The 72089-nt window shown below is 35.0% G+C and overlaps 3 protein-coding genes and 1 pseudogene across 3 annotated transcripts; all 4 read right to left on the minus strand.

Annotated features, from left to right (window-relative positions):
* Positions 1 to 7101: 7101 nt before the first annotated feature.
* On the minus strand, positions 7102 to 10246 carry LOC114281271 (plant UBX domain-containing protein 4-like; annotated as a pseudogene).
* A 23121-nt stretch (positions 10247 to 33367) lies between these two features.
* On the minus strand, positions 33368 to 33787 carry LOC145799536 (uncharacterized). The gene has a single exon (XM_082889127.1). It carries the CDS (start codon positions 33785 to 33787, stop codon positions 33368 to 33370), a length of 420 nt encoding a protein of 139 aa, XP_082745253.1.
* Positions 33788 to 36976: 3189 nt separating this feature from the next.
* On the minus strand, positions 36977 to 38209 carry LOC145799537 (uncharacterized). Its single transcript, XM_082889128.1, has 2 exons — positions 38017 to 38209; positions 36977 to 37779 (listed from the first exon to the last, which is right to left on the minus strand). The coding sequence occupies exons 1-2, from the start codon at positions 38207 to 38209 to the stop codon at positions 36977 to 36979; spliced, it is 996 nt and encodes a 331-aa protein (XP_082745254.1).
* Positions 38210 to 62630: 24421 nt separating this feature from the next.
* Positions 62631 to 63947, minus strand: LOC114281267 (uncharacterized). The gene has a single exon (XM_028223713.2). The coding sequence runs from the start codon at positions 63803 to 63805 to the stop codon at positions 62816 to 62818; it is 990 nt and encodes a 329-aa protein (XP_028079514.2). The 5' UTR covers positions 63806 to 63947; the 3' UTR covers positions 62631 to 62815.
* Between the last annotated feature and the right edge of the window lie 8142 nt (positions 63948 to 72089).

Consider the following 72089-nt stretch of genomic DNA (forward strand, 5'->3'; position numbering starts at 1 on the left):
ATGATAAATCAAGAATTGGTGCTTCATCAGACTCAACAAACTAATTCTATGGCTAAATATTATTTATATTTGCTGCAGTAACTCAAAAAACTTTATTGAGCCATTGTTCATTGGCTATTCTATTTTTTATTATATTTTTAAGAGCAAAATTGGGCCAAAATCTTTAAACTAGTCATCCACCCAGATGTCCTCCTAGATATTCTACCGGATGTCCCGTGAATGCCTGTAGTAGAAGAAGAAAAATGCTCAAAATTAGCCTAACCGGTCAACGGCAATTTTTTATTTTTTTTTTACCAATTTAATAAAAAAAGAAAGAATAACAAATACAATAACAAAATAATATTTTAATAGAATTGAGTTAGAATAGAGAGTTTGATGCAGTGAGTACTAAAAAGGTAACTAGCTAAAATAGCAAAAGTGAATTTTGGATTATAATTTTACTTAAAATTTGTTGAGACTAATGCGAATGCTCTTAATAGTGAAAAAATTAATAATTTATAAAAAGGGAAAGTTTCTCTTTAGTATTGTTTGCTCATACTGAGTCTTGCTCTGGGTCCATCTCATTGATCCAAACCATTTAATGTGTAGATCTGATAGATTATATCATTCCTACAAATAATCAAAATAATCAAATATCGATAATTAATTGATCAAATTACATTTAATTTAACAATTTATTTTTAAAATTACACTTATCATTAAGTAGCAAAAATTGTAACTAAACAATAAAATAGGAGTACCAATTATTAATAATCTCAATCCTATGGTATAATCTAACCAATCAAACAGATCGTGAGAGTGCTCTGTGGGAAAAGTTTAAAGGCTTTTCTTCCTTGAAGAATTTGTCTAGGAGTTCAGAGTTTTAATGAGCATGTGGCATTCTCCAATTTTCCAATAAAGCCATGCAACCGAGTTCCCCTCCTACTCCCCAAAAAACCCTCCATATCCAACTGAACCCAGATTGCTTTTAGAACTTCCATTAGCCCCGTTTGTTTTGGGGTTAAATAGATGGGAGGGGATTAAGATGGAGGTGGAGTTATTTAGTATTGTGTTTATCGGTAGAGTTGGGGAGGGGATTAAGATGGTGGAGGTGATACAGATGGAGGTTGGAAGGGGAATTGAGATGGAGGAAGTGGAGATCGTATTAGAAAAATAGTAAAGAGATTAGAAATTTTTTTTATTTTTTATATATTGGGAATTTTTTTTAAATATTAATGTTTAATTTTTTATATTTTATTATTTGTTTTATTATTTTATATAAAAATAATTTAACAATTCCTACACTAACAACAATCATCAAAACAACATAATTTTATTTAATCCCCTCACTATCAATCTCCTTACTAACAATCCCCTCACTATTAATCCCCTCACTATGAATCCTCTCCATTCTATCTCGGAAAACAAACGGGGCCTTAGTGTTGAGTTTAATTTTTACATGCAAAAAAAAAAAAAAAAAGAAGTTAACTTCTTTCAAGTTGTCATCTTAATTTGATAGAGTGTTTGGCCTTGATATGTCCATTTTGAGACCAATTTCAATGATCTGATCAGTTTATTTTTTAAAACTCATTGAGTAGAATATTCATGTAAAATAAAGATAATTGGACATCAATAACTATATGTTTAAATCATATTTATTTAAAAATGGATAACAAATATAATTTCAAAATAACCATTCATTTTTTGTAATACAAATTTAATTCAAATATTTAACAATCAATACCCGATCATATTGATTTTTTTCATGAATATTCTACTGAACGAGTCCTAAAGATTCAACAGTTTGGATCACTGTAATCTATCCCAAAATAAGCTTACCAAGTCCAAACGCTCTTCCAAGTTGAGATGCTCTACTTGAGAGAAGCCAAACTCGGAAGAAAACACGATTTTGTTGTTTTAACTTGTTTAGTAGCATGGGCCATACAATCCAAGTTTTGAGTAATTTTATTGTTTCTATCCTTCCTAATTCTACACAAGGTAACAATGAAAATGGTATTCCAAGAAAGGTTATTGTTGTGATTGTGTTATCTGTCATATTTGACAAAAACCACTCATCCAGAGGCAGGGATGACAATTTGCCCCACCGCACCTCGGTTTGTGCTGGTATCCCCTTCCTTGATAAGAAAACATAGAGGGGACTGTATTTGTTGTTTCTCTCATTCCGTGTTCTGGTCCTCACTTCGATTGTATTAAATAAATAACTTTTATATATATATGCTTTAATTTGTTAAATATTGTAATTGTAAAATATCAAAACACACCACCAAAGGGCCATTCTAGTTGGTAAGGAAGTATGCTCCTCTCCTTATTGACCAGGATTCGAATCTCCTACTACTCAAGTGGAAGTCCGACTGTTTAAGTGGATCGACTAGCTTCCCCCAATAAGTGGATCGACTAACTTTTGTCTTGGGAGTGTTCTGAGTATAAAAAAAAAATGAAAATAAATAAAAATATCAAACACATTCATATGTATATATATATATTATGTTTATCTCAGTATCTCTCATTTTTAATCTTATTATTTATCAATATTTGTTCTCTCATATGGTGTATCATTTTTTTCTCATTAGTACCATTTCCCCTTCAAAGTAACAAACTACCCAAAACATTTACATTCTTACCCTTGTCACCTCTGAGATTTTTCCCACTCCGATAAAAGTAGAAGACGAGGGAGAAGACGGGAGGCTACGAACCGGGCCATTAGTACCCTGCCCTATATTCCTATCAAGAGGCTTATCCAACTTCCAACCCAGCCATTAGTCATCTCTAATGAGTTTCTAAACAAACTTCCCTCACTTTTTGACAGTTCTAAAAAGATGATTGTGGTCCTCTTTCCGTTACTATTTATATCTAGGGCACATGTCGATACTGGTTATGCCCCTTATACATCTCTAATGATTGGTGAGAATCCTATCATGTTTAGTTAGCCAAAATGTAACCCTTTAAATTCTGAGGGATTTTGAGTTTCCAGATAAGTAAATCATAAGCAGAAGCAATAGAAAACACAATTTGAGAAATATGAATTTAAAGGATCTTATGTACGTCAGGCAAGGTAGTGCAGTTAGAAGTTGATTATGGCACGCCGCGTTATACCATAAATAAACAGATCAAATTAGTATTGACACTAAATAAAAAAAAAAAAAAAAATTTAAAAACCAAAATTTAGGAAAAAAATTATTTTTTAGAACCAAATATTTTAATTGCGAAAAGTGACGTCATTAGATTTTAGCAATGGAAATTGGGCATTAGTGATGAATTATTATCTTTTTGGGATCAAATTTTTTGTATCAAAAAATAAACCATTTTGAGACCAAATTATTTTGTCCCTAAAAATCTATTTATTAGTGACATTTTCAAAATTTTGTTGTTAAAACCCTTATTTTTTGCTTTTCGGGACGATCTTTTAGCGATTATCCTTATGGCGATAGAAATTGGTCCTTAAATGTCATTTGTAACAAAATTTTCACTTTTATGCTGTGTTTGGTTGGGAGATTTGAGGAGGGATTTGGAAAGGGAAATGGAAAAAGTAGGTGAAATGTGAATAAATCATGCCTATATTTCACATAGTTTCACACACATTTTCCCTTTCCTTTTCCAAATCCCTCCCCAAATCCCCCAACCAAACACAACATTAGAGACCAAATATATTGTAGTACAAATTTACATAAACGAATAACTTGTTTAATAGATAATTAGTTACAGGTTTTTATGTGATTTTCACTCAAAGTTCATCTAATTAAATGGAAAATGATAAATTACACTAACCTTCCTAGGTTTGTAAGAAAACACTGAACACCACTAATTTGGCATAGTATTGTGTTCTCTGAAAGTGTTAATTCACATAATGCAACTCTTTTTTTTATATAAGTTATTCATTAGTTAATCGGATGGAAACAAAAATATTATTACTTTTACCCTAAAATATATATAACTTTGATTATTCATATGTTTATACTTCACCTGAATTAGTTTGGTTTGTTTCAGTCTTACTTGAAAAGGATGTTGCTATAATCTTTGGTGGTGTTTGATAAAACTAAAAATTAAGTATTAAAAAATGTATACTGAATTTTTTAATTTGAAAAACTATTTGATAAAAATTTAAATGTTAAACTAAAAAATAATTTGTTTGATATGTATATAATCAAATTTAAAATATATTATTTTTAAATTGTATATTTCAATTTGTATATTGTGTTGGTGGCGGTGGCATGTGTGGTGGTTGTGGTGGTGGTAGCGGTAATATTGATGGTGGCGGCAGCATGATGGCGGCGGCGGCGGCGGCAGGGGCAGCGGCAGCGGCAACGGTAGTGTTGATGTTGGTGGTGGTAGTGGTGGTGATGAGTTTATAATAGTGTATATCGATATTTATATTTAGCATTTATAAATTCAGTCAGAATTAAGTAAATTTTATATGATTTAAAATTTACATAAGTTTTAATTTACATTTTAAGAGCTTAAATTTTTAAGTGGTTTCAAATATGATTATCAAACGGGTTCAATTAATTATCATTTAATACATTCAGTTTTAAGTGATGAATCATATTATCAAATACCCCCTCAATGTATTTGTTTAAAATTCAAGGGTAGTTAGTGTAATTTATCAATGAAAAATAAGGAAATTCTCTTTCCACACATCAATTCCACGCGTTCATACAATTAATGAAAATTTTCCTTAATACAATTTTATCCTAGAATAAATATATCTTAACATCCTTATTTTCTTTCACCCAAAGCCTAATTCTAAAACACCATAATCATCCTCCGCCATCCCTTCTTGTCACCTTTTCCCCCCTTGGCCTACGATCACCTTCCACTATGAACCATACATTCCCACAAGTCTCCTATTGCGAACCATCCACTTTTGAGGTTGACTGTGGATGTCTAGGATGGAAGGTGATGAGCTGAAAGAGGTGGTAATGGCGATGGAGGGTTGAGAGTGGTGGCAATGGCGGCGAAAGAGGGGTGGGTAAATGAAATAAAAATTAGAATTTTAAAATTAAAGATGGTGATGTTATTGGAATAAAGATATGCATACTTGATTTTTTATTTTTTGATGTGTGTACTGAGAAAAATTGATATGTAGAAATAGAATTATCCTGAAAAATATGTAAAATAAAATTTGAAATTTAGATAGTATTTTTATTTTTCTATTTGAGATAATATGATATTTTCACTGATTATTTCAAAGTTAATCTAGTAAACAAAAAATAAATAAATAACAAAGTCTAGTTTTATGAAATTTAACAGGAATTTTTTTTTATTATAAATTTTTCATACACTTTTATAGTGCATTATCGAACCAAGTTCAAATCATAATAAATAAATAAATAACAAGTTTTAAAAATAAATCAAATTTAATTTGTTTATATAGTGAAGTAATCTCAAACAAATTTTAAACAATCTAAACATAAATCAAACTCAAGAACGACACTAGAATGATCTTGTTCTAATCACTAGGGATGGCCATTTTAATTCGATTCGTGGGACCCGCCCGTACCTCTGCCCGAATGGGACAGATTTTACCCGCTCGACACTTGATGAGTCATCACTTAGTCAAGTTGCTGACCATAACCCTACAAGAAAAAGGTAAAAAAAATTTGTGGAAAAAATTTAATTTATCAAAAGGTCATACTCCACTCCAACTTTCAATGATAAATTCACTGTAAAAGTATATTTTTAACTACTTAAAACATTTTCAATGGTAAATATTATAATAGCATCGTCATTGCCAAACTATGGCAATGAATAGTAGAAAATGGATGGTGCTCTAATGGTTCAGTTGCCATTTTTGCTATTTTTGCACAAAAATTGGTGTGTTCAGACAACTGGCCAGTCATCTAAACAAACCAATTTCTATGTTTCTTCTGCAAAAATGGCAAGCGGGCAGGAGGGAAGGAATGAGGGAGGAAGGAATGTTTTGCTAGGAGGAGGGAGGGAGGATCGAGGGAAGAAGGGAGGTGTTTCTTGATGATTTGGCACAAATAACAACCGCCACAAGTTTTGACATTTCTCAAATTTAGTAGTTGCTATGGCAAGCCATTGGAGCACACTGCTCTGTTGCAGCTGCCAAGTTATGGCAATAGCAACTCCAATAGCTTGTACACTTCTTACATCACATTTCAACTTACGAATAAAGGTCAAAATGTCCCAATCATTTAACACTTCAATATATTTTTCATTATCATCACCAGTACTAAATGATTATTCCAAAAACATAACCATCTAAAAAGTTTCTAAATTTTTTCGTTATCCAAAAAATAAAATAAAACTCAAGATTTATAAATAAATAAATCAATTCAATAAAAAAAATAAAAAAATAGTCCGGCAGACTATTTTTCTAATACCACATCCACCTCCATCTCTTTCATCCCAATCCCCCTTCCAAGGTGCAACCTAATCCTGACATCCATTTCAATCCCTTCTCTATGTCCGAAAACAAACACAATATTAATAGGTCCCACTTCCATCTCAAACCCAATCTCTCCTCCATCTCTCGAAGCAAACGGGCCCAAAAGTAAAGGAATTGGCATAGATGGTGCCAGCTCTCAACAATTTTGTCAATCTGCCAACAGAATAAAGTTCACTGAGAAATGGAAGAGCATAAAATAAATAGGGAGATGAGAAAATTGTTCCACCTAACTGAAAGGGAACAAATACATCAAACAAAATGACATTTCATCATTTTCATGTGAATATAATAATAACCACCAAATCCAAAAGCCCATGTGATGTGCCAAATCTGGCCCTCTGGCATCTCTCTCTGTCCCCCATTTTGGCAGTCCAAAGATGGCATCCCTGGGGGGGGGGGGGGGGGGGGGGAATAAGGCACACAATGGGTAAATTAGCAACACAATGAAAAACAAAATCAAATCATTTGACAAATAAATATGGCAGCACCGCACATCCATGCTGTTTCTTATACGCAATTTTGGCATTTGGGTGTCAATAAAACACAGCATATTCAAGTGTATCACATCAAATTTGACCTGCAAGCTCTCAAAAGTGTTGATGTGGTGCTTCTAATAAACCCATATTAGGGAGTCTTAGAAGGGATAGAAGAGGTTTAACCCAGGAAAAAAAAAAGAAAAAAAACAGAGTTGACTATTTGTGCAGTGGAGATTTTTGGATAACTGCGGAATTGGCAAGCCCAGCCTGCTCTATCGTCTGGGTTGGATCGGTGAGTGGCTTGGGAGGAAATCCGACTGCCTGCAGCTGATAGGCCCTGTTGTCACCAGGCCTAGATGCATCAATGAAAGCACGGATATGGCCTGTTGTATGGTGGTCGTTGAAGTGTGTAATCATGCGGGTCCCAGGGCCGGCACTGAGGCAAGGCAGGCAAGGCTGTCGCCTCGCACCAAGGATCCTCTAGAGTGAAATTTCCCTAAAGTTTCCTAGAGTGCTACATTGTGTGGTTGAGATTTATTGGCAAGTCACATCAGAAAAATTGATGTAACTTGCCAGTAAATCTCAACCACACAATGTAACACTCTAGGAAACTTTAGGAAAAAATCACTCTAGAGGATCCTTGCTCGTCGCCTCGCGCTCCAAAATTCTGTCCAAAAAATAGGACTCTAAAATAAATTTGATGTTAAATTATGTTTAGTTAATTATTTCGGTTTTAAGTTATGTTTCCTCCCTAATCAGCAATTGTCTAAGTGAGGTTTTCTTGTAGGTCCCACCTTATTTCCTCATGTGCCCAAAAAAAAAAAAACACAGTTATGTTTGATTTATTAAAATAAAGTAGAATAAAATAATCATTTCATTATAATATCTATTTTCGCGTTTGACATACTAAAAACAATTACAAACAAAATCATCATGCACCATTGTGAGAGAATAGTAATTTTATAAGAGACTAAGGTGTTGTTTGGCAAGTTGGTTTGTGGCTAAAATAGTCACAAAAGACAAAATAGGCTATTTTAGCTACAACAAACAAAACATCACATCTAATCCATAATCATTACATTCTTCTCTCACAAAAAAGTCAAAAAAGCCAAAAAGTCCTTCCCAAACCAAGCTTTTTAGCTCAGGTTAAAATAGCCAAAAAAATCAAAAAGCTAAAAAACCAACCCACTTCCCAAACGGAGGCTAAGAGATGACCATTCCATTCAATTCAATTTTATTTTAGTAAACGAGACACTACATTATAGTATTATTAGTTTAAAAATAAAAGTTTAAACAAACAATTGAATTGGTGAATTATTTAAAAATAATGAATAATTACTTGCCAAACATATGAATTATTTATAGAATATTGTTTGATTATAAGAGTTATAATTGCTTTTGGTGAAATAATTTTTTTTTAAGTTGAAGTTAATCAAATTTTACAATTTAATTTATTATGTCAAGAAAAGTGAGAATAAATTAATAGTATTAACAATAAAAAATTTAAAATTTATCTCAATAATTATGATTTATGTCAATAATGATGTGTACCATATGCAACAAATTTATAGAAAGTACAAATAAAAAATAAAAATAAATTGAAAATTATTACTATTTTACCAATATATATATTTTAAAATTTGTACGAGAATCGGCCATCTTCTGAGTTCGCCTTAAGCCCGGGTCCCATCAGCCAACCTGAGTTGAATTGGGGTTGAGGGCAAACTTTTTCATCCACAACTAGGCCCATGGACGCGGCTGGAGCAGCACTGAGAGGAGTGTCAACAGTTGGCTCGGGAGCTTCTGGAGTTGTGAGCATGTTATTGATTTGGTAGAGGTCATAACCTCAAGATGGTCAAAGGAAAAGGCCAATGCAAGAACCTCTAACCAACAAACAACTATTAACAAGAAAACCCATACGGAAGTAGCTTCTTGGCATCCATTGGTTAGTTTGCAAACAAATTGGAAAGCATATTATGGGACATCAGCACCATATGATCTTTCGGATATAAGCAATAGAACAAATTTGAAACTTATAATTAAACAGTTAGGATTCAAAATAAGAACACACCGGACAGTTCTCATCTCTCCTTGTAAGATTAACATGAACTGAGGGCCTCCAATCTGCAGGCTTGAGCTCTTTTGGACACTCCAACTTTCTAATGCTCTGCATTGACAAAAAAAAAAAAAAAAAAAAAATCAATAAGTAAAAAACATGGAAAATAATACCACCACAATAGGTTAACCAAGCATTGAGGAAATTAAGGGCCAGTTTGGCAATAGGCTAACTTAGCTGAAAAGTTACTACAAAAAAGTCAACTATTTTCTCTACTTTTCTACTCGTTTTTTCATAAAAAACTAAAAAGCCAATTAAAATAGCTACCTAAAACAACCTCAAAGCACAAAATGATGGACAAACAATCCATCCACAAGTAAATTGGATTCAAAACAAAGTCACAACCAATGGATTAGGTAAATTCACAAGTTTAAAATAATTCTAATGATAGTGCTAAATACAAATATATAAGAAGTGTTTGATCAAAAGTATTGGACACATATCCAAACACTTATCCTAGTGACACAGATATTTGATTTACTTTGAAAAGTCCATATAACATAAGTTGTGATGAGGTTGCTTAAATAGTTTGGTTGCTCATCTTCTCATTTGCTCTTACCTCTAGGAAAGGTGCATTTTCAGGATCATCCAGCCTCCTCAAAGGGTCATTATTTATGGTAAAACCATTTCTCCAAAACACGATGTTGTGAACAATAGCATCAGGCTGCTGAGGAGCAGATGGTACCGTTCCCCCTATGAGTAATCTAGCAGTTCCAACAAAGCTTCTTGAGCTTGAACATGGACGAAGCCTCTCAAGGGGCCCTTCTACAGCACCCAACCGCCTAGCTTGATTGAAAATTGCATCCACGTCATTATCATTCGGGGGATCTTGGACAAGCATACCACTGCAAATATTATGGCCAGGGGTGGAGCTATGCTTTGAACAGTGGTGTCAATTGACACCACTGAACTTCAATTTTTTTGATAGAGTATATGTAAAAAATTATGAATATTTACAAATTAAACCTAGTGGGCCTAAATAAAATAAATTAATTTTTAAACTTTTACAAATTGCCCTCAGTAGGTAAAAACAAAATCAAACTTTATTTAGAAATTTAGGCTTCTAGAAACAAATTCCTCTTGGAGACTGGACATCGACTTTTGGTTCTCTCAATCGACTATTGCTTTGGTTGTCTCTTACTCTCACGTTGCTTCTTCCTTTATTCTCTTCTCTTTAATGTTCCATTCCAGTTGTAGAAACTTATTAATTCGTTCGGGTCTTCGTTCGTTCGGGCCTTCGTTCATCCGTTGCGGTAGTTGTGATTGCCGAGACTTTTGATCTAGTTTAGGCCCTTTGGTTTTTGATTGTGGCACCAAGGTTAGCTTTCTTTTACTCTAGAACCTTCTTTCTCTGTCTCTGTCTCTATCTCTCTCTTCTTTTTTTTTTTTTTTGGTGTGATTCAATTGTGTTGATGGGTTTGTCAATATTTGGGATTATACAGCAACTATGCCTAGGGTTTTTTTGGGGCTTATTGAGTTTTGAGATTTTGGAGCTTATTGATGATTTTGAACAAGCATTCTGTTAACCTCTCTTGCATCCAATTCTAATTTTACTAGTTAACTATATTGATGATTTTGAATTCCATCTACTTTTGTCAATGTGATTTGGGAATATATGAAATTTATAGAGTATTATGTAAATGTTAATGTTGATAGATTGTGTAGAACTAAAAATATGATATATGACATTGATGATACTTTGTTAAATGACCCCGCTAAAGGAAATTCTTGACTACGCCACGGATTATGGAAAACTTTATCAGCCAACCGTAATTAGGGGTGCAACTTGGGCGGGATCAACCCGAGCAACCAGAACCCAGTTTGAATTTTTTTAGTACTTGGACAAGATATTTTCAAATTGGCAAAAATTTAGAAGCTCGAATTAAATTTGGGCGAATTTGGGCAAAGACATCAAACAACCTGAGCAACTCGAAACCCGAATTATACATATATAGATATATAAAAATATTAAATATACATATAAGTTATTAGTCATTACATGATATTAAAGTAATTTAAATTATTAAATCATATAGTGTGGAAAATATCACTTTCTCATTTCTTGAAAATATCAGTGATGCTTGATCACTTATTTGTACAACCTCTCATATACAACAGATATGTATCTAATAACCTAACTAACTAATCTAACTGTTTTATACGTGTGTTAACAGCTTAACAACTAGTAACAGATCTTTTAATAGATTCTCTAACCACCATAGGTGTAGGTAGTAAAGCAGTTGAACAGGGTAAACTTGAACTGATAGAACTCTTCTTCTTGAACTGATTGAGCTGAGGACTAAACTGATGATTGAGCTAAGGATTGAATTGAGTAGGTGCAGGTGCAGGTTCTGAGCTGGAGCTGAGCTGAGTAGGTAATGCTGCAGAGTTAGTATCCTCAACATCCCCTTGCAAACGAATGGGGGAAGAAGGACACAGCATGAGCTTGGCTTTAAGATACAAAAATCGAGAAATAGATAGAGGCTTAGTGAAGATGTCAGCCAGCTGATCAATGGTAGGAATGTACTGAAGAATCAGCTTCTTAGCCAGAAGTTGATCACGCACAAAATGACAATCGACCTCAATGTGTTTAGAGCGTGAATGAAAAACAGGGTTAGAGGCTAAAACAATCGCAGAAACATTATCACACCAAAGTGTTGGAAGCACATGAGAGACAACAGATAAATCTTGAAGAAGCATACCAATCCAAGCTAATTCAGTTGCAGTATGAGCAAGAGACCTGTACTCTGCCTCAGTAGAGGATCTAGAAACGGTTGGTTGCTTTTTAGCTAACCAAGAGACAAGATTACTACCCATAAAAATGCAGTAGCCTGAAGTAGATTTACGATCAATGATATCTCTAGCCCAGTTTGAATCAGAGAATGCATGAACATCAAAGGAACTAGGGGAATAAGATAGACCATGAGTAAGAGTTCCTCTGACAAAACGAAGCAACCTCTTTAAAACAACAAAATGACCAACTGTGGGTGAATGCATATGTTGGCAAGATTGATTTACTGCAAAGGAAATATCAGGTCTAGTAATAGTAAGGTATTGAAGAGCCCTAACTAGACTACGATAAAGAGCAGGATCAGAAAATGAATGATCAGCATTTGGAGGAAGAGTTGGCTTGACAGAGATGGGAGAGGAGCAAGGCTTGCAGTAAGCTAGACCTGATTTCTTGAGAATGTCTTGAGCATATTTGGTTTGAGATAAAACATAGCTTGAAGCAGTGATGGTGATAGAAATACCAAAGAAGTAGGATAGGTCCCCCAGTTTTTTCATGGAAAAAGCTGTGTGCATATGAGAAATAAGGGGCTGAATATGAGAAGAATTATTGCCTGTAAGCAATATATCATCAACATAGACTAAAAGAATAGTAATATTTGTGCCTAATTTCTGAATAAACAAGGAAGAGTCACACTTGCTATTGTAAAATCCTTGAGAGAGCAGATAGGTGGAAAATGTTGAGTACCAGGCTCTGGGGGCCTATTTTAGACCATATAAAGCTTTTTTTAGATGATAGACATAGTGAGGATAAGCTGAATTAACAAACCCAGGTGCTTGGAGCATAAACACCTCTTCTTCTAGTATACCATGCAAGAAAGCATTAGATATATCTAATTGTTTCAAGGGCCAGCCATGATAAAGAGCCAAGCAAATCAAAATTTTGATAGTGAGAAGTTTTTCCACTGGGCTGAAAGTTTCTTGAAAATCAACCCTTTCTTGTTGAAGATAACCCTTGGCAACAAGTCAAGCCTTATGCCTAGCAATAGTACAATATGAATTTCTTTTAACTCGAAATACCCACTTGCAACCAATAGCATTTTTAGCTGGAGGCAAAGAAACCAAAGACCAAGTCTTTTGCTTATGTAAGGCATCAATTTCATTTGTCATTGCTTTATGCCAAATGGAAGAATGAAGAGCCTCTTTATATGAAGGAGGTTCAATATCAGAATAGAGAGGAGCAGAGGTAACAGAAGGCTGTTGAGACTTAGTATGAATCAAACAATGTGAAGAAGACTTGGATCGAGTAACCATGGGATGTACATTAAAGGAAGAAGGAAGATGAGGCAAATTAATGGAAATAGAGAAAATGGGAATGGATACAGGTGCAAGGGAAGAATTGGAAGGTGTAATAGGTGGAGAAGAAATAGGAGAATGAGAATGAGAAAAAATAGCAGTAGCCTGATTGGAAGTAGGACTGCTAGGATTAGGAGCATCAGTAGAAATAGGAGCAGCAGCAGAAATAGAGGGAGAAACAGATGGAGACATGTTAGAAAAATAAGAATGAGATGTAGGAAGATTAAATGAAGACACAGCAGACCAAAAGAAAGACTGAAGCTGAGGTAAAGAAAGAACATAATCAGAGGAAGAAGATGCAGCAAAAGGAAAAACAAATTCATTAAAAATGACATGTCTTGAAAAATACAATTTTCCAGCAGCAATGTCAAAACATCTGTAACCTTTAGCAAAAGGATGATAACCAAGAAATATACAAGGAAGAGATTTAAGATGTAGCTTATGAGAGGAGTATTATGGAAGCCAAGGATAACAAAGACAATCAAACACCTTAAGAAATGAGTAATCAGGAACTTGGTGAAACAAGATCTCAAATGGAGTCTTATGATTTAACTGAGTGGAAGGAAGTCTGTTAATCAAGCGAGTGGCTGTAGCTATGGCCACAAACCAAAATCTGAGAGGCATAGAAGAGTGATGAAGTAAAGAGACAGCAGTCTCTGTGATATGTCTATGCTTTCTCTCAGCTGTGCCATTTTGTGGAGGAGTGTAAGGACAAGAATGTTGATGGACAATACCATGAGTTGAAATAAAATTTTTCATTTTAGTATTACAATACTCAGTACCACCATTAGTTTGAAAATTTTTCAAAACAGTCTCAAATTGTTTCTCAGCATAGGCTTTAAACTCTAAGAATTTATCATACACTTCATTTTTGTAAGTCAATGGATATCACCAAGTGAACTTACTGAATTCATCAACAAAAAGAACATAATACTTGAAAGTAGAGGAAGAATGAAAAGGGCCCCACACATCACTATGAATGAGTGAAAGGGGCTTATTTACAGTGCTATTTGACAAATGAAAAGGAAGCCTATGGCTTTTAGCAACACAACAATCTACACAATCTAGACTATCATATTGAAGAGATTTTAGCTTCAAATGTGGCTTGAGATGATGAGACTTTAAGGATGAAAGATGGCCCAATGATTATGCCACAAAGTAGCAGATTCAGGATTAGCCTTAGTTAGGTAAGCATGAGACTCAAATGAAAATGAAGTAGATGGATGAAATTGGTAAAGACCATAAATGTTAGTTCTCTTGTGAAGAACCTTCTTGGTAACTTTGTCCTGAACCACAAAGTTAGAATCATAAAAAATGATAACACAATGATTATCCTGAGCTAGTTTTTGGACTGAAACCAAATTGGAGGAAATTGAAGGTGAATGTAGAATATTGTTGAGGTAGAAAGAATAGTGAGGAGTAGGTAAAATTCCATTACCAGTATGAGTAATAGGCACTGGACTTCCATCTCCAATAGTAACCTGATTTGGTCCTTGATATGGTTGATAGCATGTGAGATTAGACAAGTCATTAGTGATATGGTCAGTGGCAGCAGAGTCCAAATACCATGGACCTGGAAAAGCAGATGAAGATGTATCATTAGATGAGGCAACAAAAGCTCTAGATGTGAAATTATGTGAATCCTAATTCTAAGGAAAAGACTGGGACTGATAGTAAGAATCCATTCTATGCCAACAATCAAGAGCCAAGTGACCAAAACGTCCACAAATCAGACAAATCAGATTAGACTGAGAATGAGAAGAAAATCTTCCTCTGTCTCTAGGAGAAGTGATGGATCTGCCAGTACCAGTATTATTGCTAGATCTGCCATTGCCTTTATAAAATCTGCTTTCTCTATTATTTCGAAAAGAATTGCGACCTCTAGAATAGCCAAAATTATGGCCTCTGGTTTGAAATAGAGTAGAAGATTGTGTTGAAAAATTTTGCTTGACTGAGGAAAAAGTAACTGTTGGCTTTGACAGCTTCCTAGTCTTTGCATCCATATGAATTGCTTCAGAACACAAGAGAGAAGACAATTCCTCCATAGAAATAGTACCAGATCTAGCTCTAATTGTGGTTTTAAATGCATCAAACTCATCTGGCAGACCATTCAAAGTTAGCAAAACAAGATCCTCATCATCAATAACAACTGATGCAAGAGCCAATTGATTAACAATCTCTTGAATCTTTGAGAGATAAGCCTCCATGGAGTCAGATTTCTTAACAACATAGTTCAATTTATTCTTGAGTTGATGTACATGAGATCGGGAAAGTGAAGTGAACTTCTTATTAAGTGCAGACCATACATCAGCACAGTGATGAAACTGAAGAACAGTCGAATAAATGGAGGAGATAACGTTGCAGTGAGACAACTTAAGAGATGTGCATCGATTAAACTCCATTGAAGAAACTCTGGATTTGCAGATTCAACACCAGAGTTATTATCAACTTTAGATGAAGGACAAGGGATTGTACCATCAACATATCCCAAAAGATTGGTAGCACGAAGCATGTTGGAGATTTGACTCTTCCAAATGATGAAGTTTGTTGAATCTAACTTTACAGTAACAAAAGAAGAAATATTCGAAATGAGAAGAGTTAAATTTGATGGAATGGAAGATGAAAGAGATGAAGGAGTAGCCATTGTTATCTTGCTCATTAGAGCTTAGTAAGCTCTGATACCATGTGGAAAATATCACTTTCTCATTTCTTGAAAATATCAGTGATGCTTGATCACTTATTTATACAACCTCTCATATACAACATATATGTATCTAATAACCTAACTAACTAATCTAACTGTTTTACATGTGTGTTAACAACTAGTAACAGATCTTCTAACAGATTCTCTAACCACCATAGGTGTAGGTAGTAAAGCAGTTGAACAGGGTAAACTTGAATTGATAGAACTCTTCTTGTTGAACTGATTGAGCTGAGGACTAAACTGATGATTGAGTTGAGGACTGAACTGAGTAGGTGCAGGTGCAGGTTCTGAGCTGGAGCTGAGCTGAGTAGGTAATGCTGCAGAGTTAGTATCCTCAACAAAATATATATTATATATACAAATAACATAAAATCTTACTTTTTTCATTTTCACTCATAAATTGTAAAAACTACTATAGCGGCATATCTCTTGCATTATATAAATTATTTTTTTTGATAGTATTAATGATTTTCTATAATAAAAAAAATATAAATAGAATCAAATTTTAATAATGAAAAAAAAAACTGAAATTTATTTACAGTTCGGACAATTCGAGTAATTTGGGCAATTCAAGTTTAACTCGGGTCGGGCTTGGGCAGGCAACCTCAGATTACAATTGGGCTTAGACGGGCCTGGGCAGGTCTCAGCATAACTTGGGTTGGGCTAGGACAACCTCTCAACCCGATCGAACCTGCCCAAGTTGCACTCCTAACCGTAATGCTATAAACCCTGTTTGGTATAGTTTCTTACAAGTTAAAAACTAATAATTAGAAAGCAGAAGTTAAAAGCACCATTTCCACCACTTCCCAATAATTAGTTTTTTTCAATTTCTTTAAGCTATTTTTGTCCTATAAATTGTAAGTAGAAATTACACCAAGTAAAAGTTGCACTAAACACTCAACATAAATTTCCAAAAAAAATTTAAAATTTATAATATAAGCAGCCCTATAAGCTACACCAAATAGGACAGAGTAAATAACATAAATTTTCAGATTGGTATCTTATTTAGAGATCTTATTATGCTATCAAAAGATATTGTGAAAAGAAAAATGATGTACAAGTCGAAAACCAATCCGAAGCCCACATATGTTTCCATATGATTAGCCCAAGAAACTTGTCCTCACATGAAGAAGTAACAATCATAGCCGACTGTGTATGTCGGTGTCAGTCAGTGAGTCAGGGTGAGAAGCAGCACTCCTGTGAAAATGACTAAGGATGAATTAAAAAAATGAATAAAATTATGAATACATAAAAATAATTTCATAAGCCTGGTGTATAATCATTCATTTTACACTTTGTGAAAATAAGCAAACAAATGGGTCAATAAATACTACAATGCCATCCGCAAAAGAATGACTAAAAATGATATTACAGTAAGCTTACAACATTCCTCTAAATCAGTTATTCAAATTTCTAAAGTTGTAAACAAGCAGGTGGTACACAAAGAACAAAATATCAGGACAAACTACATGACAGCCAAGGGCAACCTTGACATGACCAACTGAACCAATATGAGAAAAATAAACAACAGTAAGGTGCTATTCTTGTCACCCTAAAATTTTGGAAGACATCTTTGAGAAAAAATAAAATAAAAAATCCTGTATGTGTGGCTTGTCTTAATACCATTCTCAATGTCTTAATTCACAGGTTTTAAAAATCCTTCAAACTCTCCTACCAAAGAATTTATTGCCTCCAATTATTTTGGTGAATAAAGAAATAAGCAACATCAAATTCATGTGCACATAATACATATAGGAATGTAAGTATTACTGTATATTCTAATCTTATATGAAAAAAGAAGAAATTGTTGAATAGGATATTCAACAATTTTTGGTTTTCATAAAGTCTTTTGACACTTGTAGAGGCATACAAAGATCTTTTGTTTTCTTGGTCTTATTTGTTCTTGGGTAGTTTTCCCTTACTCCTGTATAAATAATTTTTTCTTACTACTTACAGAACCAGGGAGGATATTCTCAAAATAAACAAAATTTAAAAAAAAAAAAAGCTTTAAAAGACTAGGGAACAATTCATGCTACTGCAGTGTCAGTTGCCTTACATCTTAGTCGCATCATATTTATAAACTTGAGTACCATTTTATGCAATTGTTAATTTATTATTTTGAATTCAAATTTTAAAATTTTCTAATGTTTTGTTCATGGAACAAATACTTCTATAATCTTTTGAGCCAAATTTTCCCTTACTACATTTGGGCTATGTTTAAAAAGGGCAACCCAACATACGAGGTCAGGGCCAGCTCTAACTTTTTGCGGGCCTAAGGCGAACTCAGAAGATGGAGTTCCGGTTCTCATACATATTTTAAAATATATATATTGGTAAAATAGTAACAATCTTCAATTTAATTTTATTTTTTGCTTGTACCTTCTATAAATTTGTTGCATATGGTACACATAATTATTGACATAAATCATAATTATTGGGATAAATTTTGAATTTTTTTTATTGTTAACACTATTAGTTTATTCACACTTTTCTTGACATAATAAATTAAATTGTAAAATTTGATTAACTTCAACTTAATTTTTTTTTTATTTCTCCAGAAGCAATTGTAACTCGTATAGTCAAACAATATTCTATAAATAATTCATTTAGTTGGCAAGTAACTATCCATTATTTTTAAATAATTCACCAATTCAATTGTTTGTTTAAACTTTCATTTTTAAACTAATAATACTATAATGTAGTGTTTGGTTCACTGAAATAAAATTGAATTGAATAGAATGGTCACCTCTTAGTCTCTTTATAAAATTACTATTCTCTCACAATGGTGCATGATGATTTTGTTTGTAATCTTTTTTAGTAAATCAAACGTGAAAATAAACATTATGATGTAATAATTATTTTATTCTACTTTTTTTTAATAAATCAAACATAACTTAAGACCGAAATAATTAACCAAATATAACTTAACATCAAAATTATTTCGAGGTCCTATTTTTTAAATAGAATTTTAGGGCCCAAGGTCTTGGGAAGGAGAAATTGATAGGGTTCGTCATATTTGTTATGATTTGTTGCAAGAATATTAGAACCGAATCGGTATGGAGATCAATGTTGTGGTGAATCTTCTATCCATCCAGAAATTGTTACAAAGACCTTTTCAGAGTATGATTTGTTTATTAATAGAAAGAGAAGTAAAAAAATGAACAATGTAAGATCAGAGTTTGACCATTATCTAAAAGATGATGTTTTGCCAAGAACTTTAGGTTTTGATGTTTTGAATTGGTAGAAAGCCAATGAACCAAAGTATCTGACCTTGCAGGCAATAGCTAGGGATATTTTAGCTATTCATGTATCCATCGTTGCTTCAAAGTTAGCATTTAGCACTAGTCAAAAGGTTGGTGAGTCCACATCATAGTCGACTTTATCCAAACAAATTAGAAGCATTAATGTGTGCACAAAGAGTATAGAAGATTCCATCTTAGGCATAAGCGGCACATAGAGTGTAGAAGATTCCATCTTGCCATTGAATCGAGTCGTTGATGCAGTCCCACCAGTTCGAAGACAGACCTCTAAAATCTATCAACGACAACTTCAATGACATTCTCGACTTCATATGATGATGATAATGAGGGAAAGAAACCAGTGGCCTCACCACTCTTTGTGAAGGAAGAGGAGTGGTAGAAGAGAGCTGTTTCGTGGCTGGTGGAGCGGCAGTGAGAGAGGAGAGGAGAGGAGCAACGGAGAGGGAGAGGGACGGTGAAGAGAGATAGAGGCACTGGTTTGTTTAGGGTTTGGTTTGGAAACAATATATATATATGGTCATTTTATACAATTCGCAACTAAATATTTTGGTTGCCAATTAATTTTATAAATTCCTCCAAAATTTGAAATGTCTCCCTCCAAATGTTTTAGTTCTTTGGCGACTAAAATATTTTTTAGTCGCTGAAAATAAATTTTTGGCAACCAAGCTTTTGGTCGCCAAAGATAAAAAGTAAATTTTTGTTCTTCATTCGGCGACTAAATAATTTTAATAGCCAAAACTAACTATACAACGACTAAAGTCGATGAAAATAAATTTTTGGCAACCAAGCTTTTGGTTGCAAAAGATAAAAAGTAAATTTTTGTTCTTCATTCGGTGACTAAATAATTCTAGTAGCCAAAACTAACTATACAACGACTAAAAATTTATTCAGTCGCCAATTGTGTCATTTTTAGTGACGAAATTTTTTTTAGTCGCCAATAATCGATATACCCCGACTAAAAAAATTAGTGCCTAAATATTGTACTTTTGCTGACTAATATAATTTTTGGTCACCAATTCCATAACTTTTGGCGACTAAATTTTTTTTAGTCGCTAAATTTAATCGCTAAAAGTGTAATTTGTTGTAGTGGAAGCACGACTCATTTCTTTTATGGGCCCACCTTCCATTACTAAGGGAAGAATGTAATTGATAGGGATTGAGAGACCCTGGTAAAGTTGGGCTCAAGAAGCCCTACAGCTAGGCTACTGTACCAAATTGCTTTTTTGAGTTTAGTATTTTTATAGGAGTACTTATGGGGTGGTCCTATTGATTATACTTATTTATCTATAAGTTTTGTTTCTTTTTTTTTTTTGATTTACACACTACAATCTCTCTTAATACACACCATCACTTTATTTATTTATTTATCAAATTTGTGTCTCTTAATCAAATTACCATTTTAGACATCCTTCTAAACCTTATTTTCTCAATATAATCTCCTAGCACACCACCCATTTTCACCATCGCGAACATCCCTACCCCTCACCTCAACCATTTACTTTCCTCCACTTCACACACACACACACAAAGAGAGAGAGGAAGAAAACCCTAAGGGTTTTTAGAACTGGGCAAAGAAGAAAAGAAAGGATGATGGGTCGTGGGGTCAGGAGGGGCAGTAGAGGAACGATGTGGCTGGGAGAGGGGCTGGCAAGTGTTGGTTGCGGCGGAAGAGGAATGGATGTTGTGGTGGAGGCAGCAATCGGAAGAGAGGGAATGACGACTGGTAGTCGGCGATGTAATGGCTATGGTTAGGTTTGTTGGAGAAGAGGGAGGCGACATGGAGTAAGAGGCTGGAGGTGGCAGCCAGGGGTGATGGTTTGGGTTAGGATATTGAATGAGAGTTGAGGAGTTGAAGAAGAAAAGGGTAATTTAGGATTTTTTTGAAAATTGATGGTGTGACTGAGAAGAAATCAAAGAATTAAAAATGTGTGTGGTGTGTATTGAGAAAATGGTGTGCACTGAGAGGTTTGGTGGTGTGTAAATAGTATCACCCTTTTTTGTTTCATTACTTCTATATTCCCAAAATGTCCTTCCACCATCTTATTTATCCTTATTTTTAGCAATGTTCCTCCACTAACGATACTCTCTTTAACATTCGGTGACCACCTCCAACCGTCATCACCAATCACAGGAGATCACCTCTGACGATAATTTTCTGGCAATTCTCTGGCCATTTTTATCTAGCAAAACATAATTCCATCTTTGTAATAATTAATTTCTTTTATAACAGTACTACATTCATACAATTTTTCTCTCCCACAATCCTCTAAATGAAGTGGCAAGATAGAATGCATATAAAGAGAGTTTTGAGAGAACATTGGAGTGTGAGTCAACTTTTCAAAATTTTATTTATCACATCATTTGGGGGGGATTTGGAGGAGAGAAACTATGTGGATGAATAATTTTTTTTTAATAGTCCAACAATACAACAAGCCCAACAACCACAACTGGAATTAGTTTAGTGTTCTTTTTTTATTTTATGTTTTTTTTTTCACTCATATCAGTGGATTGCTTATTTTTACTTTAGTTTTTGCAATCAATAGGCATGAACTGACTATTTTTCTTTATTCATTTTGTATGTGATATGCCATCCCATTGTTTGATAAAATATCCAATTCAAATATAAAACTCATTTGACTAAATAAGACTTCATTGGATTTATGATTTGTATTGATAAATTGCAGATGCAAATTGGACCACCTATAGTCTAAAAATATGAGAAATTAAATGAAATTGGAAATACTTGCAAAAGAGTAATTAAAATATTTTAAATTTAGATATAGGGAAAATTATAATTTTCACTTAATACACAAAAACAAACCTACATACTTACACACAAGATAAGTGATAAATGGAGAAGGGGGTACTGATGTACAACAGTTATTGTTGTGCCCCTTGTAGGAGATTGTCCCTAGTGTTTTTCGATGATCTAAACCATTCATATTGTAGGATTCGTCGAGTAGATCATTCATGCAAAATATCAAGTTGATTGGATATTTGTAGCCCTATAATCAAAGCACATTTGTTTGTATAAAAATTAATGGTTAACATAACTTTCATGAATTTTTAAAATCAATTAGGACCTAATCATGAGGTTATGAATATTAGATTAATTTGATTTTTTACTTGAATAATATCCTTGACGAATTCTACAATATAAACGGCTCAGGTCACCAAGAAAACACTTAGAAAGACCTCCCACAAGGGGCAGCGGTAACTGTTGACTGCTGTGCCTTAAGGCACAACAGTACCTCCTTCCCCGTGATAAATTTATCATTCATAAATTTGTTCATTTTTTATGTGTTGTGCCTTCCCATTATTTGATAAAATACTCACACTTACACTTACAAACCCATATTCTAATAAATCTATCATTCATAAATTATTGAGTGATAAATTTATTATTGAATTAAGTGATAAATTTATTAGAACAATTCCACAAGTTTTACAAATGCAGGTCTTCACCAACACACTATGTAGAGAGAGTCTTGATCTCACTGGAGACCATGCATAATAGCAGATCCGAAGATAGTAGATTGGCATTGCAAATACCTAGATCAAAAGCCATTGGTGAAGTTTAACATTGAAAACAATAGATCGGTGATATAGGAAGATAGTAGCAGCGGTGATATCGAAGATGGTAGATTGGTGAATAATTGTGGCAGCGATGGTGATATTAAAGATGGTAGATTCGATAATAGTGACATGGTGATAAAAATGGTGTGAGCAGAGCGACGATGACGGCAACAACAATGGCAAAGGAGAAGGATGATTGTGGTGTGAGCTGAATGGCGCTAACAACATTGGAAGGGGACAATGGTGTGTTGTCAAGAGAAATAGTGGAAAGAAAGAAAGACGAGATAGACAGAGAGCATAAAACGTTATTTTTAGGGCAACACAAACATAGGCAAAAACTAGATAAAAAAATACAAGAAGCAAGGGTTAAAAAAAAAGGAAATACAACATATGGGATAAGGTTGATTGGTACTTTCAAATATGAGAAGGCCTTATCCGTAGTTAAGTCTAACAAATGGGACCGGTTGATAACTAACCCTTTTTATTAAGGGTATGAGAAAACCGATGGAACCAAATTAACCGTTCCAGATACAATTTGAACTAACCAGAATATTATATCTGAATACATTTATATTTTAATTTTCTTTAGCATTAGAAGAGAGTAACTAATAATAAATGTTTTGGTTATCATTTTTCTTTATTTATTTTCATGTGAGATTCTACAAGTTTTTGTAGAACTCTTTAAAACTTTATACGAATCCCTTATCTCTACTGAACCGACAATCTATTTTGGTTTTTTAACTAAAAAAATCGAATATTCAATTTGATACTAAATATTCCTTCAACTCTAACTGAACAAAACCTTAGAGCATTTCCAATATTTCACTAAATTCTTCAACAAATTTAAATTTGATAAAAATTATGGTAAAAATGAGGTCCAATCTTTTCATCACACTTGTATCAAATCAAAGAAGAAGCAAAATTTTCATCAAATCTATACGATGAGGAAATATCCGTCGCTCTCCGTACTCCTTGTGTCCAAGCTCTGCGTAACGTCGCTTAACCTGCAAATAGAAAGACGGTGAGCTACCCGGCAGTGTGCTGCTGGAAAAACCCTTCGACGATCAAGTTAGCACACACACAGAGAGGGAGACAAAGGGGTAGGTAGCTCAAAAAATTAGATGTTCCAGACCTGTGCAAGGATATGCAGCACCGTTTATATAGTTTCTGCGCACTCCTTTTTGCCTGTTCTCTTTCTGACACGTAGATATGTCCCCTAATAAGGTTTCTCCACATGTAGGCGCACATACCGCCAAACACCAAATGACCAAACCACCAAACGGTGTTGACGCATACAGACAGCAGAATATTCTTCTCGCTCTCCCATCGCACCGCATAGCATTGGCCGTCGAACTGTGTTCAGCGCGGCGCCACATCTTCACTGTAATACCGCACTACCAGTCTGGCCTCCTCGGTCAATCCTGGAAGTGGGCTTAGCCGAGCTACCCAATCTCGACCGAGCTTTTGCTCAGTAGACCTGACATGAGGATAAAGTCCATCCGACTCAGTGGAGTGCATATCGTCACCCGGATAGTAGCTTGAAGTTGTCTTAACCTGACCAGACTAGTCCCTCGGTCTATTGCATAACCAACGTTCAACCGAGCAAAGACCAAGATTCTGGCAAAGACTAGCTCGGCTTGTTATTAGGCCATTAATTTCCCTCCCAATTACCCTTTAATTCCGTCCGTGCTAGTGTGACCGGGATTACCTTCTTTGGCTGAGCTCATCCATCTGCTCGGTCATCCACCTCAAATCAGTTCACTATCTTCGACCATGCTAACTTTCATACTCAGTCTTATGACCTGCTCAGTCAATGCTTCAACTTTTCAGCCTGTCTTTTCAAGATTGACACCGGTCTCATCGCAGAAACGTGTCCTTTGTCCATTGGCCTCGTACAACCAACCTAGCTTTCCCATGCCGTCTCCTTGGATTCAAATTTTTGGCGCCTCTTCTCATTCCATATACATCGTTCTCATACCAACTGTTCATTTCGATTGTTCACCATATTTTCCATAGACGATCCAGAGTGAAAACACACCCAAGCCTTGCCCCTTGCATTTTTTACCCATTCTCGAGCATTTTCCTGATAAAGTTGGTCTTGCTGTTGCCACAGTGAAACGTTTCACCGATCGAAGCTTCGATTCGCGCATCAACCCGTAAGTTTTCTCCTTCATTTCTGTGGACACGCCCGAACGCCCCGGGAGAATCCTGTTTCATTCATTTGGGCTTACCACAGTTCGGACTCAAATGTCACGGTTCTGAATCTAATCTCACAATGTGCAATGTGAGACCGATAAATCACCAAAGAGTCTAAATCTGGCAAATCGTTTTGGAAAACTGATTTTTAATAAAGAAGTGCCAAACATGGACTGCTTTGCCAGATACAGAGTCGCCACCTAAATATTTTATTTTAGGAGAATTTAGGAAACCCTGACTTGTGCCTAAGGTCACGTGTCCGTCATCACTAAAGCTGCCTCGGCTTGGGAACTTGGGTATGATTGGGGAAGGTCATTTAATGAGCACCCCCGCTCGCCCAATCAAAGATCGGCCTGTACTAAGCATGATATCTTGTTTTTGAAAACACATGTGCTTTTATTCTGATTAATTAGCTAGTCTTACTGTGTGATGCGCACAGCAAACAAGTATAGACTAGATTGCCTAATTTGGAACAAAGCATCGCACATCCGTTTGTTTGGAAAATGGTTTGAAGTTTGCTACTCGCAAGTAGGCTAAAATACGAATTTCAATGAATTGTTCCAATTCAAGTAATCCAACCTTCACCCACAAGCATTCAGGCAGTTAATCAACTAAGTAGTTAGCCTCATGGCAAGCATGCTAACATGGCAACATTAACACACATGTAGTATTCTAAAGTGTAAACACTCACAGTGTACTCTGAGCCAAAACAAAGAACTAGTTAGAAATCATGCATGATCCTAGTTCATGTTAAGATGGCTAATGCAACACATGCGAGAATGCAACTAAAATAGGCTCGGCTATTCTAGTCATGTCATGTGAAATGCGACTTGATATATGTATTCAAATAGGAATTGAAATACAATGCAGTTAGTATGTTGCATCGAGCCCGGTGCATGCAATACAGATGAATGGATGCACGCATGCGAGCATAAGGTATGCTAAACAAAATATGTTCTAAAACTAACCGTCGTAAGTGGTTAAGTAAAAGGGAGAAAGAAATGGAGGTTGAAAGACATGCATCACACACACGCACGCTTATTACAACAATTTGCCCTCTCGAGGGAGAGACCAAATAAGAAGCTAACTAGCTAATCTAAGCTAATTAAACTAATTATTACAACATAATTAATTTACTAATCCTAGTTAACTAATTATTACAAAACGAATTGAATAGCTAACGCATTAACTATTAAGAGTACAAACCAAAGCGTAAACTAGCTATCTAAGGATGGAAGCTAAGGAAAACAGTAAATCAGGAGACTCAGAGGGAGAGGAATGCATGCAAGCCCAGTCGCCTCGTTCGGAAATCCAATGCGATGCCCCAATTTGGCTCTGTTTCCATTTGTTCTCAGAAACTTGCACCAAGCTCCAGAAAGCTGAAACTTCACCTTGGGAGTCTTGTGGGAGGGTGGCCGACCACTTTTGGTCTCTCTAGACACCTGCCGACCACTTTTTGTTGTTGCTGGACAGAAAAAGGAATCGGCCAGCTAGTTTTTCTAGCTAGCCGGCTAGTTGTTGCTGCTGAATTCTAGTTTGCTGCAATAGAGAGCAAGAAAGGGCATGGCAATATATTTGCAAGATATGTGCGCACAACCACCCTTCCTATCATGTCATGAACTCAAGGGGGTGTGGTTCTCGACCCTCGGGCCACCAATCGTGCATTTTAATGCATGATGGCCGAGAGGCGAAGTTGCACAATTTAATGTAAAATGAATGCACAAGTAAACACATAAAGCCTAGAACTCTATCATGTACGATCAAGAGCGTCAGCGACCGAGAATTGAGGCACATTTCATCACTTGAAGTATGAAACGTCCCTCGTTTCCCGTGTTTGGACTAACACCTATTCCAAACACAATGCAACACATAACATGGCATACACAATGCGACTCAAGCATACAAACATGGGAGGGACAAGCATGCAAACATGCAATTAAAATACTAGCATACACAATGCGAATGAACTACATGGCATACACAATGCTCATGACAACTAGCATACACAATGTAAATGGTAACTAGCATACACAATGCAATGACTAACATGGCATACTCAATGCAATATGATCATGGCATACACAATGCGAATCAAGAGCATGGCATGCGCAACGTAAACAACAACATAACATGCACGATGCGATGTGACATGGCATACACAATGCTCAATGGGCTTAAACCGAATGTGGGTAGATCTCAGCCATGCCAAAACAGAGGCCATAATGCTAAAATGAGCGCACTGAAGACACATACAAGCATGCATGCCAATTGGCTCAGCAATTAAGGCACTAAGGTGCAACTCTCAAGAACACTTAGAGAGTGAAAAATGCGGAAGTGTAACAACACTAAGTGCGCTGAAATGAGGTAAGTAGTGATGCCAAATCATTCAAACAACACAAGTATGACATGCTAGGGTCCTTAAAGCATGAAGCTAGTAAAGAGGAATACAAAGGAGGCATGCAATACATGGCACAAATGCATGAACTAAGCATGGACAGAGCTCAAGTAGGTCAAAATAAGGACCTGAACATGCTGAGATGAGGGCTCAAATACCTAGGCATGCAAGCATACAAGCTAAGCCATAAACTAGGCAACAAATGCACAACCCTTAAAGGCACTCAAAGGGTGAATGAAGTGAGAACATGGCAAGTCTATATGCTCTGAAATGTCATGTTAAATGATGCCAAATCATGTACACAACACAAATGAAGCATGCAATGGTGCTCAAAGCTTGAGGCAAGCAAGAGCATTTGTACTACGAGTATACAAAACATGAAGCATGTGACCAAGGCAACCCAAAATAGTCCTAGAACATGTTAAAATGAATCTGAAACAAGCATGGAAGGAAGCCAAAATAAGCTAGCATGGAGGGCATAAGGCATGATGCATACAAGGCAAATGGTGCTCAAAGCTTGAGGCAAGCAAGAGCATTTGTACTGCGAGTATACAAAACATGAAGCATGTGACCAAGGCAACCCAAAATAGTCCTAGAACATGTTAAAATGAATATGAAACATGCATGGAAGGAAGCTAGCATAGAGGGCATAAGGCATGATGCATACAAGGCAAATAAGGTGGATTACACTACATCTATTAAGACCAAGCATGGAATGACTTAAACAACAAAAATTAGAGTTATATCATGGCATAATAACCCCAAATAAGCACTGAAATGAGAGCTCGCAAGCTATGGCATGAAGGCATACGCTATGGTTCATGTTAAAGCATAAAACACAAACTATCCAAAGCATGGAATAGGTGATAAATGCAAGTGTGTGACCATGAAACATGGACTGAAATCATATAACAAGTGATGCCAAATCATTGAAATAGTCCAAGTAATGCATGCTAGAGGACTCAACACACAAAGCTAACAAGCTAGGTTAGACCATAGCTATACAAAGCAAGTCATGCATGGCCAAGATAACACAAATCAGACCTTAAACATGTTAAAATATGAACAAAATCTTCTTAGAGCTAAGCAAAAGCATGTTAAAATGACATGTTACAACATGATGCATGTTAGGCTATTTTATAGAACTACACTACAAGTGTATGGAGCATGCAAGGGCCAACCAAACCAAACCAAACCAAAATAGAGTCATGACATGGCAAAACATTACCAAAAACATGCTGAAATGGAAAGAAAACAAACTAGAATGACATGTTATTTCATGAAGCACATAAAGTTAGTTTGTGTGATTTACACTACAAGTGTATTAACCATGCATGGAGTGACCAAAGCAAGCAAAAATAGTGGCATGCCTCAGCAAAATAACCACAAATACAAGCTAAGATATGGCCAACAAAAGCTTAACAAAGATGCTCAAACATGAGGCATATGAAGCTAGTATACACAATACAAGGAGAGGGGATGACCTTCTCCTATTTAGGACACCAAACCACCTTTCCACCACTGAAAATCCTTTGGATTTCAGTGATAGAAAGGTCATGCAAAGGCTTCACCAAGAACCTAAAGGGATGGCTCAAAACAAGGCCTAACATGGCCTAAGAGGGAGTAAAACACCCCAAACGAAAAATTGACCTAAAACAACTATTTTAAGCACTTAAAAACAGAAATTTTTCTAGTTAAGAGTTAAGCTTAAAAATAGATGCAAGAAGGGCTAAAAGCTTAAGCAAGAATGGGGGATTTAAGGGATAAAGACTCACCCTTGAAGACCTCCTTTATAACTGCAACTCCAACAGTATCTTTAAGCTTAAACCAGTCCAAGAACACCAAAAACCCCTTAGCACCTTAGCAACCAAAGGAAGGTGTTTGAGTGTGTGTTTTTGTGTTAAACTAAGACAAATCTACACTTTTGAAGCACAAAAATGAAGAACCAAGCACGATAGATACAAAACTATATGTATCTCTCTAAGGGCAATTTTTCTGAACCTGGAGAATAGAGGAGGAGCTTCCTTCTTATAGAAGAGGAAAGGCAAAGCTTCTAGAAGAAGCTAAGCACCAAAGCATTCCCTCCATACACGTGTATGGAGGATGGCCCTAATGTCCTCCAACTGTGCCAGTTGGAGGCAAATATCTCCAAAAAGGTGTCAAAAAATAGTGGTCGGCCGACCACTTCAAGTGGTCTCTGAGAGCAAAAACTGGTGGGCCATGGTGGGAGAGAGTCCAGGGCATGAAAACAATGCAGTGGTGTGGTGGCCGACCAGAAAAGATGCCTCAAAGACCAAGAAAGCCAGTTGTTCGACCAAAAAACTGGCTGGCAGAGGAAGATTGGTCGGCCAGGAGAAATACTGGTCTCCCACCCTTGTACCACCTTCCAAACAAGGAAAACAAGGTTTGTACCAAAAATAAACCAAAACAGATGCAATACAAGGGATCTGGAGGCAAAGCAGGCGGCCGAAAGCCTCGAAAACTGGTCTACGAGCATCAAAAATGGTATGCAACCACAAAAATGGTCTCCTGGACCACAGTGTTCCTCTAGATAGAGGCAACAAGGTGTGGTTCAAAAACCACGCCAAACGGAGGACGTTAAGCGGTCCCGAGACAAGGCGCGCGACCGAAGGCTTCGAAAATTGAAAACTAGTCTCCAAACGGGAAAAGTGGCCTACGACCACAAAGAGATGGTCTATAAGACCTCTTCCTCCCTCCGGGGAAGAGAAACAAAGTTCAGTCCACAAACCAAGTCGAAGCGCAAAAGAGTTTAGAGGCCCGGAGACAAGGCTCTCAGCCAAAACTCCGAAACCTCTAAATGAGCACAACATGCACCATCACCGAGCGCTCAATTGATGACGTTTGAGTCTTAAGGTCGGTCAAAAATAGGGTGTCTACACTGTCATTCTTTTCTTTATGCTTTTTTAGTGTTATTTGAACTTTAACTCCCATACTAATCCGTTGAGGAAGATAGAAACACCCAAAAACCACCAAAAATTGAATAGGGTTAGGGTTGCACACTGCTTTCATCATCGAAAAGCTTCCATACCTTTGGTTCCTCGCACTGTTTATCATCCCTTGTGATAAATACGATAGGATCTGGGCTTGGCCATGCAAAAAAATGCCCTTTTGATCTGAAAACAAGGGTAACCGAGTAAATTTGTTGTTTATGAAGTCAGAGTAGAAAATCGAGTTATCAAACGTATACGGTCGTGCAATCGGGCTGATATTTGGCCTGCTCACGTGACCAGGCTAGGGTCTGCCGAACAATACAGATTGAGATAAGAAGTGACTGAGCTAAAATGGAGCTCATATGCGCGACCGCGCTATCACTTATACTTGGTTTTTAATTGCAGAATCCTAAGGGACCAGGCACACCAACACCAGGATTCTCAACGACTGAGCAGCCACCGTGCACACCTTAGTTAACTCAATTCCGCTGAGCTACTAAGCCGGTTCCTAATGGGACACTATCGCTTCTTTGTAAACACGCTGGGCGCACTGGCTGTGTTTTGCGAGGAGTACGACGTCTCTGATGGCGTTCATTTTAAGCTCAGTGAAGAAAACATTTCTCCTTGGGCCAGGTTGGATCAATGCCCCTTTACCGTGCTATCAATTGCTGAGGAAGGTCTTCACTTCCCAATGCAATCCTTAATCTGCGAGTTCCTAAGGCGTACCGGGCTAGCACCGACTCAAGTCTCGACGAACACATACAGAATAATAAACGGGGTTGCCGAGTTGAATCATCAGCTTGACTTGAACCTAGGGTTGGCCGAGATCTTGCGCCAATACACTCTCGGTCGCACGACCGATGGGTTGAATTATTACTTGAAAATAAGGCCGGACAAAAAAAAAACTAGTGACCGGCACACCGGACAAGGACATGCACGATGATGACATCTTCTGGGTGTCTGGGAATTATGAGACAGTTGACGTCCCCGGTTGGTACATCAGTAAGAATTTCGGTTCATCATGTAAGTTGTGCTCTCTGACCGGTTAAGTTACTTTCCTTTACTATTCTGTACTGATTGCTTTCTTTTTGTAGCTATTGAAGCCTTGCAAGTGAATTATCTCAACCCAAACAAGGCTGCAATCAGAGCTATGCTGAGATACCATCACCGATATTGCCATGACTTTCTCGATTACGTGCCGAGCTACCGGTACTTGGCTCCCCACAAAAGTAGGATCACAGACTTCTTGTGAGCGCCATCTCCACCACCAGATCCAACACTTCCGGACATGCCCTTAATTCGGTTACCCGAGGAGCAGGATATGGCCAAACAGAGCTGAATTAAGAATCTTATCACTGCCACATCTACCGAGATGCCGAGCAATCCTCCTCATGCCCCTACTACCAGTCAAACATTTAGGACCGTGATCGCTCTGGCTTTGACCGCCGCAACACGAGCTACCAAGGACACGAGGCGAGCTGGCAAGAGGCCTTACTCCATCGATCCATCAACCGAACTCATGGTTGAGCTGAGCAACGAGCAGCCAGCGTAGGAGACTCAACTGACACCGCCGTGGAGACCGGAGTTGAAGCACTGGGGTAAGGACATCCTGGTCAATGCTTTGGTGAAAGGTGACAAGGAGCACCTTTTGGCCTACGATCTATCAAAGGCGTTGTTCTTGCCAAGCGACATAACCGGCAATGATCATGTACCTGACACCTAGCTTGTGAAGTCCACAGTTAAGTTTATGACTAGGGTAAGAGTATATGAAATTTTTCTAAGTGGTTCCTCAGTTGGTTTCTTTTTTAAGCTAACTTTCCTCTGATTTCTTGCAGGCCATCCAAAAACAACACCTTGTCATGGACCGCATCCACAGGCTCCGGCAAATGGTGACTGACCTCTCGAATGTGACCAAGCATCTAGAGAACAAGCTGGGAAGGTCCAGGTTTTCTCTGGAAATTGCCAACGCGGACAATGCCAGACTGCTCGGCTCGTTTGATAGCGTTAAACAAGAGAGGGCTGCCCTCTGTACCGAGCTATAGGAGTTAAAGAAGGCCAGACAGAAAGATATGGACGAGGCCAATAATCTCAGTTTCAAGGAGGCTGATGACAGCTACTCTAAACAGGTTGAAGCCACCAAGGACATCTTCAAGTCCGGTTAGAAGGCAGCCTGGGAGAAACTTGGTCAAGGATCTAAAACCGAGGTGTTCACCTCTTATCCTCCCGTCTTCTTATCGGTTTATATAGTTCGTTACGCGAACGTTGTCTTCAACTCGTTACAAGAGGATGCGGAGGAAGAAGCCGGTGAAGGGGCCAAGGAGAAGGCCAAGGAATGAAGTGGGCGATAAAGAAAGGACTGCCATCGTCGACTTGGAAACTGCTGCGGAGGGGACCGGAGATGACTTTGCCAACCTCTCCCCCTTAGTCTAGTTTAGAATTTTGCCTTTTTGTTTTGGATTTTTGTAACCGGGCTGTTTGCCCCAACTCTTGTATGTACTCAATTAATGAAAATTTTTACAACTTTTGTCTCATGCAATTACATTGTATGCCTTCTTTGCAAGCATGCAATATACTTGATCAAAGCATCCATTCATGTAACCGGGAAAAACACCTCGGCCAAAAGTCAAAAGCTGACCAAAACATCAATTCTTTAGTCGAGCAGAACATTTCGGCCAAAACTTTGGAATTCAGCAAAGTGTTAACTCCTTTATCCGGGCAAAACAACTCGGTCAAAACCTTCGAGCGAGCCAATTTATCAACTCTTTTAGCCGAGCAAAATCACCTCGATCAAAAGCTTTGAGTTGAACAATTCATCAACTCTTTTAATTGGGCAAAATCACCTCGGCTAAAAGCTTTGTGTTGAACAATCCATCAACTCTTTTAATAGGGCAAAATCACCTCGGTCAAAAGCTTTGAGTTGAACAATTCATCAACTCTTTTAACTGGGCAAAATCACCTCAGTTAAAAGCATTGAGTTGAACAATTCATTAACTCCAATAATCGGGTAAAGACACCTCAGTTGGGAGACAGTTGCCCCTTGTTCGTTGCAATCCATTAACTACGACAGAATTTATAAGTACAGTAATTCATTTTTATTACATATAGTTTACATAAATTCACATAGTGACTGAAAGAATTACATCGGTAAATGGAGTAGAATGCTTGTCCTCCGCAAGCAAAAAATTACATTAATGATTGAAACTAAAAATAATACAACTTCAAATTGGCTGCATTCCACAACCGGGGTATGGCTTTACCGTCCAAGTCCTCTAGACGGTATGCCCCTTTGCCTGCCAAACCGATTATCTTGTAAGGCCTTTCCCAGTTTGCCCCTAGCTTCCCTTTGCCCGACACTAGAGTGTTACACATCACCTTTCTCAGAACCCAATCCCTGACCCTAAATTGTCTGGGGTGAACTATTTTGTTATACTTTTTGGACAGTTCTTGTTGGTATGCTGCGACATGGATCAGCGCCTTTTCTCGACGTTCTTCTGCAATATCCAACTCTAGGGCAACGGTTTCAGCGTTTAAATCTGGCTCAAAATTTTTCCTGCGGATGGTGGGCATGTCGATCTCTAGTGGGATGACCGCTTTCATGTCATATGCCAAAGTGAAAGGCATCTCTCCAGTTGAGCGTTTTGGCGTAGTTCGGTCGGCCCAGAGGACATTTGGAAGCTCTTTCGTCTATTTTCCTTTAACCTTTTCCAACCTTCTCTTTAACTCGTCCAGAATGGTCTTATTTGATGCCTCCGCTTAGCCATTCAATTGTGGGTAGGCCGCCGTTGAAATATAAAACTCTATCCTCAGCTCCTCGCAGAATCCTCTAAATAGCCTTTCATCAAATTGGGTGCCATTGTCGGAGATCAAAGCCTTGGGGACTCTAAATTGCGTTACCACATTCTGCTAGACGAATTTCTTCACATTCTTTTCTTTGATTGTTGCTAGAGGCTCAACTTCAACCTATTTGGTGAAGTAATCGGTTGCCGCAATGAAGAATTTGCGGTTGCCTGGCGCGGTTGGGAGTGGTCCCACTATGTCCAAGCCCCACATTGCGAATGACCAAGGACTTGTGAGGAGAAGGAGTTCTTTGGCCGGCTGGTGAATTTGGTGGGCGAACTTTTGGCATTTCTTGCATTTTTGCACATATTTCTATGCGTCGGCTTGTATGTAGGGCCACCAATATCCTTTTGAAATAGCACGGTAGGCCAGGGATCTTCCTCCAATGTGGCTGTCGCACGTTCCTTCATGGATTTCAAACAGAAAAGCATTGACTTTGCTCGGGTGTACGCACTTCAGATATGGGCTAGTAGAGAACTTTTTATATAGGCCGCCAAATAGAGAGAGCCAAAATCGCTTAAACTTCACCCAAATTTTGTTTGCCTCTTTCTTGTTGATTGGCAAGATTATTTCTTTTAGGAAAAGAACGATAAGGTCCATCTAAGAGGGACCTAGCTCAGTATAGAGAACTTATGCTTGCTTTGAGCTCTCAATGCTAGGTCTTGGGAGGAATTCAATCAGGAGGGGGTTGGGAGTTGATTTGTCAGCTATGGAAGCCAAACCGGCTAATTCATTCGCTCGGCCATTGTTTTCTCGACCGATTTGTTGAACGCGTATGGCTTGAAATTTTTTGATCTGCTCTCTTACCAGAGTTTGATATTTGGCCATGCGGTTATCTTTGGCTTCGTATTCCCCAGACACTTGGTTTACAACGAGTTGTGAGTCGTTGTAAACCATTAGCTCAGATGCTTGCAATCGGAGTGCGCTTTTCAATCCGGCTAGCAGTGTTTCATATTCAGCCTCATTGTTGGATGCGAGGAACCCAAGTGCGATGGAATGTTCGATGGTAAGTCCGTTTGGTAAGATCAAAACTACGCCCAGCCTGGCTCCATGTCTGTTTGAAGCACTATTGACAAAAAGTTTCACATTTCACCGACAATAAGCTTCAAACATTCTGCGGGATCTTGGAATTTTTGAAGGTTCAAGTGTTCTGAGTTGCTCGGCTGCTTAGCTATTTCCGCGTGAAGCTTGCCGTTGATGATTGCAACTTGCATGCCTTTCTCCCTATCTGGTGATGCGACGTTAGATCTAACAAGTTATCCTGTTATTCCCAAATCTATCAGCGCATTGTCAGGTTGAGGTGGGCCTTCAAATGGTGGGTCTACGGTTGCACGCGTAACTTTCACGTCACGTGCAATGTCCTGTTTATTAAAAGGACTGGCTTGGACCGGAGTGGGGGTTGGCTGTGCAATTTTCGCCGTCCCTACCTCGCTCAGCTCAGTTGCTTTGGTCAGGTTCACCGGGCAAACTGGGTGAATTCTAGACGAGAATTCTGTAACAAAGTCGGCCAATGCTTGGGCTTTGATGGAGGTCCGGGGTTGAAACTTGACGTCGATTTGTCCCAACTCGACTACCCACTTCAGGATTCGGTCGGAGAAGTGTGCTCGCTCAAACAAGGCTTTCAAAGGGAACTCGGTCAGCACCACGATCGTGTGAGCGTGAAAGTAATGTGCCAACTTCCTTGAGGCCATCATTAGTGCTAAGGCGAGTTTCTTCAGGGGCAAGTATCTTGCCTTTGCTGAGAGCAAGATTTTGTTGACATAGAAGATCGTTAGGTGTTGTATGTCTTCTGCTCTCACCAGCACCGTGTTGTCCGCATGTTGGGAAATGGCTAGGTAGAGTTGTTCGCCCTGCTTTGGCGTAACAAGAAGTGGAGCAAAGGATAGGTATGTCTTTAGTTCAGCCAATGCCTTGTCGCATTCAGCATCCCACGAAAACTTCGATTTTAAGGCTTGGAAGAAAGGGCGGCAATAATCCGATGAGCGACTTATAAATCGGTTAAGCACGGTTGCCATCTCGGCAAGATATTGCACGTCCTTTGCTGAGTTTGGCTGCTTTAATTCTTGTATAGCTTTGATTTGAGAGGGATCCACGTCAATCCCACGGTTAGTGACCAAAAAACTCAAAAATTTCCCTGACCCCACGTCGAAGGCACACTTCGATGCGTTCAGACCCAACTTGTGTTGTTTGAGAATGGCGAACATCTCTGCTAAGTCGGTCAAGTGGTCGGTCTCACATTTTCTTTTCATGACCATGTTGTCGATGTAGGCTTCCATTTTTTGGCCGAGCAACAAAGCGAGCATCTTTGTAACCATCCTTTGAAAGGTTGCTTCAGCATTCTTTAATCCGAATGGAATAACTTTGTAGCAGAACAATCCTCTCGGTGTCGTGAAAGAAATGATCTCTTGGTCAGGCTCATGCATGGCGATCTAGTGGTAACCGCGGTAGGCGTTCAAGAAATTGAGGTGGTTGTGACTGGCCGTTAGGTCCACCAGTTAGTCGATTTTGGGCAAGGGGAAATTGTCTTTGGGGCAAGCTCGGTTGATTGTCTTGTAGTCAACACAAACTCGTCATTTCTCATTCTTCTTCGGCACTAAGACCGTATTAGAGACCCGCCGTGGGTAGTGTACTTCCTAGATAGCCCTCGCTTGAGTAGGTTCTTTACTTCTTCCGCTACTACCTCGGCGTGATGAAGTGTTGATCTTCATGTTCATTGAATAACTAGTCGGCGTTAGGAAAAACATTCAGTTGGTGGCAAATGAAGTTTGGATCGACGCTAGGCATGTCGTAAGGCGTCTACGCAAACACTTTGATGTTTGTCACCAAGAAATTAACCATCTCTAACAGTTCTTGGGCGGTCAGGCTAGATCCCACTAGAAAGAATTTCTTAAGATCGTTCTCATTGATCCTTAGTTCCACTAAGTGTTCAATAGTCTTTTCCTCGGCCCTGGTGCCCACATCATCCAAGACACTTTAATCTTCCGACCCGTCAATCATCTGTACAAAGCCTTTGGCAGCTCGGCTTCCGTTTACGACCACAAAACACTGCTTGGCCATGACTTGATCTCCCCACACTTTTTCTATCTTCCCGGCAGCAAAGGGAAACCTTATGACTTGGAGGTAAGTTAATGCCACTGCCTGCATGGCATGAAGCCATCCTCTGCCCAGAATCAGGTTATACGTGGAGGGCACCTTCAGCACCCAGAATTCCAATTGCTTGACGACAGACCCCGCTTTGACCGGTAGGATGATCTTTTCTACTGGCCACTCTGGCCGCGAGTTGAAGCTGACCAGTGGTGAGGTTGCTGGGGCCAAGTCCTTATCATGTAGCTTAAGTTGCTTGAAGGCGTCGTAATACATTATTTTGATCGAGTTGCCTTGGTCGATCAAAATGCACCTAACATCGAAGTCTTTCACGCAGAGCGTGACTACTAACACATCATTGTGTGGCGTTTGAATGCACTTGACATCTCTACTTAAAAAGCTAAGTACATCTATTATCTTGATTTTGCCTTTCTTGACGGCTAATTGGACTGAAATAACTTCCCTTATATGCTCTGCTTTTTTGATCATCTCTTGGAGCTCGCATACCCGCGTTACCTCGATGATTCCATGGATCACATTGACCATGCCTTGGGGGGGTGCTTCTAAGGCAGCCAAACTGTTAGGTTCGACTTGAGCATATGGCGCAGCCTTGGCGCCACCATCAATGTAGCGATCTAGGTGGCTGGCAACTACCAACTCCTCTAGATTCTGCTTCAAAGAGACGTAATCTTCTGTGCAGTGGCCACACTTATCATGGTAGGTGCAGTGGTATCTTGAATTAAAGCCTCTTTGCACATCACCCAATTTAGTTGGAAATCGGACGTATGCCTCGTCACAGATTTAGCTAAGGATGCGGTAAATTGGAATCTTGAAAATCGTGGTGATGCATGTTCGGGTGTTCAACTTTCTCTTTGCATCTTCCGCGGCATCACGGGGGTAGTCAGCTCGATCATTGTGACGACCCTTACCTCGGTTATTACGGTTTACACTGCGGTCTGATTCTCTTTCGCGGTTGCTCGGACGGTTTGCCTCCTGTCCGACCGCATGAACCTTTCCAGCCATTCTTTTTTCCTTTGCCACTGGATTTGCCTTCGCGGTGGCTGCGGTAGCATCATCCTCTAATTGGATGTGCTCGTTGATGCGCTGCATTAGTAGCTCCATGGTTGTTGGTTGGTTCATGGTGAGCGAGTCTCTCAGCCTATGTTCGACCGGGAGACTGCACTTGTATTGGGTGATTGCCAAGTTAGTTGGGCAATCAATGATTTTGTTGAAGGTTTCCTAATATTTGGCATTGTACGCTTTGAGTGAGTCGCCCGGTTCCATCTTGACGCTTAGAAGGTGGTTGACTTCTTTGGGCGTTTTGGTATTGGTTTTGAATCGGGTCACAAACACTTCCACCAACTATTGCCACCTTTTGATACTTTTCTTCGGCAGCCTTTCGAACCATTTTAGGCCCAACTCATCCAAACTTGATGGGAAAATAAGGCACATATATGTGTCGTTCCGCCTGTAGCCAGCCATAACTTGCTAGAAGTGGCTCATATTCATGTATGGATCGGTTTTTCCGTCATAGAGCGTAAACTTGGGTTGGTGAAAGCCTGCAAGAAGCGGCGTGGTCTCTATCTTGAGGGAGAAAGGGGTGGCGATCAACCTCACCAAGTCTCTATCCAAAGGGACATGTACAGCTGGGCGTGGTGGCGGTATTATGACTTCTTCACTGACGCGACCTTCGTGGGACAGCCGTTGCAGTGCTGGCACCCTTTGCGCCTCCCCTCAGCGTGCTCATTCTTCTAAGACACCGTTCAAGTCCTCCGAACGGGCGTAGTAAGAGTATCTTGACGTCGTCGACGGACGTGAGGGACGGTAGCTGCTATCTCGTGTGCATAACTTCTCCACCGGCAGGTCAGAGTCACCAACCCCATAGCTCCTAGTGATTGAAAGGGAAGGCGTCATTCGTTGGTTCTGGCTGCCTGAGCGACGGGGTTAGATGTGTTCATTGTGGTTTCCCATTCTAGCAATACGCTTCCCCTTGACTTGTTGCTTCAGCGCCTCCATCTCCGCCGCTATCCTCCAGATAATGGCGTCTTAGTTCCTCAGCTTGTGCACCAGGCATTGAGCGTGCGACTTTCTTTGCCGCCGGTGTCCGTCTGGACTCTGAGAGTGATCGGTGCTCCTGGCGCGCTTATCTTGCACATCTTTGGGGAGCCCTCTAGATGAAGTCTCCAGGCCCGCCATGTTCGGAACGGCGGGGGGTCCGTCTCTCCTCTGGACTGACTCTTGGGTGATGCTGTCAACAACGGACAACAGTGTTTCATCGTAGTTCACCATGAAAGATGATCGGATGAGCATGGAGGACAAAGTTTTCCACAGACGGTGGCAATTGTACGAGAAGAAAATATCAGTCGTTCTCCATACTCCTCGTGTCCAGGCTCTGCGTAACGTCGCCTAACCTGCGAATAGAAAGACGGTGAGCTACCTAGCGGTGTGATGTCGAAAAAACCCTCCGACAATCAAGTTAGCACACAGAGAGAGAGAGAGAGAGAGAGAGAGAGAAAGGGGTAGGTAGCTCAGAAAATCAGATGTTCCAGACCTATGCATGGATACGCAACACCGTTATATAGTTTCTGTGCGCTTATGTTTATCTGTTCTCCCTCTGATGCGTAGATATGTCCCCCAATAGGGTTCCTCCACGTATAAGCGCAAATACCGCCAAACACCAAATAACTAAACTGTCAAACGGTATTGACGCATATGGACAGCGGAATCTTCTTCCCGCTCTCCCATCACGCCACATAGCATTGGCCGCCGAACTGTGTTCAACGTGGCGCCACATCTTCACTGTAATATTGCGTTGCCAGTCTGGCTTCCTCGGTCAATCCTGGACGTGGGCTTAGCCAAGCTACCCAATCTCGACCGAGCTTCTGCTTAGTAGACCTGGCTTGAGGATAAAGTCCATCCGACTCAGTAGAGCGCATATTGTCACCGGGATAGTAACTTGAAGTTGTCTCAACCTGACTAGACTATTCCCTCGATCCAGTACGTAACCAACGTCCGACCGAGCAAAGACCAAGGCTCTGGGCAAGATTAGCTCGGCCTGTTATTAGGCCATAAATTTCCCTCTCAAAATAAAAAATGAACTAAATCTTTTACCAAATTTCCAACAAGTCTTTTTCTATTTAAGTTTGATGAAATTGTTAAAAGATGAAAGATTGGAGTAGAGTTTTTTTCACCAAAATTGATGAAAAGTGCAATTTGGGATGAGAAAGTAATTTTATTATAAGATTTTGATGAAAATTGGTGAAAGGATTGGAGTAACTCATATCAAATCAAGCTTTTTACTCAAAATTTAAAATCAAATTAGATGAAAATTTTGATGAATTATTGGAGATGGTCTTAGTTCTAAAACACATAATCAACTACATAATATAATGCCTATCACTACATAATATTTATCATTAGAATTACCAACAAGGGTTGGTTCAGCGGTAAAACGTTCTAATTTCTTGCTAAAAGCTTGGGTTTGAATCTCCATAGCCCCTTGTTGGGGTTAAACATATTTCTTGGTGCCCAAAACATGCGGGGGGCCTTAGCTTCGACTCTAACGTAGGTACGGTGGCGTTTCCTGCAAATATGTTAAGATACTAAGGGATAATACTCTATGGTGGGTATGTGAAGTAGCTTATTCATATCCATTTATGAATCTAAAGGGTCTACAATAAGACTTTTATAAGACGATGTAGAAAAAAAAAATAAAAATAGTTTAAGAGAAAAATGTGAAATTAACCTTTCCCTTTTTCCTTTTTTTTTTTTTTTTTTTTGAGTTAATTGGTGAAAAATTCATTCCTATGAGGCCATATGTCATTTAGTTCAAGATTTAATCTTTTTTGGTGATAAAGATACGTGTTGAAAAGTAGTCGGAAAGTTGTCAATGGCCAGTAGACGCAGCTGAAGTTGACAGATAGGTGATATTGAATAAATAGTAGGACATTTGAACATATAGTTGCACAAACAGGTGACATGTGTATAGATAGTAAGGCATTTGAATAGATAGTTAAACATTGAACGTATAGTTGCATAGTCAGGTGACATGTATACAGATAATGGAACATTTGAATATATATACAGGTAAGCTTTGAACAAATAGGTCATTTGGTCCAAAAATAAATAAAGTTTGGGCATATTGGCCCAAAAGTTTTGGAAACGGACCTTTAGTGGCCTCAGTGTCCTATTTTATTTTATTTTATTTTTACTAAAGAGAAGGTTAAAATGAAATTTTGTTCTAAAAAATCTTAGTATACACCATGTGTGTCATTCAGATTTAAACTTTCAAGTCATTTGTTCGGACATAAATTTAAGTTCTAAACAAAGAACAGTAGATCACACAAGAATATATATCTAAACAATTCATTTTTATTCAAAAGTTCATGTTTGAACATATTTTTGTTCAAAAATTTATATTCAAATGACAAATAATATCTACTGAATTTTTTTATGATGTGTTGTTTGCTACTCAGCTTGGTCGATTGGATTCCTATGATTGACCATGCAGCTTCATACATATTCGTTGTTCTCGGGCCACTTCTAGTATGGCTTAATAGGGGATCATTATATGTTGCGGTAGAGACAAACACTGTGTTTGATTGGGGAATTTAAAAAAGGATTTAGAAAGAAAAAGAAAAAAAGTGTGTAAAACTAGGCGAGTATAAGTATATTTTATTCACATTTCACCTATCTTTTTCATTTTCCTTTCCCAAACCTTTCTCAAATCCCTCAACCAAACATAATATAAGAATTGTGAGGACAATTGGTGGGGCTTTGTTGGTTGTGCATGTACTTACAAATGTTGTGCATGTTGGTCGTGTTTGTAGTTCCTGTTGGTCTTTTTGTTGGTAGAATTCACAAAACTTAAATTTATGTATCACTTGCTTTTCTTTTCTTTTTTTAGATGGCTATGTATCGCTTGCTTTAGTTTGTCATTTTGTTTTTGTTGCCAATTTATCACTTTTTGTTTCTTTATCTTGATTTTTTATGGCAAAAGTAACTAGGGAAAAAATAAATTGACAATACATTATGATATAATTTTTGTTTATGTTGTTATTCCTTCTAATTTATGGGGGTGGCATTCCAAATTATGTAGATTTGTAGATGCTTGGATTATGCCCTTATAAACATGCATATTTTAGTCTTTTATTTTATTACTTATTAAAAAAAGAATATGAGGAGCAAAGCTCTCAGTGGCTAGGAAAACAATAATGGCCTCTCACATATCCTTGATTTGTTAGAATTAAGGCCATTTATTTGGATGAGTTAGATAAGAGAGGATTATAATTTATCAAACTATTAATTTTAAGATACATAATTCTTGAACTACTTAATTGAAAATGATTTATATCTCATATTTGTTTTCTCATGAGTTTAGATATTTAGAAATGACTATCTTGAATTCAATGTTTGATTATGAAATTATAACAATGATAAATGCTTAATTTTTTTTTTTTATCATTTTCAATTATTTACTAAGTAATAGCAATATTAAACCCATCTTTAATATTTTAATTCTTTTTGGCTAGATTAAAAAAATAAAATTTTATTCAATAAAAATTTATGTTATTTTTTAAAATAAAATTTTAATAAATTTATTTTAAAAAATAATAATAATTAAATAATGAAATTAAAGAAAACATCAATAAAAATTTACGGTTTAAATATAATACATAATTAAATCAAATATTTGGAGGGCAAATATGTCATTTTACTATTTAATCTCATGTGATAATTATGCCACCAATTCTATCCCATGCCTCTCTAAGATACAATAATCTAACATATGTGAAATTGATAGTCTAACCAGACTCTTAAGTCGGCCTACCAATTTGCAACCAAACAATAGACTTTATGATCTAATGGACATGGAGTCCAATCTCTCCTCTAATCCCTCAAAACAAACACATTATCTAAACCATTCCACATTGTTTTATTTTTAAAAAATTTATCAACAGTATCTTAAATAATATATATTTGCCATTTTTAGGAGTATTAGTCTAAAATCCAGAAAATGTATATAAAACATAAATAAATAAATGTTATTAAAAGACAATTACTTGATTCAATTTTATGAGTAAATTACAAATACACATCCTGAAATTTATTTAAAGTACAAATTGTTTCATGTGGTTTAGAAAATTACAAATGCATCCTTATCAGTATTTTTTATTTAACAGAATTAATTAAAAAACTAAAATTCATAATTGATATCCTATACAATAATAAAATTACCTAAATTATTAATTGAAATATATTTTTAACATCATTAAAAATTATTAATTAATTTGATGATTTATTAATAAAAGAGACGATTTGTTATGAAATTAGAAACCTCAATGGTAGAATATAATTTCCAAAACCATTGAGAATTATTCGTAATCTAATTTCAGAGAGTGTATTTATAATTTCTTCTAAATTTATTGACTTTTCTCCGGCGAACAATATATTAGTAAGCAAATAATAATATAATATAAATATCCAATACAATGGGCTGGATGGAAAAAAATCCTCCACAACTAAAATAATTAGTTGACAATTAAACAGCTAAACAGCTATTATTATTTTTTAATCAATCTCATAGTAAACAAAGCATCTTCATTAATTTTAGATAACGAAAGCATCTTCATTAATGGTCACAAAATATAATCACATCGCCCAGCGTGACTGAAACTTTCGGGTGGATTCTTTCCTATCCTTTTCTACAAATCTCTCTCTAGTTAACTCATAATTTATTTTAACTTTTTACAAGATAAAAGCTAATAATAAAGAATTACAAGTTAAAAAATTTTGATGAATTTTTTATAATAAATAATAATGGGTAGAAATTATACTGAACAGTAACATAAATTATTCTTAAAAAAAAAAAATTGTAAGCAACACCAAACACAATAATTGATTGTATAAAATAGAAAAAATTAAAATAAGCTGTCACCAAATTATAAATCATACTTTATGACAAAACAAGTACAATTCTACCAATAGAGGGTTGGTTCAATAATAAGGCGTTTGAATTTATCATTCAAAATTTAGATTTAAGTCTCCATAGTTTTTTTTTTTAGGATTAAACATATTCTTTAACACTTAGAGATGAAGGGCTTGAACTTAGGTCTCAACATAGGTACGGTAGAATTTTTTATAGATATACTGCGAGTGTTAAGAGACAATACTCCCTAACAAATATATTAGAGTAATATATCTACATATCTATTTTTTCAATAAAAAAAAAAAAAAGTACAATCCTCCAATATATATCAAATAATGTTCAAATAATGGAGTTGGAGAATTTTATTATACACCTTTCATATCATTTGTATTTTTAGTTACATTATTTTGAAATATTTAATTATAATTTTTTTTTAATTAAGACTCAAAAAAATATAAAATTATGTCGATTTTTTTTTATAATTATAAAATATATATTTTTCGATTCAACCTCTTTTTTTTCGATTCAAAATTATAAAATATATATGTACCCACCGCTAATAGTCTTTCCTAGGGGTGAGCAGCGGATATACCGATCCGCCAAAACCGACCGAACCAAACCGATCCGCCGCATTTTGGACGGATGCGTGATGACGAGCGGACGGTTGCGGATTGATTTTCTCAAATCCGCCAATTTGGCGGACGGATGGCGGATTTGAGATTTTTTGGCCGCAACCGAACCGCCAAACCGCCAAATCGCGAGCACCCCTAGTAATTTATAAGACTTTGTATTTTTAATTTGTTTAAATATTATATTTGTATTTTCAATTGAAAAAGAGTTTAAATATTTTGTTGAAAAAAAGTTTTCAACTTGAATATATTTTTTGAATTGAAAAAAATAAACGTATTATTCATATATATTTTTTAGTTTTTAAATGTAACTCTAAAAATAATAAATAGAAAATATGATATATGCCGGTTGATTTTTGTTTTCAAAAACATATGTAGATGTAACAATACAGAGACATTCAATCTCTACTACTGCTCTGTTCATGGTTTTGGTGATTTGAATTGTTATTATATTTTAAGAATCACATATTGTAATACTTTATGGGGATGAATCATACTGTGATTGTAATATGTGGATGAGGCATGTAGTGATCATGATATTCTAAAGTTTCAAACTTTTTTTCTTTGGATAAGGCATACAGTGATTGTAATATTTTTTTAAGTCATTGACTGTAATACTTTCTTTTTCTTTTTTTTCTTTTTTCGTTTGAGGAAGTGCACAAGTTGAATTATGTTGAAAATTTATAAAATTTTAAACCGCCAAACCGATTCGCATCCATCCGCCAAACCGCCAATCCGCTCAATCCATATCCGCCGGATTGGCGGACGGATGCGGATTGATTTTCTTCAATCCGCCAATCTGGTGGACGGATGGCGGATTGGAGGTTCCGTGGCCGCAACCGACCCGCGCCCACCCCTCTTTCCCCCACTAATAACATAGTCATCATCATATGATATGATTAGACTGCCACATCTTTCAAAACCAATCAATAATTGACGCTTGGGAATCTCAACCACAAGATGCCCAAAATTAGGGATTGTTTGGGATGTTTTAATTAAGTGTATTTTTTTATTTTTTAGACTTAAAAAATTGAGAAAAAAATATGATTGTTTGGGATAATTTTTTGACTTTATAAAAAAAAATGTGTATTAAAAAATTGTATAAATTAGTATATATGAGAGATTAGATGGAATAGGTTGTGTGATCGGTAGAGTAAAGGTTAGGAGATGATTCCCTATTTTTTAGACATTGAATTGGAGGTGTTGTTCGGCCAGTGGGGGCCCACCAAAAGTCCCGTTTTGCTAATCCAAACCGTTCAATGTGTAGAACTCGTCGAGTACTATACTCTAGTAAAAAGTCACGTTGATCGGATATCGATAACTATCTAATCGGATTAGTTTGTTTTCAACCGTTAACTATAACACCATCCATTTTATAAATTTTAATTGATATGATCATATAATTACCGATATCTGGTCAATGTGATGTTTTGCAAGCATATAGTACTCGACGGGTTTTATATATTAAACGGTTCAGATTATTAAAAAGGGACCCGTGATGAGCTTCCACAGGCCAAACAACACTATATTATTTATATACCTAAATAAGTACAATTTTTCCCACCCCCAACTCCGCCAACTCTGCCGTTAGAGTTGTTTGAAAAGAAAGATTATGTAAAATTAATTTTTTCCCACTTCAAAAAGTAAAAAGAAAGCATATCTAAAAATATCTAAACAAATCCCACTTCAAAGAAATGTCCTTGGGCAACATTACATTTTAATTTAAAATTTAAAAAATTATTTAAAGTCAAAAATCTAATAAATTATATAAAAAAATTATTTTTTTTAAAACTTTTTACATATCTTTCCGTAAAAAAATAAAAAATCATCTCAAATATACTAATTTTTTTACCTCATATTTTAACCAAAAAATTTAAAAATTATTAAAATAGTATGTTCCCAAATGAGGCCTAAATTTAATCAACATTATATTCTTGAGGCCCATTGATTCAAAATTTCGATGAATTTTTTTTATCAAAATTGAGATCTAATTTATTCATTAAACTTGTATCAAATCAATTTATAAAAAATAAAAAAAAATCATCAAATGAATGATGAATCAAACCTTTTTTAAAATTGCCAACAAACATTGTTTTCATTTAAATTTGATAAAATTATTAAAAGATGAAAAATTAAAAATAAATTTTTTTTTTAACCTAAATTAGTTGAAGAAGATTTTTGAGATATGTTAGGTATATTTGAAAAGATTTGAAGAAAAAATTAATTCTCATCATGGAGTGAGCTATATTAAATTAAATATTTTTGACAAATCATGATGATAGACCATATACTTTAATTATTGTGTCATTTTAATCTTTATAATTTTAATTAGCTCGATTTTGACCCTAAATATATAATTTTATCTCAATTCGATCCAATTGATTGCAACTCTTAACGTTTATTTATGAAGAATATTCGCATAAGTGTCATGTATCATATTTTAAAGACAAAATTATAAACTTATTGATCTCAGTGAATTTATCTCTACTAATTTAGTGATTAAAAAGAAAAAAAAAACACTAATGACATTATCGATATTATCAAATTGACACAAAATTTAAAACTAAGTATCAAAATTGAGCCAATTGAAAGTGTAAGGACAAAAAAGATACAAAAAATAAAATATAAGGACCACCCGTTCAATTTTTCCATTTTAAAAAAAAATCTAAATTGTTGAACAAAATTAATGAAAACAAAAGTCCAAGGTTGGAGATGCTATTAGAGGCACAATTCTATCTTTTGAGTACGAGTTGAATAATAAAAAAAATGGTTAATTATACTAAATTCCTTTTAACTATGACTCATTGGCACTTTACTTCTTTAATTTTAAAATTCAACAATAAATTGGTATTATCTTGTTACACTTAATACATTTCATCAAGATTTTATTAAAAATTTAAACAAAATGAGGCCATATGTGAAGCCAACACATTTATTAATTTTTTAGGACAATAATGTCATCATTTCATGATCTCATTTGAACTTTATCTCCCTTATCTTAGTGGCAAAATATAAAGAAGATCACCAAATAAAATCATTATTGTCCTAAAAAATAATGTGTCATGTCGCTTCATACATAATCTGATTTCGTTTAAATTCCTAATAGAATCCTTATAAAAGGTATTAATTTAACAAGATATCCTATACGGTGATTAACTTTAGTTCTAAAGTTCAAAGTTCAACGGACAAAGTACAAACGAGTAATAAAAGAAAGAAAATGATTTGAGTTTCACACTTAGGTAAGAACATAAAAGAAATTATTGTGGTTTCTCACTTTCTTATTTGGATAAGCAATGATTGAAAGAGGACACATATATCCTTTTATTCTATTTGCTTTGTGTTTGGAGGGATATTTTATAGGTGTTACATTTTTTTAAAAGAGTAATTTTAGAGAGCTTCTATTTCCAAATGCTATTTTTCATTTTATGCGCTTCATTTTTAGTTCACACACTTAAAAAAATAATAAATATGTAATATACGCTCAATCCACACACTTCTATCTCAAATATATCCTAACGATTAAAAAGTGTAGCTTCACTATTCAAAACACAAAAGATGGACATCCAGTCCCAAAAATACGTTGGGGGTGTTTGTTTCAGCTTTTCAAAACTAACTTATGGCTTTTAGTTTTGAAAAAATTATTTTAGACTGTTTGGTTAAACTTATTTCAAACAGCTTCTGATTTTAACAGCTTATTTTAACTAAAAAAAGCTGATTTTGAGAAACTACTCACCCTCTGTTTCTGATTATCAGCTTCTACTGTGGACATGTTAATTTATGGTTATACTCTTAGATTTTTTTATTTTTTATTTTTTTAAAAATAGAAAAAGACCCAAATGGACTATAGATTATTATTATTATTTTTTATGAAAAATCTAGACAAACAAAAAATAAAAATTAATTGAAAAAGCTATTTCACAGCTTATTTAACAAACACTACTCAGCAACTTAAATCTATAATCCAACAGCTACACCAAACAGATTAACAACTTCTGATTAAAGTCATAATCTATAATCTGTTAAGCTATAATCTATAAGCTATTTTAACAGCTACACCAAACGGGGCCATTAGCTCCAGGGCTTCAACACATAACATCAATGAACCCATATGCTCCAATCGAAAGTCTTCACCATCTTGTCACTTTGGAGAGTCATACCATCAAATCCTAAAAGTTTTTTTAGGTTTGGGATAAGCTAATGCCCAGTAGGAATACCATTAACAGAGTATATAAATTATCGAAATGCATATAATCATACTATGCACATGTCATGATAAAAACAATGTTTTTTTCTCCTTTAAAACAAATGATGTTCAATGCGCAATTTCCATTCAAAACTTCATCATCAATAATGAGGTGGTAAATAAGCAATGAATTCTCAAGCAAGAGCCGTAAACCATACATATATATATATATATATATTTATATATTGAAAATATCCCTACATTTGCCAACTCTCGATACGGCAGGGCAATGGGCACCTCAAAAACATTTTTTTTCCTTTCACATTTGTCAACTCTAAAAACGGTGGAACCAATGGACACCCAAAAATAATTTCACATTCTTCCGGCTATAAGTTCAAGATAGGACAATTGGGTACCGTGACTCCCCGCATAGGTACCAATACAATACTACACTCATGTTTCAAAACCCGATTCAACTTGGACTCATACTCTATTTACCTCATTTCACATTTCCAAACATTCAATAAAGCGTATCAACATGAGATAAAATCATGAGTGCCATGAGATGCATGAACTTGCAAATATTTCAAGTTGCCTAAGGTTCAATTAAATTTGCGGGAGATAAACAATACGTCTCATATTCCAAAAAAGAAAAAAAAAAACTTAATTCCATAAGTTCATTAACATCCACTGCCTCAATTAAGTAAATAAATCTCAACAAGTTCACTAATTCGATCATCATCCAAGTTTCAATACACTAATAACTGTTGGAAAGTTTGGTTTTTATTGGCTTATTGTGGGCCAATTTTGAGTCCAAATTTGAGTGGGTCCCAAATGTCTTTTGAGATGAGCCCAAAGAGGTGACGTGTTCCTTGCCTCATGGCATGTCACCCGGTGAAGACAGTTCGTCAAAACTATTTATGAGTGAATGAGAAGTTGATGTCGTTTTCGGGTTCGTGGAATGGACTATTAAAGAAGTAAAATGTGGGTTTCCTTGAAATGTTTATCCCACATTGGAAACTTAAAAGAACTTGCGTGTGTATATAAGTTCTAGGTGGCAACACTTGGGTTGAGCCTTAAGAGGCACCCCAAGTTTGTAGAAGGGAGGAATTATGGACAAATTGAACCTGTGCTCAAACCGCCACCGCCGTCGTCCGTCCGACCAGGGTCGGGTTGGTTTTAACATTAATTTTTTGGAAAAAATTTATTTGAATTTTTTCAGTTTCTTGCAGAAAAATTAATTTAAATTTTGCGCCAATTTTTTCGGTCCAAACAGTGCTCTTTTTCAATCCATTTTCTAGCAAGTTCAAACTGCTCAACAGATTGAAAAACTGCCCAGCAGTTCCAAGCAATTTTAAAACTGCCAGCAATTAGCAGATCTATCCAATTTCGAAACTATATCTGTTCAGTTTGGGTTTGTACCTGTTCGAAATTTTCCAACAGGTTCCAGTTTGCCAATAAATTCAGTATAACTCTAGCAGATTTCTTCATCCGAAAATTCATTTGTTGCTGTCCAAATTTTGCTCTATTTTTCATTGTTCTTCATATTAGTTTTAGGGAAAATTCAAAGAGTGTAGAACACAGGTTTAGTTTGTCGTACAAATTGTTTAGAGTGCTACTACAATTTTTGTAAAAGATCATTGTATCCTAGGAGATAGACGCCATTCATCCATAAACACCGAAGCGGGGCGAATATGTCTTAAGGACAGAATGTCACACACTCGACTTGATCTTTTAAATATTTATTCGGTTTGGTAAAATAAATTATGTAAGTAATTTATTTTTATTTGTTTTATTTGTTTCAAGTTATTTATTTTACGTAAAAGATTGTTCCAACAATCTTAAGACAGATTTGAATTATTCTGTTTGTATAAAAATTTTCATTTGTTTCCTTTTCTCTTTCTTCTTCTTACAAAAATTATTTTCTGTGGTTTTACAAAATAATATACTAGTTGGAAAAAAAAATAATAGTAATATATTGCTTATTTTCTTTGACAACTAGTAGTAATATACTGGTAGTCATTAACAATTTAGAATATTTATTTGTGAAATTAGTCAGAAATTAATTTTGGTTTTCAGAAATAATTTCAGAGTTTTCATTAATTAAAATTTTGTTTCAGTATTTTAATTTTTGAAGTGTTACATAAATTTAATTTTTTCTGTGTGGAATTAATTTGTTTAAATAAATATTTTTATTTTCAAATTAATTGAAAATAAAAGTTACAATTCTCTTTTCTTTTATTTTTACAGATTTAAATTCTGTGTTTATGGTTTAAATTTTTTGTGTAGTATAAAATTCTAATTATAATTTTGTTTTATAATTTAGAATTCATGGTTACAGAAACTAGTCAAACTAATGTTCAAACCAGTACTGGTATGGTGGTTGCAATTGCGCCAACCCCTCTTTATGTTGTGACTGTGCCAGTGAATCATGGTAAAAAGCCACATAAGTTCTTAGGAACTGATTTTCGCAAAGGCAAAGGAAGATCAAGCGAGAAGCCTACTCAAACCAATATGACCGAAGTGGACAAATTTTCCAATGGTGTTGATGACATAAATCTTTCTGTAGTTGTTTCCGAGGCAAACCTTGTCAGAAATCCTAAAGAATGGTAAGTGAACACTGGTGCTACACGCCATATCTGTGCCGACAAAAAAATATTCACATCCTACACTATGGTAGACAACGGCGAATAACTTTTTATGGACAACTCATCGACTTCTAAAATTGAAGGATAAGGAAAGATTATTTTAAAGATGACATCTGGAAATAAACTCACTCTCAACAATGTGCTGCATGTACCGGATATTCGCTAGAATCCAGTCTCTGGATCTCTATTGAGTAAAAATGGGTTTAGGCTAGTTTTTGAAAGTAACAAGTTTGTACTTACTAAAAACGGGATGTATGTAGGAAAATGTTACATGTTTGATTGCCTTTTCAAACTAAATGTAATAACTGTTGTCCTCTCTGTTATTAATAAAAATACATATTCTTCTTACTTGCTTGAGTCTTCAAATTTTTAGCATGGTAGACTAGGACATGTTAATTATGGATCTTTGTGTAGATTAATTAATATGGAATGTTTACCTAAATTTGACATTAATTTAAATCATAAATGTAAAATTTGCGTTGAGGCAAAATTAACTAAAACTCATTTTCATTCAATTGAATGAAGTATGGAGCCACTTGAATTAGTTCATAGTGACATTTGTGATTTTAAATCAATTCAAACTAGAGATGGGAAAAAATATTTTATCACTTTCATAGATGACTATACTAGATATAGTTATGTTTATTTAATTCGAACCAAGGTTGAAACTTTGGAGACTTTCATTCAATATAAGAATGAAGTTGAAAATCAACTTAGCAGGAAAATTAAAAAAACTTAGAAGTAATAGAAGTGGTGAATATGAATCATCTTTTCGTGAGTTTTGTAAAGAATATGAAATAATTCATCAAACCAATGTTTTTTACTCACCTCAGCAAAATGGAATTGCTGAAAGGAAAAATAAGACTTTAAAAGAAATGATGAATGCCATGTTAATCAGTTCTAGATTACCTCAGAACTTGTGGGGGGAAGCAATACTTTCTACTAATTATATATACTTAACAAAGTACCCTGAAAGAAAGTGACTCAAACACCTTATGAAATGTGGCATGGGAGAGTACCATGCTACAAATACTTAAAAGTGTGGGGGTGTTTGGCTAAAGTGGCTATTCCTAGTTCTAAACAAGAGTAAGATAGGTCCTAAAATTGTTAATTTCATATTCATTGGTTATGCCATGAATAGTAGTGCATATTGGTTTTTGATTCATAAGTCATAATGTTCTAAAATGCATGTAAATACTATTATTGAATCTCGGAATGTATCGTTCTTTGAACATATATTTCCAAAAAAGACTAGATGAGAAGCTAGGACTAATAAAAGATCTTATGATGCTATTACTAGTCATGATCAAGAACAAGAGCAAGAGATAGATCAAAATGAAGAAAAGGAACCTAGGCGTAGTAAACGTGCTAGAACCTCAAAATCTTTTAGTCCAAATTTTCTTTTAGTCCAGATTTTCGAACATTTTTATTAGAAAATGAGCCTTTAACTTTTAAAAAAGCTATAAACAACGAAATTGAATTCATCCTGCAAAATCACACTTGGGAATTGGTAGATTTGTCACCAAATTATAAACCTCTTGGGTGCAAGTGAATTTTCAAAAGAAAAATGAAAGGGGATGAATTAATTGACAAATACAAGGCAAGACTTGTGGTCAAAGGATATAGACAAAAAGAAGGTCTTGATTACTTTGACACATACTCACTAGTTACCAGAATAACACCTATTAGAATGCTAATTGCCATTGCATCTTTGTACAATCTAAAAATTCATCAAATGGATGTGAAAACTGCTTTCTTAAAAGGTGAGTTAGATGAAGAAATTTACATGGAGCAACTAGAAGGTTTTTCTGTTCTAGGGAAAGAGAAGAAAGTGTGTAGATTGGTTAAATCATTACATGGTCTAAAACAAACGCCAAAGCAATGGCATGAGAAATTTGACAAGGCAATGATGTCAAATGGATTTAAAATTAATGAATGTGACAAATGTGTTTATATTAAAAACACAAACAACGGTTATGTTATACTCTGTCTTTATGTAGATGATATGCTCATCATAAGTAGTAATAATGATATGATTAAACTATCAAGAAAATGTTGAATAAACATTTTGACATGAAAGACATGAGGATTGCTAATGTAATACTTGATATGAAAATTGAAAAAACATCAGAAGGTTATGCTTTGTCACAATCTCATTACATTAAGAAAATACTTGACAAATTTAGCAAAGATGATGATCATCTTGCTAGAACACCTATGGATGTTAATTTGTTTCTTTCTAAGAATGTTCAGGAAAGTATTTCTCAATTAGAGCATGCCCAAATTATTGGAAGCTTAATGTACTTGATGAACTGCGCTAGCCCGTATATAGCTTATACAATATGTAAATTAAGTAGATATACGAGTAACCCAGGAGTAGAACAATGGAAAGCAATTATAAGGGTTCTAAGATACCTCAGATTTACTCGTAACATTAGGCTGAATTATACTCGATATCTAGCAGTACTTGAAAGATATTGTGATGTAAACTAGATATTGAATATTAGAGACTCAAAATCCACCAGTTGGTATGTCTTTACTCTTGATGGTGCGACTGTATCTTGGAAATCTTCCAAACAGACTTGCATTACTAGGTCTACTATGGAATCAGAATTTATAGTTTTAGATAAAGTTGGGAAAGAAGCAGAATGGCTGCACCACTTCCTTGAAGATATTTCAATGTGGCCAAAATCGGTGCCTGCTATATGCATACATTGCGATATTCAATCAACAATAGGTAGAGCACAAAGTCATATATATAACATTAAGTCACAACACATTTGTCGTTGACATAACACCGTGAGACAACTACTCTCTAATGGAATTATTTCCATTGAATATGTGAAGTCTAAAGACAACATAGCGGATCCACTAACCAAAGGGTTAGCAAGAAAGTTAGTTGAGAATTCATCGAGAGGAATGAGACTTAAGCCGATTAAATAAGAGTTACCACAATGACAACCCAACCTAGTTGATTCAAGATCCCAAGATCTAGGTACAAAGGGACAACCGAGTTGTGTATGACTCGTAAAGATCATTGGGGAGTTAAACTCCTACCAATTTCTATGATGAAATAGTGATGTCTGCAGCGTTTTAGATTAAGTAATATTTTTAATGATTCTTATATCTTGGTATACCAAGTGGAGTATGGTAGGATACCCTTCATAAGAATCACCTATATGAGTGCGAACTAGGCCGGTTCTATGAGATTTGTGAAAAGCTACAATTCTCTAAAGCACTCATGAAAGACCAGGTTGTTTAGGGTCAAAATGAACACAATAGTGAGAACTAAACTGTCTGGTGCCAATTTTTATGATGAAATAGTGATGTCTGCAGCGTTTTAGGTTAAGTAATATTTTTAATGATTCTTATATTTTGGTATACCAAGTGGAGTATGGTAAGATACTTTTCATAAGAATCACCTATATGAGTGTGAACTAGGCTGATTCTATGAGATTTGTGAAAGGTTACAATTCTGTAGAGCACTCATGAAAGACCAGGTTGTTTAGGGCCAAAATGAACATAATAGTGAGAACTAAACTGTCTGGTAATATACTGTGTGCGTTCTATTGTCTTGGTCCATACAAATGGCTGAACAGTTCAAGACATCATATTCACTGGTTAATTGGTGAATCCGATAGTGTCTTATAAGGAAAAGTTCAAAGCCAAAAGCTACCTATCATTTGCAGCATATTTTCAATTTATGTACTCTCTGTAATTAGATCATGTTGTTGCATTTTCTCTCCGTCAAATTTCATTCATGTGGGGGATTGTTGGAAAGTTTGGTTTTTATAGGCTTATTTTGGGGCAATTTTGAGCCTAAATTTGAGTGGGTCTCAAACATCTTTTGGGGTGAATCTAAAGAGATGACGTGTTCTTTGCCACATGGCAAGTCACTCGATGAACACAGTTCCTCAAAACCATTTCTGAGTGAATGAGAAATTGACGTCGTTTTTCGGATTCATGAAATGGACTACTAAAGAAGTAAAATGTGGGTTTCCTTGAAATGGTCATTTCACATTGGAAACTTAAGAGAACTTATGTGTGTATATAAGTTCTAGGTAGCAACACTTGGGTTGGGCCCCAATGGGCACCCTAAGTTTTTAGAAGGAATGAGTTATGGACAAATTAAACCTTGGCTCAAACCACCACACACGCGCACGCGCTGCCACCACCGGCCGGTCGGGCCAAGCATTGCCGGGCGGGGGTGTGGGTTGTGCGTTGGGTCGGTTCTAACATTAATTTTTTGGACAAAATTTATTTGAAAATTTTCAATTTATTGTGGGAAAATTAATTTAAATTTTGCGCCAACTTTTTTTTGTCCAAACAGTGCTCTTTTTCACTTTATTTTCCAACAAGTTCAACAGGTTCAAACTGTTCAACAGATTGAAAAACTGCCCAACCGTTCCAAGTAGTTTTAAAATTGCTAGCAGTTAGCAGATCTGTCTAATTTCGAAACAGTATCTGTTCAATTTGGGTTTGTACCTGTTCGAATCTGTCGAACAAGTTCCAATTTGCCTATAAATTCAGTATCATTCCAGCAGATTTCTTCATTCGAAAAGTCATTTGTTGTTGTCCAAATTTTGCTGTTTTTTGCATTGTTTTTCATATTAGTTTTAGGGAAAATTCAGTGAGTGTAGAACACAGGTTTAGTTCGCCGTACAAATTGTTTGGAGTGTTACTACAATTTGTGTAAAAGATCATTGTATCTTAGGAGATAGACGCCATTTATTCGTAAGCACCAAAGCAGGGCAAATCTGTTTTAAGAACAGAGTGTCACACACTCAACTTGATCTTTTAAATATTTATTCGGTTTAGTAAAATAAATTCTGTAAGTAATTTATTTTTATTTGTTTGATTTGTTTCAAGTTATTTATTTTACATAGAAGTGTTCCAACAATAAGTCAATTTCATATTACATTGTTCAAATGAATCAAAATCATCTTTTAGAATAAAAATAAAAAATGAGAGTTTAGTAAAATTTTAGGGCTATTCTTTTCCATACATTTCAAAATCAAATAATCTTCATCAAACACCCTTACATTCATTAATCATTCAAAACACCTTAAGGATTTGGGAGAAATCTCTTTTTAATAGCCATAACCCATATAAATCAAGTAAATCATCTCATACATCAATATAACTAACAAAATACCACATATACACCTCAAGTCATAGATATACTTACAAGCACCCCTACCTCAAAGATGAGAGCAAGAGATGAAGACCCAAGGAGAAAATTTCAAAGAAAACACGATCCAAACGGTACAAGTGTTGATCTCTTCGAGCTCTATGTTTTCTTAGTAAAAAATATGAGATCTAGGTGGGAGGATGAGTGTTTTTTGAAAAAGGGAAAAGTGAAAGAGAAGAGAGAAAGAAAAGTGTGAAAAATGAGGCAAATAGTTGATTTTAAGTTTGTGATCTTGAACAGACTGCTCGAGTGAAGAATGAGAGCTTCCAACATTTCTAAGTGTGAGGAACAGACCACTTGAGCACTCACTCTTGCGCTTAAGTGAACTGAGATTTTTAAAAGTGGCACAGCCTCACAAGTTCCTAAAGCATTCCATGTACATCAACCTTATTTCCATATGTAGCCATTTATATTTTAGAAGTATATGTTTTCATTTACTTCTTACATTTATATTTCATTTACTTAGATTTATAGTGTAAATAGGAAAATACCCCTCATTTGTATTCAAAGAAAAAGAAAATCCAATCAAGTAAAAAAGTGATTTCTCCAATTTTAGTACAAAAATTATTTTTCGACAGCAATTACTAAGTTTGACATTGAAGTAAAGTGGCTAATACCTCATAGAAAAATCTCATAAAATCAAATTAGACTATTTAATATATGAAGAACAATTATTGCCAAAAATTATTCAAAATCATAAGTTTTGAAAAATCAAAATTTCACACTTAGAAATTTTTTAGATGTAGTCCAATTATGATAGAAACCTTTTTAATGCAACTATCTCTATATGAAAAAGAAATGAGGGTCGGGTCATGAGCCGAGTCGTTACAACTTGGTTGCCAAAAAAAAATAATTTAGAACTTCATTTCTGAAAAAGAAAATTTAATTCGGAACTTGGTTGTCAAAAAACTTAATAATTTTTTACCCTAGTTTATCGAATGATGTTGAAAAAAAAAAAAAGAATAATTTTAATATTCAAACTCATATTTCCGTTAATATCGTTATAATAGACAACGATATCCTTCTTGTAAGAGGAGCTAATTTGAGCCCACTAAATTAATTAGGCCTAATAGTCCAAGGTTGGTGGGCCTGAATTTATCGCAAGTCCAAGATTGGTGGGCCCGGATTTATCGCCATCAAACGGGCCGAATCGCTCTAAGCCTCAAAAGGGTTCGGATCCACGAACTTAGAGACTTACTCGGGCTCGAACTCGAATGGGTTCGGATCCACGAACCTAGAGATCCAAAGCACTTGGCTTTGAACAGATTCAGACGCAATCTAGAAGCCGCTCCATTAATGAGTCCTAGAACACTTGCGGACTCAGAGCTTTCCAAAATCTGGGTACCAGAGCCGTGGGCGTAATGGAGTCCAAACAAAGGACTCGATCCCAAGGACAATGAGTGGAAATAAATTCGCTCTTCAGTTAAACTTGCCTATACCGGGGTCGAGATGGCACGATCTAGGGGGTCCCTAAGACTTTGCAATATTTGTGGCAAGACGTTCTCTTGAACTACCCCTGACCCTTCTGTAGCAGGGCGTCCTTTGGGACTACCCCTGACCCTTTGGGATGATTGGGGATCACTGGTTAGGTGTGGCTAAGAAGAAGGGTTCGCCGAGAGGTTGATCTCCTCTTCGAGGATTTTTCTCATCCTCGGAGAGGTCACCTCCTTGGACAAGGTTGTTAGAGAGAATATTCCCATGTGTCTGGCATATGAGGTGCTTATAAATAGCACTCACCCATAACTTTACAAGAGATGGATTTTGAAGAGATAACTCTTGAGAAAGAACTAATTTCCCTTTCCTATTATCAACCTTGAGAGTGAAAGTAGGAGATCCATGGGAGAGCCTTGCCATTATTCTCTCTCTAATTACTTTGCCTTCTTCCTCCAATCTCTTATCTCCACCATCTCTTTGCTCTTGTGTTCTTAATTGAGACTATTGAAGAATCTAAGCTTCTCATTATTCTCTAGAGAATTCGAATTTTTCTCCAAAGATCTTTGAAGATCTTCGAATTTTCCAACGACGTTCTTGAACCCTCTCATACACTTCTCAAAATCGAAACTTTCATTGTGCAAATTTTCATAACAACTAAATAATGATGGTGATATTTGAATGAGGAAGAACTTAATCTAAAGTAATAAAAGAGTTTGATAATGGATTGGAAAATATTTGGTTTCATTTTTCTAAAAATAATTTTTAGAAAATTCTACTTTCTTATTTTTTGTATTTTTTTGTTTTTACTGAATTTTTTTTAATATTTTAAGCAATTTTTTGAATTTTTAGACACACTTAACATAAATACACATAAAAAGTATAATTTTTGTGAAAAAAATCTTTTAAAAATTCAATAAATACCAAAAATACAAAAAAAAACGAAAATTTAGTATATTTTTCATATTTATATGCATTTGTTAATTTTTTAAAATATTTTTTAACAAATTTTTTACTTTTTAGATACATCTAAGTAAGGTACATCTAAAAAAGTAAAAAAATTGCTTAAAATTTTAAAAATATTCACTAAAAAAAAAAAAAACATAAAAACAAAAAACTCAAATTTTAAAAAACTTAATGTAGAAAACTCAAACCAAACATACTGAATGGATTGCAAAGATGAGAATTTTTGAAAAATGATAATGGGGTGTGTGAGAAAAAAAATATTTTTGAAGATAACAATAAAAATATGATTTAGAGTTTTTCTCATTTGTATTGAGATTTTTTTTTTTCTTTAGAAAATGTATATTGAGAAAACATGAATATTAAGTGGAGCGTGTACACTAATATCTATATTAATAATTTTTTTAAAGATTAAAATTGTAATAAAAATATTTTCATTAAACGTGTACATAAAGTAAAAATAATGTCTGAAAATAGGAACTCCCGTAATTCTAATATCTCACTAAATCTCACCACTTTTGGTAAAAAACAAAACTTAAATTTGTAGTGATTCGCCTTTCTCACAAATTTTCTTCATTTCTTCTCATTACTTACCTTATTAATTACCCAAACAAGTAATGAGAAATTTCATTCTCTCTATTTCTTTTTTTCTCTTTCTTTTTTTTGTTTTGTTTTGTTTTTTTTTTTTTTTTGTTTTTTTTTAAATCAAATCTCTCAACCCGAATGGAGTGTGTAAGGAATTTTATTAAGTTACCAATATATATAATATGAATAAATTGGAAATAAAAACCTAAAATTTGTTTAAAATATAGACTACCCATTTAGTTCTAAAAATTATAAATACACCCTTGTTAAAAAAAAATTTAATACAAAATATAAAATTCATAATTACTCTATTATACAACAATAAATTTACCTGAATTATTGATTAAAATATATTTTTGATATCATTGAAAACTATTAATACTTTATAACTTATTAATAAAAATAATTATTTGATATGTGATTAAAAATCGAAAAGAATGATATGTAATTATCATAATTACAAAAGACAATTTTTATGTTTGGTATAGGTTATTTGGGCTAAAATAGGCAAAAAAAAGACAAAATAGGCTGAAAAGTTAATAAGACAAAATGTCACATTAAAACTATAATCATTTTATTTTTTCTCTTACAAAAGTCAAAAAAGTCTATCCCAAACAAAACTTTTTAACCTAGACTAAAATAGTTAAAAAGTCAAAAAATCAACTTATCTCCCAAACAAAAACATAATTTACTCATGAATTTTGCCTTCGTTTGGGAAGTGGGTTGGCTTTTTGGGTTTTTTAGCCTGGGTTAAAAAGTTTGGTTTGGGAAGGACTTTTTGGCTTTTTGACTTTTTTGACTTTTTTTGTGAGAGAAGAGTGTAATGATTATGGGTTGGATGTGATGTTTTGTTTTTTGTGGCTAAAATAGCATATTTTGTCTTTTGTGGCTAAAATAACCCAAAAAGCCTAGAAAATCTCTTCCCAAACGAACCCTTATAAAATGAGAGTGCAACTATCGGGCCCCCAAATAAATAAACAAACCTTGTATTTGTAGACCTATTTTGACAAGTTGGTTAAAAATTAATTTTTTTGAATTTTTTTAGATTTGATTACTTTTTTTATTTTTATTTTTTTGTATAGTTTTTCAAAATAAATTAAGAAATTAACTTTTAACTTACTTTTTAAAATGACACGTAATTTACTCAAACTATTTTTGTTAAAATGAGAGTGCCACTATCAATCCCCAAAGAAGAGGGGGAAAAAAGTGGAATTACAAATAATAATAATAATAATAATAATAATATTCAAATCCATTTTTAAATTTTTTTTAAAATCTTATTAATAAAATAATTGATTGATAATTATAGAATATTTAATTATCTTAATAACACATTAATAAGTTTAGAAAATTAATTTAACTTTTGAATTTGAATAACAATGCTAAACAAAAAATGACATTAACTCAAAATAATTATAATTTCATAAAACTATAAATAATTTATGTATTAGATTATACAATTAAGCCTTATTTCCATCCTTTTATAATTATTATAAATTTATACCATCTTATTAAAATGTATTCACAAACAAATTACAGAAGGTGTTAGGCATCAATCTAAGTCTAATCTGGGAATAAAGCATAATGTTTTACTAATGAGAATCCACCACAAATTATGTTTTAATAATTTAAATTGTTTATTGTATAAAATTAATAAAGTATTTTATTTTTACAAAAAAATCACATTAATCAAATATTGATGATCATTTAATTAATGGGGTATTTTTTTATGGTCCCTGATATTATGATTTTATAGTATAAAGGACATCAAATATTTTCGTGATGTCTAAGGTCCCTCAACATCAATCCAGAGAAAAATGGTCTAGAGAAAATTCAAGTCAGAGAAAATTAGTCCAGAGAAATTTTGAATTTCTCTGGCCTTCTTAGCCTTTCATGGACACTGTTAGAGAAATTTCCTTAGCTTTTCATGGACTCCAAAGAAATTTCAAATTTCTCTGCCGTGGGTTTGATCCTTCACCATTGTTGATACTATTGTCACTTATATACTCTATTACCTCCAGCTGCTGATCCATCCGAACAACATTCTAGGTGATGAAGCCTCAAGTAATCATCTGCATCGGCTTGAGCAAGCAACGGACCAACAATGGCTCCAACCGGGCTCCATTTTATATAAAAAATTCCTACTGGACAGTGAGCATACTCAGCTCTCATCACAATTAGAAGAAACTGCAGCTTTTGTCTTCTTCAGAAGTGCTTCAGTTCGGGACTTTATAAGATTTGCAATAGCAGAAGCCAAAACAACAGGGCTTCCATATTCTTCAGAATCCTCATCCTGTTTAGGTTAAAATATCTCAATATCTTGTGTATATGAAGCTAGTGAAACTGTGGGTGCGTGTGTGTGAGCATCTGTAGACCTCCATTGCCTAGATTCGCTCCAGCTTCGTCTTCGTCTCCCTTAGGCCAACCTGTCTCGAAGATCTGCAATAGAACCTTCTTAAACCCTAACGATGCCAGAGCAGAGTACACAGCATCGATCTGAGCAAACGACATGATGTCGTAATAAAGATTCGATACTGGATCTACAATCCCTGAATTAGGCTGAAAGAGGACGAAATTGATCGAGATTGTGAACTCTGTGTGTGTGCGTGTTTGATCGTGGTGATGAGTGAGAGTAGAAACAAAGAAAGAGGCTAAATTTCTCTTTGATAGATGGGAGGGACTTTAAACATCAAAAAATAATAATATAGATCTCTTTCATTACGAAAAATAAGAGAGAGACCCTAAATTAATTTTTTCATAATTAATTTATATTTTTATAAACAATAAATATGATTTTTAAAAAAAAAATTATTAATAGAAATCAAATCCGATAAAATGACTATTAATATCTAACTATTATAATTTTTTTTAAAAATACGTCACGAACCCGACTAGTAAACGGTTCTGATTATAAAACCATGATCCGTGATAACACATCCCAAAGTCAAAAGCAACTTTTTGCTTAAATACTTTACACAACAGCGCTACAAACGAAGCAAAGGAAACTAGAACTTTTATTTACAGTTAAAACAAGTCGATCAAACAACAATAAAACAAAAAAAAAAAATTACATGAAAAAAACAAGAAAAAAATAATAATAAACAAAATAAACATGAAAATTAAAATTTACATTATTAACTAGATATTTTAACAAAAGAAGAACAAAGGAGTTAATACACTTTCTTAGTAAAGAGGTTACGCAGATTAAACAAATTACCGCCCCGTCCACCGTCGTCGGGGCTGCTATCACCGCCGCCGTGACCACCACTTCCTCCACCGCCCTCGGCGGAGACGCCACTTCTACAACTCAAATGCTGCCTGTACCCAATACACATCGGAACATTCAAATTCAAAGCCCTCGCTTTGGCACCACCACTTCCATCACCACCACCACCGCCTGCGGAGGCGGAGGAGGATTTTTTCCGGAGATTTTCGTTTCCATCTTTTCGAACACCCTTTTCGACATTCCGAACCACCACTCGGTCGGAGCTCGTCCCACCCGAGCCTCCACGCCGAACCTGCCAAACCGGGCTGCTCCGACCCAAATGGACCCCACCTCGGTTCGGACTATTCGGCCACTTCTTGGACTTGGACTCGCCCGCCGAGTTGCTCCGTGAACATGGCGCACTACTCACCTTCCGAGTCGCCGCCGTTCCGGCGACCATCTTGGGCCGAGTTCCGCCGTTGCCGGCGGATCTACTCCGTGAAAAAGGCCATAGATTTATATTCAGCTCCGCCGAGGTGGCTCCACCAGTTCCAGCTTTAATCTCTTTTTTCTTTTCTTTGATTTTTCTATCGCTCTTCTTGAATAAAGCTTTCCATCGCTTAGAAGCTGTCAATGCGGTGGCGGATGAGCCTGGTGGGTCGATCGATAAGTCGGATCTAGTAGCGAGTTCTGGATTCGGAGGTGGGTCTGGGTTGGGGGTGGTAGATTGTGGGTTTGGTGGTTGGGGATGTGGGTCGTCGGGTGGGTGGTGGTGGTAGGGGGGGAGGAGGTGGAGGGGTAGGAGGACGCCGTCGACGAACAACTCGTCGGCGGAGAGGAGGGTGGGTTGAGGGAAAGATGGGTTTCGGAGCATACAAAACTCGAACTCGGGGGAGTTGGAGTCGCTGCTTCGTCTTCCGCTGCTGCAAGGTGAGAGTATTGTTGGGCTTGCCATTTGAGAGAGAGAGAGAGAGGGAGAGAGGGAGAGTTGGGAAGTTATATTGGGGTCCTGAGGAGAGAGAGGGAGAGAGGGAGTGTTTTGAGTAGTCTACAATGCAATAGAGAAAGGACAGAATACGAATGGCGAAAACAGGAAAAATTGTATCGATTCCTATTATTTTGTACCGCTTTATCTCATGTCCCGTTTGGTTGGTGTAATTGATGTGATTGTTAAAATAGATTATAAATTATAATTTGATAAATTATAGATTATAATTTTAATTAGAAATTATTAATTATTTAGTTGGTAGATTATAGATTTAAATTGTTAGATAATATTTAACAAATAAATTGTGAAGTAATTTTTTTGTTGTGTAAATATCATTTTTGTCCTTATAAAATAATAAAATTATTATTTTTATTATTTTTTTCAGTTTTAATTTTTGAAAAAAAAATTATTTTATTAATAGAAGTTAATATAATTAGTACCAATTAATATAAAAATTGATACATTTCATTACAACAATTGTTATTTCAATTTTTTTTTATTTCATTTAATAAAAATTATTTCATTTTTTTCATTAATATCATGAGCAACAATTGTTTTTTTTTGTTACAATACCAAAATAAAATTCTTTTGATAGAAGTTATTTAATTGAAATAAATTCATATCAATATTAATTAAAATAAAATTGTGCAATTTATTTCTTTATTTAAATTATGCAATTTATATTGACAATTGTGAAATATATTTTGAAATAAAAATTGTGATTTTTTTTCATTACAATACAAATTAATAATATAAAAATTGCTAAGTTTTTTTAATTTATTAATTCACTAAAATAATACCAAACCCTAGCTACAAACCAACACAGAGAGAGCTAGGGTTGATCGCGGAGAGAGAGAGAGAGAGAGAGGCCCGATTGCAACATCGGAGAGAACATGGAAGGTTGATCGTCACGCCGAAAAGAACACGAAAGGTTGATCACATCGCGATGGTTAGGATTTCACATCACAACACTAGGGTTTCGCATAATCGTGCTGGTTTCGTATCGCTAGGGTTTAATAGCATAGCCAAAGAACAACGCTGGAGAGAAAGAGAGAGAGCTCTGGTTTACAACGCCAGAGAGAGAGGGAAAGATAGAGAGAGAGAGGGAAAGATAGAGAGAGAGAGAGCTCTGGTTCATAACATCGGGAATCGCCGATTGTCGTGATGGAAATCACCTTTCTCATATCGAAAATCGCCACTCTCTCTCTCTCTCTCAGAGTGAACAGTGACTTTTGTGGTTTATATAGTAGCAATTTGGTAATATTTCAAATTGATGAAGGGAATTTAAGTAATTTTGGCCCTCAACACTAGCCCTCTGCTTAATCTGAGAATCAAAAGCACTCCTAGGGCTGATTCTAAGATTCTGATTATTTGCCTTCAAAAAAAGATGTTGGAAGTTGAAGTTTGTATGATTAAACTGAAACAAACAGTTAGTTTTAGCTTTTTTTAAACTAAAAGCTATAAGTTGAGTGAAAAAAGTTGGACCAAACACCCTCCTTATCTGTCGATTAAATTTTAAAATTTATATGTATTTAAATTCATTTCATTTTGTTACAATTAATATATATGTATATTTTTTTAACTCTTAATGAAATATTAAAATAAAAATAAGCATGAGAGAGATTTAAGATGGAAAATTTATTTTAAATTAGTAATTATATATATATAAAATATTATATAAAATTAATTTGTATTATATATATAATTAGTTTATGTTATATATAAAAAAATATTATATAAATTAGGGTTATATAGAAATTCTTGATAATTGGTTAATAATATTTTTCAATCCGTTAATTCATTCCAAATCATTTAAACTGTAATTTGATTATTTGTCAATTCGTCAATCTACTATTTTGTTTATAACTTTATTTTCAAACTGCTTAAATCACACCATATACATCATGAGGAGATAAGTATACTCAAGGACTAGGATTATCTTCTCATTTTACAACGGGAAGTGATCAATATGTGTAATGCTCTCAATAAATTTTTTTACAATAAATATTTTTTTATATATTGTATTAAATTTATCTTCTCATTTATTATAATTATATTAATTAAATGAATTTAATCACTCATGTTTATTATTAATCATTAATAATGGCACATTATATGATAAATCAAACATGATAGTATGTAATATGATTATTATGCTTATTATTGTTTAATATGATTATTATGATTTTATTAATATGATTATTATTTTAGGGAGATTTAGCTACAGCTTCCTTATTATAAATGTTTAGAAGTTTAAAGACATAAGAAAAAAGTTTTTTAGTTCAAGTTCTCGAAAATTCTCAACGTCATTTTCGGAACAAAGTACTCCCAGCATTAATAATTTGTTATGCTATCATTGGAATGATTTTAAAACTTTAAAATTTAATAATTTTTTATTTGCATATCTATTTTTTTATATAGTTTATATTTTTAGAACTCTCTCATCAAGATCTATCAAACAAAATTCATGATAAATTCACTAACCCAAGTCAGAGAAATTTCACTAAAAGCAGTTAAATGTCACTATAATTAACTTTAAGTTTCAATGACAAAAATGCTCAGAAAATTTTAGAATTGTTTAGAGAAATTTTTGAATTGCTTATTTTCTCTCGGAGAAATTTTAGAAATTAGATAATTGAGAAGTCAGTGAAATTTCTTTGACTTCTAGTCAGAAAACTCAGTGAAAATTTAATCTTTTTTTTCTTTTCAAAATTTCACATTTATCATAGATCTTGTTTGATAGATCCCGACGAGATGATTCCAAAAACATAAATTTTACAAAATACAGAGTTTTAGATCAAAAGTTATTAAATTTTAAAGTTTACAACTTGTCTATAGTAAATAGAGAAAGTGCTGGAATTTCATGGTACAAATTGTTAAAAAGGTACGCAGTCCATACATCCAAATTTGAGATTTGTTTGGCCAAACGTCTATGTAACGCCCAAAATAATTACCATAACTCATCCTCATTATTAATAGACAATAACAATACTAACATAATTACCTTCCATTGAGTCGAACGTGATTTACAAAAGAGAAACATATACGGTATACATTCAATATGCATAACCATGAATTTATAACATATGTTACAAATATAAGAAAAGAATGAAAGTTAAATAGGTAAGAAACACTCTAAAGGCTTACAACTTTCCAATATAGTTCTTGGTTACAACAAAAGAGGATTTTAAATCAGTACATTTAAAGCCCTTGGCTATATAAAAATGAATACAACAAAAGAAGCCTTTGCTCCAAATCCTTCCAAGCCACTATCTTGGCGGAGGTATGCCATCAACACCTGAAATGTTTTTCTCACATAGGGTGAGTCAAAGCCCAGTAGAAATAATCCAATACAGTGTATGAATTTTAACAAAGGTATAAGGAGAGTGCATATGCTATGTTCATGCCAAAACATATTTATATTTCTTTTCAAAACTATGCAATGCCAAGTTAATACCTTGATTCACAATTCATTCCATTTCAATAGAAAATAGGGTGGTGATTCACACTTTAAGAAATTTAAAACAATACATCCTTTTCTGGAAATTTCGTCTGGAGGAAACCATAAGTCGGGACCCATGTAAACGTAGGCTATACAAGCACTGTTATTTATATTTCAAGGAAATTTCATCCGTGGGATTAACACCCATGTATACCCGCGATTTTCGGGACTTTTATCCAAGACACTCAGGCCAAGTTAGTTCAACAACACAATTCATGTTTTCTCAATTCACCATTTTTCTCTAAACGATAACATTTTCAATGTATAAGTATGAAATGAAGTTCAATGCAAATGAATGAGAAAATGGTTTCAATTTTTCCTAATTCACATGCAAATTCTACAACAATCATGGCTATCTTCCACCAATAGCTCAAAACAGATATTTCTAAATAGATAGTTTATATTTCATAAAGGTAAACTTTTCAAATCTCAAGAGGTGAGTGACAACACATATTCAACTCTATCAGCCTTATCAATGCCAATCCAAATTCATTGTTCCAACGTCAATTTCATTTATTTATACAAAATAAATGTTTGAGGCATTTAGGCCAATATTCTTACTCTTTGCAAAATCAAACCCAAGTATTCAAAATCAATCATTTTCACATCACTCCTCATTATTTTCAACATCAAAACCATTACTAAGAGATTATTCGAAAAACCTCTCTTTTAATTTTTCTATTCAAACCCTAAATTTGTTCCAAACCTTCAAAATCCGCAATATAGGTTAAAAACAACAAATAACTAAATTAAAAATCATAAAAAGTATGAAAAATATCCTTACCTCAAGCTAGAGCATGAGTGAGAGAGAGAGGCAAATCCAAGGGCACCAAAAACCAATTATGCTCCAGTTGGAACAAAGCCCTTGCCAAGCTCTATCTTTTTAACAAAGATACAAGGGTGAAAAAATCGACAGATCTAGGTGTATATAAGGGAAATAGGTGAGTTTTAGAGAAAGAGTGATATGAAAAAGTGATGTAAAAAGTGATTTTAACGGACTGATATACGCACAGTCCGTTCGAGTGGAAGAAGTGACCCTCGAGTATTCAGACAAAATAAGTTGTTCCGCTCGAGTGTAAAAAGTGATGCTTAAGCGCAGAATACACACTTCTAGTAGTTTTGCAGACTGCAGACCAACGCTCGAGCGCAAGAAAGGTCACTCGAGCAGAGACTGCTCGAGTGTAAAAAATACTGCTCGAGCGTAGAATACACTCTCCCAGTAGTTTTGCAGATTTGCAAAATACTGATAGTTCACAAAGTCCGCTTGAGTGAAGGAGTAAAATTCTGGATAACAAAAGTTTGAAAACCAAGCAACCAAACGTGACCACTACAATTTAATAGTCAAATTTAAGAAAGTATAAGTGAAGTAAGACATGAACAATACGAAACCATGAAACTCAAGCCTAGAATGCAAAATGGGTCGGGTCTAAACCAGAATCGCTATAGTCTCTGTACTCAAATATTGTGACTTCTCAAGCAAGTCCCTAAATCTGATCTTGAACACGAAGTAGCGTAATGAATAGAGCATGAGCTTAAAAGAGGTATCTCTCTGGTCGAGAAGGGCGAATATACTTTTTTTCTTTGTATGTGTGCAACCTAAATGAACATATAAAAATAATTTGAACAGATAAAAAAATAGATAGTTTCAACAGATAAAATTTTTTAAACAGATAGATTTTATTGGACAAATAAGGGAAATTTTAACTGAAAAGATCAAAAAATTAAACAAATAGGGCAAAAAAATTGAACAGGTAAGGAAAAAATTTGAATAAATAAGGAAATATTTGAACAAATAGGGAAAAAATTTGAACAAATAGATATAAATTTAAACAAATAGTCAAAAAAAGTCAACAAAAAAATTAAGAGGTAAAATTAAAAACAAAATGTCCTTCAAAATAAATAAAAAGATTTCTCACCAAAATATTTTACAAAAGGTAGACCTATTACCAATAAAAAAAATATCCACTAGCTCTAATGCCTTTTACTGTCCTTATGTTGGATTTTTCAACAATTATCTCTTGTTAAAAGGGTTGGAATTTCAAGGTACCAATTATTAAAAGGATATTCTTGACATTTACACTAAAATTTGTCCTTATTTCATGAAATTTTTAATCTTGGGACTTTAACTAGCAAATAAATTGTGGTTGTTCTTAAGCTCTTATACAAATATGTAGAAGGATCACTACCTAATTTTTCTTAATTTTTATTATTTATATACGGTATGAAAATAAAGTACAATAGTAATCATAATAATAATAAAAATGAAATACAATACATCATTAATATAGAAACTCTAAAAAAAATAAAATAAATAAATAAACAGATAATAAGTCCCACACAAATGGAGCGATTTAAATTATTAATCTTCTAATGAAGTTTATGGATTTGGACCAAATAAATTTTGTCTAATTCTTAACACAAGCTATAAGTACAATAGACATATAAAAATATATTAAAAAACAATTATAATTCGTTAAACTTTACAAATATTGAAGCTGAAATGAAGCTCTTCACATTAAGATGGCAACGGACAGGGTCTTTACACATATTAAAATTGAAACTGGTGCTTTATTTGAAAAACAATTCATTATTATGGGTGAAATTAACATTACCCACCATCTTACTAGTTTGATTTGTGATTACAAGTATCTTCTGGGCCAGCCGGGAGTGCCTTCAATTAAGCATAATTACCGCGAAGCTAACGGATGTGTCGACATCCTTGCAATTTAGGAATCACAAAATTACTCGACATGATTATATTTGTTTTCACATGATTTTAATAAAAAAAAGTTTGGAAGAGCAATAAAGGTAGGGTAAAGTATAGTAATAGATAAGTCAAAACAGTTATGCTGTGTTTGGTTGGGGGATTTAGAAAGGAATTTGGAAAGAAAAATGAAAAAGGTGTGTGAAATTATGTGAAATATAAGCATGTTTTATTCACATTTCACCTACTTTTTTCATTTCTCTTTTCAAATCCCTCTTCAAATCTCCCAACCAAACACAACATTAAGGTTAAGATAAAATACAAAATCATATATATTGTTAAAATAGTTAAATTTAAAATAAAAAATTCGTGTCAAAATTTTGAAAAAATCTGACATGTTTCATCCTTACTTTCAAACCTTGGTCTTCATTCAATTGATGTGTTGCACATTTTTGACAACTTTCTTCAATATATTACAATTCAATTATATAATGATACAATAGGAATTAGCTATCATATAACTGATGACTATGTATTTCTCATATTAATTTTAATACAACTCAATTTTTCTTTTTACCCACAAAATAAAAATTATATTTTAATAATTTAGATATTACATATAAGCGGGAGAAAGAAAAAAAAAATATCAACATATGAAGAAGTATAAGCTATATTTATATTCCTATAATCTTTTATTTATACCTTACTATAAATATATTTATAGTTTTTTTTCCCACCCATATAGTTCCCTTATACGTATATAAATTAGCATTGCTGGTAAGTTGATCTGGACTTGGATAGGACATCCTTGTTTATACCGACCAACGCACATGCTGCCTTTGACAATTGACATTTGAGATGAAGCAGGTGGGTCAAGGGTGAAGTTATTGGTTGATTTAAGATAGAGTCACGTGATGGTCTATGTATATTGTAATTGATCACCAAGGATCCTCTAGAGTGAAATTTTCCTAAAGTTTCCTAGAGTGTTATATTATGTGGTTGAGATTTACTGGCAAGTTACATCAGAAAAATTGATGTGATTTGCCAGTAAATCTCAACCACACAATGGAGCACTCTAGGAAACTTTAGGAAAAAATCACTCTAGAGGATCCTTGCTCGTAATTGATTGGGAAGAGAATGGAATTTATGATTTTATAATGATTTGTGATTGGCCAAGCATACAATACTAAAAAAAATTAAAGTTTTAAAGATTAAAATTTAAGAATAAAATTATTTTTTAAGGATCAAATAATTTTATTACGAAAAGTGTCATTATATTTTTAATAATAAAAATTGAACATAAGTGATGAATTATCATCCTTTTGGGATTAATTTTTTTGTCTAAAAAAATAAACCATTTTGAGACCAAATTATTTTGTTCTCAAAAGTCTATTTATTATTGACATTTTCAAAATTTTGTCACTAAATGCATTGTTTTTGACTTTTCGGGACGATCTTTTAACGACTATTCTCGTGACGATAGAAATTGATTCCTAAATGTCATTCACAACAAAATTTTTACTTTTAGAAACCAAAACATTTGTTCTCTAAAACTCTTATATGTTGTAGTGTAGTCACGGTGTGCCCCTAGACCACGGGTGCAATATTCAGATTTTTTCTTTCAAATAAAATATTATACTACGCTTTGTTTATTTTAAAGAAAAATATTTTAAAAAATATTTTGAAAAATGTTTTCTATAGAAAAAAAATTTCAATTTTTTTTTTATAGAAAATGTTTTCGTATGTTTGGTCGCGTTATTAAAATTAATGTAGTAATGATTATATTAATGATGGTGCTAGTAGCGCTGGTAGGGTTAAAGGTCAAAGTAGAGGTGTTTGGTGGGTGCTACGATGGTGGTGGTGGCACCAGCGGTAACAGTGGTGGTAGTAGTAATGAGGTGGAAATGGTAGTGGCGGTAGCTGTGGAGTGGTGGAGGTGGCAGCGACAACGGTAGAGATTAGGGTCCCCAAATGCCTGCAAACAAAAAGCCCAATATTACCCAACCCGTCTCACCTATCCCATGACCCGTCCCAGCCCGCTTGAG

This window comes from Camellia sinensis, chromosome 9, assembly GCF_055761805.1.
Source record: "Camellia sinensis isolate YWXY chromosome 9, ASM5576180v1, whole genome shotgun sequence".
Lineage (NCBI taxonomy): Eukaryota > Viridiplantae > Streptophyta > Magnoliopsida > Ericales > Theaceae > Camellia > Camellia sinensis.

What these genes read in the sequence shown, in the direction of transcription:
- LOC145799536 (XM_082889127.1), bottom strand. Translation starts at nt 33,787, where the DNA reads ATGCCTTTCACTTTGGCATATGACATGAAAGCGGTCATCCCACTAGAG.
- LOC145799537 (XM_082889128.1), bottom strand. Translation starts at nt 38,209, where the DNA reads ATGGAGCTACTAATGCAGCGCATCAACGAGCACATCCAATTAGAGGAT. An exon ending in TGTAAACCGTAATAACCGAG is followed by an intron (nt 37,780 to 38,016) that starts GTAAGGGTCGTC and finishes GCCACTGCACAG; the next exon opens with AAGATTACGTCTCTTTGAAG.
- LOC114281267 (XM_028223713.2), bottom strand. Translation starts at nt 63,805, where the DNA reads ATGGCAAGCCCAACAATACTCTCACCTTGCAGCAGCGGAAGACGAAGC.